The following is a 72089-nucleotide window of genomic DNA, read 5'->3' as shown; positions in this document are numbered from 1 at the left end:
AGAAACAAAACCTCTGGAGGCTGGAATTAAAATAACTGTTGAGCACTGGTAGATACGTAGATTCTGCATAAATAATAAGATAATGAAATGAATAGCAAGTCTTGACAAACGTTGTGGCAAGACCCTAGAGAAGGTCAGTAGAATTGGGATGATGGAAGAGCAAGGTCAGGCCGGATCCACCACCATGCTTAAAAGTTAATTACCAATGCACAGAGAAACTGATGTGAAAACTCAGCTCAATCAAACAGAATAGACACCTGGATATCAACTTAATTTTATGTAGACTATACCATGTGCAGTTTTCCTATCAGAGTCCACATGAACAAATCCTTGGGCCACCTCTGTAGAGACACTAAAGAACTCCCCTAGATAATACCTGCATGTGGAGGCATGTGGACTGTACAGATTCCCTTCATTTTAGAAACTAAGAAGCAAAAGTTTTCAGAGTGGAAAGGGGGAAGTGGGCTTTTTTTCTTTACATAGGGCTTTCCCTTTAAAGCCTTGATTCAGTCTGCTGCACTGCCTGAGACTGACAGCAATCTCCATCTAGAGCAATGAGCCATCCGTCCTGAGATTCCATACCCACCAAGCAACTTCCTGGTTATTAGCAACGTTTCCCTATAGATCTGCCTCCAGGAAGAAAAGGGACTCAAGTGAGACAGGGAAAAAGACTTACGAATACAAAAAAATACTTATATTCAAATCCGCACCCAGCCTTTCACTCAGTTTGCCTGTCTTCCTACATCCACACAACATTGTGATTCTTTAAAGCGCAAACACAGCCTTGCCTTTCTCCTACATCCTTTTGCTCTCAGACCAAGTTTGAGACTCTTAGTAGGAAAGGTCCAATGGTCCCTGTGCCATCTTCCCATGGCCCCACCCTCCTACCTCTTCCATCTTACACTCTTCATGCCCCATTGATGCCCTTATTTCAATGTCCCCCAGTTTCCTGTTCAGATCTTCCATTTGCATTATTCTCTGTGGCTAGAAACATTTTCCCACATTGGAAAGATGTAAAGAACTTGTAAAGAACTTGCCTAGTATGCATCCCACCTAGGTTTGACTTCTGCCCCCAGGCCACACACACACACACACACACACCACCAGCATTACATATTGAGTGCCTTGTGTCCTTAATAAAATACAGCATATCAAATTATATCATGAAGTTTTATAAATGTCAGGGGAAAGAGAAGAGAGTCTTCTGTATCCACCCTTACCTAAATAAATTCTCTTCTGCCACTTTACAGAAGGGCATGTTTAATGTATGTCTGCTCTGCTAGATAACGCTTCTCTTCCTTTCCCTGGCCACATTCACATTACTTGTCATGCACTTTAAAACATTGGAGCTGCTATAGTGTATATTTGAACTGATACGTGAGGAAGTAACAAAGAGAGGGTGAAAATAATACGACACTGGTTATTTTTCATGCTAAAGAAATGTATCCACTCCCAAAGCTCAAGGAGCAAACACCCCAAATCATTTTATGCTTTTTACACATGGCATTAAACTCCCCTTATGCAAAGAATAACAATACTTCATCATTTGTCTAGAATCATCCAGGATTTGAAGTGTTGTCTTAGTATGCTTATTAAAGCACTTTTGCCCATGAGATCATTATTTATCCACCAGGATTCACTAATACAATCATAGAATCTCCGTCTCTCTCTCCCTCCTCCCCTCTCCTCCCCTCCCCCCCTCTCCCTTCCTCCCTCCTTCTCTACCTCCTTCTCCTGCCCCTCTTCTCTCCTTTCCCCCTCTCCCATCTTTCTCACTCTCCTTTTCTCTTTTACCCTCACTGTGTGACTACACTGATAAGAGACAACGTCAGTGTTTCTGTAGCTGTGGTATTAAAAGCAAGAGCTTAAGTTATTAAACTGAGCCTTCTAATCCCGGAGGTTTCCTGGAGCAGTGGGGATTACTGTAGTTTTATTTCCAGAGTCCACATTATTATTGTGATGAGCTACAGTTTTCCCCCTGTAATGCCCAGACGGACCCCAAATGCCTTCCTCTAGACCCACGTCAGCACTGCCAGAAAGGTGATGGAGTTCTACTTGGAAATTGACCCTGTCACCTTGAACCTGATCATCCTGGTTGCCAGCTACGTCATCTTGCTCCTGGTGTTCCTCATCTCCTGCGTGCTGTATGACTGCCGAGGCAAGGACCCCAGCAAGGAGGATGCTCCCGAGCCCACCGTGGACGCCCAGCCCTCCATCCATCTGGTGGTGATGCAGCAAAGGGCTTCTGGCTTCCCTTGGGCAAGGGGACCTGGCCTCCCCTTTAAGGAACCGTCCATGCTAGGGAAGAAAAGCACAGTAGTGTGAGGCTGGAAAAAGGACTTGGAGAAGAGACCTCTGGGTTTTCACAAAAAACCAAACTGTTTCCTAATTGTGGCTCCAGTGATCTCTGCACACAGGTCCTGCAGGGCTAAGGACGCTGGAGTTTTTTCCCTGCCTTCTGCTCTCTAGTCATCTAGTCTCTAGTCTTTGGGGACACAGCGACTGTTTAAGGTAAGATGCCCTATGGGACTGCAATCACAGCTTCCAAATGGAAAAAGGCCCATGGAGCCCTAGCCTTTCCTGATTCTTCAAGGTGAGGAACTGGGACTAGAGAGAAGCACTTGTCATCCTGAGCATGGTTTGAAATGAAAAACAGGGGACTGTAGTCTATGTGTTGGAAGAAACTGAGAAAGAATCCAAACAAAGGGTTGGAGGTGCGATTCAGCAGTAGAGCACTTATTTAGCAAGTACAAAGTCCTGAATTCTTACCTCAGTACCACCCCCTAAAAAAAAATATATACTGGAAGCTGAGAACTGCAGAAATTGTCATTTGGGTAGGAAGACTAGAAAAAAAAACTGTAGAGACCATTAATTATGAAAGCCAGATGATGTAAAATTATGAAGAACAAGTGAGAAATAAAGTTTTAAATGTCTTTACATAGACCTGAAGAGAATGACTGTTCAAGCTGTCCTGACCGCTTCAACAATGACTGCTATTTGGTCTTGGAAGTGTAATTGTAACACACAAGGGAGATGATCCCAGTGCTTTCATTTTCAGATTTTGACATTTCGTTTTATATTAGTGCATCACAGTAATGAATAATAATAAATGTTCAACTTATGCAATGTTGAAATAAAGAGTATGAAGCAACCATTCATTCCATTTTTTTGTGTATGTGGCCAGATTATGATACTGAACTCAGGATGTTATATTTTTTGAGTTGGAGATAGAATCTCAGCTACTTTTATGACTGGACTGTCTTTGAATTTTGACACGATAGATCTGGGCCTCTCAGATAGCTAGGATTAGAGTCGTGAGCCACCCACACCATGCTCATTCAATTTTTAAAAAATAAAAATACTTTCAATAATGCTTCAACTCCATATTTGAGCCAGTTACAGTCTTTCAAATACTGCCTTAGTATTGTTTCCTTATGCAATTTAGACTCCTTAGTTCACATTTTTAATTCATTACTCTCACCTTATCAAAGCACCTACAAAAAGAGGCAACATCAACAGAGATAAAAATGGATTATAAGAGAAAGAGAATAAAAGCACAAATAATAACTGTGATAGTATTAATAACCACAACAACATAGTAAACAAAAAACATAAATACAGGAAAAAAGAAAAGAAAAGAAGGAAAGTAAACACAGTGAATATTGGAATTAACCCTTTTGAACTGGTTTCAGTCTTAAATGCATTTGATGGCTAGTTTAAATTCATGTTTTCTAAGTCTGAACCAGCTTCTTAGCATTTGAAACAATCTTTCCGTATAGCATACACTCTTAGAATCTTGTAATATCTATCTTCAAGAATTTTACCAGTGCTTCATTCCAGTAAACTCTTAGTATAACTAAAGTCCACAGGCTGGGTGACTTCAAAGAATAGAGGTTCACTTAACTCAGAGATCTGAAGACTGGGAAATCCAAGAGTATGGTGTAGGCAGCTAATGAGGGTCTTCTTGCTACCTCATAAAAGGCAGAAAGTACCATGTGTTAAGACAGAGGAAGATCTTGCTGCTGCTGTGGCCTCCTCCTCCACCTTCTCCTCCTCCTCCTTTCTTACTCTTCTAAATACACTAAAATCCATAATAGTAGTCCCATCCTCATCAACTTATCTAATCCTCATTACTATCCAAAGTCCCTATGTACAATGAACATTACACATACATTTAGGGATTAAGTCTCGAACCCGTGAACTTTTGGAAGCCACATTAAAGTCACAACAATGAGTAAGGAACGAAGAACTGTGATTCTCAGAAATACTTGGCTTCAGAATTGTGATTAAATTCCTACCATCCTTTCTCCCTTCCTCCCCCATACCTTCCCTTGTCCTTTCTATGGCATTATCTCTTTACCTGCTTGCATTCTAAACTTTCTTAAATTATTTCTCACTTTTAATTAAAGTATTTTTCCTAATAGAAGTATTAGTTGCACCGCTTTGGGACTCTAATGTTTTATAAATTAGCCATTAAAACCTGGCAGAATGGGTTGCAGGCTAGAAATAAGAAGTTCCATGACCTTCCAACACTGCCTTACTTTGCTTCCTTATGGAATAAGAACTCCCTTAGTTCACCTTCTTGAAATTACTCTCCCTTCCTGTACAATTTGCATTAAAGCAAATGCAGTCTTGTGGTCTAATTTGCATGATCCCTTATGGGAAGGAAACACACAAAATGCATTCAAGGCAAGAAAAGGAGGAAGTAGAGGTGGGAAAATATTTGTCGGAATCTAGCTACATGCTGGAGAGTTTTTATTCATGACATAAGTTAATCCTTATACTCTCTTACAAGAAAAAAGCAATAACACCTGATGAGGGTATCTGTTGTTTTATTGGTGGTACTGGCATTTGAATTCTGGATCTCATGTTTGTTAGGCAAATGTTCTAATGAGAGTTATGGCTCAGTCCCCAAAACCAGTTTAAAGACGAAGACAGGAAGGATAAGAAGCAGGTTTTGAGCTTAATTCCAGAAGTGCAGCCTACCATATTAATTATTCCATGGTTTTAAAGAGACAGTGGCCACTTTACTGATCTTTCCCATGCTAGGATTGTACTAGCTAGGAAGCTGTCCGATACATGACAATATAATAATATGATGAACTTTCAGATTGTCTCCTCTGAATTCTATGACCTAGTTTTAATCAGGAGGAAAATATGATTTGGCTAGATCATTCTGGTAGTCTAGATGATATCAGGATGGAATAGAAGACTCTAAGACGGATCTTTCATGAGACTAGCTTAGTCCAAGTTCTGCTTGTTGTCTGTGTTCTATTATCCATCACTTAATTTCCTACACACTTTATTTTAACTAAAACACAGATACAATGCTGATGAAATGACAGAAGGTTCTGAGGGACATACATAAAGTATCTCGCATATACCAAGATTCCAGTCAAATGAAACTGTCACTGCTATTACACCAACAGATTAGGTTGAAAATAATTCAGAAGCTCATCATTCACATGCAGACTCAAGCCAGTTCAGGTTCATTGGGGGACACTTGTGGGGGATGTGCCATGAGGTTAGCAAGGTGCCACAGGCAGTAGAAATTTGGAAAGACAGAGAGTTCCTGTTCTTGACTAAATTTTGCTCGACTCCCTAATTTATACACCAAATTCTTAAGCAAAGTACCTCAGATGTGATCTTTGCGCAGAACAGACTGATATAATTAAGATCAGTCAAACCATTTAATCAGGACAGAATCAGAGTATTCTCTATGCAAAGTTCTCCTAAGGTTAGGCAGCATGACATCTCTCACCTCTAAGTTTTTCGGCTTTGGCTGGAAAGCCCCCTTCACCCAGTAAGGCATCAGGATCGCTATGAGAAGTTACTTAGACCCAACCTCCTCGCTTCAGTAACTCATTCAATCAACCTCAACATTTCAAGGAGAAACCATTATCTTTATTGGAGAGACAGGGGAGTATCCACTGACGGCCTAATCCCTTCCCCTGGCAGGATGAGACTAGTAGAATCCAGGAAGCCTGACTCATTTGGGGCTTTGTTTCTAAACTTCCCACATGTTGAATTAACATTCGGCCTAGGATCTACGCAGTTTCAGAATACAGAATGGCTACTTTTATTTTTCTCCTTTCTCTCTCTCCCTTTTTCCTTTCTCTTCTTCCTTCTTTCCTTTCCTTTCCTTTCATTTTCCTTCCCTTGCCTTCTCCTTCCTTCCTTCCTTCTTTCTTTTGCCAGCCTTGAGACTTTAATGCCTGGGCTCCATCCCTAAGCTTCTTTTGGTCAAGGAGAATGGCTACCTTTTCTAGCTCATCACTTCATGCTTCTACTTTTGAGGTGAACTACATGACATAATCTTGATGAAAATAAAACTTTCTCAGAAATAGAAGCAGATGGAATCCAGTATTCTTCTAGTGTTCAGGAAAGCTTCTTAGGTTGGTGTGTGTGTGTGTGTGCGCGCGCCTGCACGTGTCTGCACATATGTGTGTTGTTGGAAGGGTTAAGCTATAAAGCAGGCTAAGCAAGCAATCTATCACTGAGCTGACTGAGATATGGAAATAAGACATGGACTTCTGTCTATCACCTGTGTTGTCACTGTTCATTTTGACTTTAACCTTCTTGGACTGTCAGTTCCAGATAAAGGCTTTGTGACATCACCTAAGAAAATACTTAGCTATTTTACAGCCTTCTGAGATAGTAGGAAGTTATCTGCACACACACTTACTGCTTGTTTGCTTGTTTGTTTATTTGTGTACTTAATGTTTGCTCAAGGCTTCTCTGTACTCACCCATTATATAATTAAACTCCAGCCATTTGCTGGGATCCTCTGGTTCTTCTATCTAGGACTCCTGCAATTGGTGACCAAAACTATCATTTCTAAAAGTTGACAAGCCAGAGAGAGAGAGAGAGAGAGAGAGAGAGAGAGAGAGAGAGAGAGAGAGAGAGAGAGAGAGAGAGAGAGAGAGAGAGAGAGGATGGAGGCTTACTCTGGAAGCAAGAGGAGAGAAAACCATGTTCCACCCAGCCCAGGAAGCTCAGACCTGGCCCGAGGCAGCTCATGACTTCTTCCCAGCAGCCCAGAATTGCACAAGAGCAGCCAGGTGGAAATGTGGTCACGGAATTTGGAATCTGGAGCACTGTTCAGAATTGACCGAGACTAGTCTTATCAGTAAAAAGCTGTTTGTCCTCCTCAGAAGTTGAAAAAGCCCCATCATGATAGCAATTGGAAGGAAAACTTACATACCATAGTAATGATTTCAGCTATGCTCAGAAGCAAAACCAGATAAATGCAGAGAAGGAAATCGCTGGTTTTTTAGATGGCAAGACTGAATGTGACAAATATCACCATTCAGGTGTCCTTAGAGGTAGCCTAAATCTTTTCTGCTTTTGAACTCTCTGCCCCCATGTTCTCTCATTTTTCTCTTCTTGTTTTATGAAAAAGGTCTATTTATGCAGTGATTATACAAACGTGTCTCATGAAAGGCTCCGACCGATTAGATTATGAAGAATGATAAACTTTGTTATAAAGACAATTAAAGCCATAGAGTCATAGCACACTGGTGAATCATCACCAGTTGTGAGACGTGTTGTGGTTTATTTACTAGAGCACTAAATTATCTAAGTTTATGGGTGATCTATTTGTTTGCACAAAGTGAAGGCATTTCCAACACCCTGTCATTCTCAGTTCTACCTATTCTGATTCTGTCACTTGAAGCACAGCTGTGGTTGGAGGTACAGTTTATATTGAAGGAATTGCACCTACCCAGAGACCACTGACCCATCCGACAGATACTCCTATGCGCTGATTTGCACTGATTCAGAATCAAATTCAGGGGTGATACCAGCACCCACAATAGAAATGAGCTCTGATTTCATGAAGCTTACCAAGTAGCAGGAAGAAAAGAAAACATTACTAACTACTTTATACCCATTGTTTGGTATGTAACAACATTTCCTCAATTTTGCACATTTGGGGCAAGTGGAACTTGAATGCACACTCTAATGTCTTTGAACATGCATTTCTATCAGTGACAAAAAAATCTAGGATAGATGCTTATGCATAGATACTTAAGTATTCATTTGTATAAGGTTATACAAACATGTATGCATAATCTTGTCAATTATATGCATTACATTAAGCTTTTGGTATACATGATTTTGACATACACCTTCCACCTAATGACTTCTAATTTTGTCTTTGTGTATAGAAGTACTCTGCCTCCAGTCTCACCCACTGAACCACAGACTTTGCTCTGGGTATGTGGAGATGAGATCCCTCACTTCAACTTGATCTGGGAAATATTTTTTTTTTCATTTTAAAGCAATTTTCAAGTCTGAACTAAATCTTCGTGTGGCTAATGATGTTTTGTAAAATTCCATGAGGATATAATGAGTGATTGTTGTCCTTAATGTACTATGTTATCTCTCATCTCTTTTTTTTTTTTTTGCCAGTCCTGGGCTTGGGCTCAGGGCCTGAGCACTGTCGTTGGACTTTCTCAAGGCTAGAGCTCTACCACTTGAGCCTCAGCACCATTTCCAGCTTTTTTCTATGTATGTGGTACTGAGGAATCGAGCCCGGGTCTTCATGCATGCTAGGCAAGCACTCTACCACTAGGCCAAACTCCCGGCCCGATCTCTCATCTCTTTTGCTGGTTATCTCATATTGTTACAGTATTTCACCTTGTTATCTAGAATATTTTGTATATGCTTAATTTGTTATTTGAAGTAGAATAGGGAAGGGGGGAAATCAAGATGAGCAGGGGGAGAGGGGGAGGGAAATGGGGACCATGACATAAGAAAGGGTATCAATATTTGTGAAGTAATGTACCTTCTATCTGGTGAATACATTCTAATACAACCAGAATTAATAGCCTGTAGGAAACATCCCAGAAGGAAGCAGTTGGCATATTTCAATGTCTTTAGGCAAAGAAGATTAGGAAAATGGAGCCTTCTAAAGGACCAAAGAGAGGGCAGGGAGTACATTTGACTTTCCCAGGACCTTGATAAACAGGAATCCTTGAAGCCACAACCTGGAGCTAAGCTATTGCTCTGGTGATAAATGCTAATCCAATCTCTGCGTTTTGCTGGAAGGCTTTAAACTCCTGGTGCTCCCGTGTTCACTGCATCCACAAAGCTCCAGAGTTCATCAACAACCTTCCAGGGTCTTTTCGACTCTGGCAATCATAACACTGACTCTTTTCCTCTTTTCTGACTTTTCCTTTCTCTTCAAGAGTGAAGCCACTAGTGACAGGAAGAGTTGTTGTGACAATTGTCAATGGCTGTAGCAAGAGAGCCCTGAATCTCCTTTCACGGAATGTGAAATGCTCCATTTGCTAACATGTTTTCTGTCTGACATTTCAAGTAACTATCCCCAGGTTGGCACTTCTTCAAGTTGTGCACTCTTTGGGAGGAATATAAACCGTGACAAATGGTCTCCATTCAGGCATATGGTAGTGCATTGATTTCCTGGTCACTGGAGTGTATTAAGACAAACTTATTGTCCCCAAATGCAAAAATAATAAACTCACCGCCATGCACAGAACATTGACAGTAGCAAACATATCAAATTTATTGGAGCATCAGAGACAATCCTTAATTTCTGGTAGAATGTTGACTTTCATTTCCATCCTAAGTGAATTTCAATTGCATTCTCCCTAAAGCAATTTGTTAAAAAAAAAATAGGTTGCAATGAGTAGGAATTTAAGTTGGCATTGTTTGGATGGCTGTTGTTTGGAGGCAATTGGTGTATCAGCTATGTGTTTTGCTATGTCTAATAAAGAACAAGAGGACTGTGGTTGGAACATGATAGGAAATTTGTGCTTTTCCCCCCCTCTTCTGTAGCCTGATGTGTGGAAAATGGCAGATACAGAGCTACCGGGATGCCAGCAATATCTCAGAAAGCTTTACTTCTATTTCATCACTTTTCTCCATCCTGAGTTATTTTTTCATTATAACACGGCCACCATGGCTCTAAGTCTTAAGTCTAAGATCCAGGTGATGTAAGAAGTAAGACAGAAAAGCAAATAGGCATGTGCTGGTTGAGTTAACAGATAGGCCTACCCAACCCACGATGTCTACTTACATGTCACTGGCCAGAACTTAATTGTCTATATCTATCTACAAGGAAGAGTGAAAAAATGCAGACTTTTGTTGGGGACATTGGCATTCCCAATAAAATCTTGGTTCCATCAGATTTCGTGTTGGTAGCTCACATCTGTTATACAACTAATAAGCTCTGAAATAAGGATTGAGGTTCAAAGCCAGCACAGGCAGAAAAGTTTGTGAGACTTTTATTACCTTTTAACCAGAAAAAATCCAGAATTGTGGTTGTTAAAGTGGTAGAGTAGCAGCTTATGCCAAAAAAAGCCAAGTGAGAGTGCAGTCTTCAGTTCGATCCCCAGTTTAGGTCCACACAATCAAAAAATAATCTGTGTTCTGTGATAAAGGAAAAGGGTGAGCTTTAATTTCAAATAAACAACTACCTCAGTGGAGTTGCTGTCCCTTCTAAAAGCAGTACTCATTTGTTAAGGTAATCTTGAAATACATGGAAAATAAACAAGACAAGGTGATCTCCAAAAACACATAATGTATTTGCTCATGTTAATTAGTACATGAAAATAATTTCTGCCTATATATTTGGAAACGTCAAAAATGCAGCAAAGTATGGAGAGAGAAAAAAATAACCCATAATCCTATTACTCAGTTTGTACCATGCTACTTTGTGACATTTTCTGTTATTCTCCATATGTAGTTCATATCTTTGTAATCACAGTATATATATGAATTGACATCTTTTTTTCCACTTTCTGCAAAAATCAGTGAAATTATATGCAACTGTCCCTTGTGTTTCCCTGGGCCTTCGTAACACAACATCCCAGATCATGGCTGACATCTGTTTGCAAGGTACCTTATGTAGGAGGGAATGGCTGAAGTAGACTGATTTGCTTCAACACCATTTCTGGGAGAACATAAGGCAGTTTTGGCTCTTCCCCCCCACCCCGTATGTTCTCCTTTATGAATTTTTCCATCTCAAAAAAATGTCAAGTATACAAACAAAGAGTAAGAATTCTTCTTTATGGAACATGAGCTGCCATGTTCTTTTTCCTACAAAATGGTTCACAAAGGCGGGTTTTTACTGTGGTTATAAGTTTATAAGTTCATCAGATGTCCAAATTAGATGTGATCTCAAGGCCCACTGGTCCAAACCATCAAAGAGAAAAATAGAAAAGAATTTCCTGCTTTAGATCTTCCCTGATTAGGTTAGTCAGTGACAGAGTCTAGGCCCCTGGGATCACTTCTTGTAACTTTGCACTCTATTTAACATGATTTTTGATGATGCAGTTATTTGCTTAACCTCACATGACACCAAAATGGACGTCTATATGCATCCTGGGTTCTCCAAGTCAATTGACGTCAGTGACTGATCATATCAATTAATTTATAGAAATCATTAAATAGATTTATAATTTGCAAAGACTGGCAATTCCAGTTGTCATGAACTTGGTTTTTCAGAGAAAATTTACCTTTGGTAGAAAAAAAAAACTTTTTCTAGTCAATGCTCACTTGCTCTGAGCTCAGAACTTTACTACATGCCATGAAGTTGGGCATAAAGTAGGATTACAAAACTTACTTCTTGGTGGGAAATGAAAGAGGCAGGTGCAAATATATACATTAAAATGCTGTTCATTACAGCGCTGGAGGAATTTCAATTCCAAACTTTAGACTCTATTACAGAGCTATAATTCTCAAAACAGCTTGGTACTGGCACAGGAACAGGCCTGAAGACCAATGGAATAGAACTGAGGACCCAGATATTAAACCACAGACCTATGGCCACCTAATCTTTGACAAGGGAGCCAAAAAAATAGAATGGAAGAAAGACAGCCTCTTCAACAAGTTGTGCTGGCAGAACTGGTTAAGCACCTGCAGAAAACTAAACTTGGATCCTTCTTTGTCACCTTGCACTAGAATTAACTCCAAATGGATCAAAGACCTGGAGGTAAAATCTGACACACTGAAAACTTTACAGGAAGGAATAGGAGATACACTAGGCCTCCTTGGCACAGGTCGAAACTTTCTTAATAAGGACCAAGAATCACAACAAATCAGAGAAAGGCTGGATAAGTGGGACTGCATTAAACTGCAGAGCTTTTGTATGGCAAAGGACATAGCTAGTAAACTAATCAGGAAGCCTACAGAGTGGGAGAAGATCTTCATCAACCAAACAACGGACAAAGGCCTCATATCTAAAATATATCAACAACTCAAAAAATTGAATCACTCCAAAACTAACCTCCAAAGTAACAGCCATCCCATTAAAAAATGGGCCAAAGACTTAAAGAGAGTCTTCTCTGAAGAAGAAACAAAAATGGCCTATAGACACATGAAGAAATGCTCAACATCTCTGGTCATAAAAGAAATGCAAATCAAAACAACTCTAAGATTCCACCTCACTCCAGCTAGAATGGCCAGGATCAGGAAAACGAATGACAACAGATGCTGGAGGGGATGTGGCCAGGAGGGATCACTACTACACTGTTGGTGGGAGTGCAAACTCGTTCAACCACTATGGAAAGCAGTGTGGCAGTGCCTCAAAAGGCTAAACATAGAACTCCCCTATGACCCAGGAATTCCACTACTTGGCATTTACCCAACCACCCAGAAACAAGGACATACTAAACCCACTAGCACAACAATGTTCATTGCAGCACTATTCACCATAGCAAAGATATGGAACCAACCTAGATGTCCCTCATTTGATGAGTGGATCAACAAGTTGTGGTATTTGTACACAATGGAATTCTATGCTGCTGTCAGAAAGAATGACATCGCCCCATTTGTTAGGAAATGGAAAGACTTAGAAAAAATCATATTAAGTGAAGTAAGCCAGACTCAAAGGAACTTAGGCTCAATGGTTTCCCTCATTCGTCATAATCAGTAGAAACCTTGGGCTCTACTAGCAGAGATTTGCAATAGAGCAAAATCTTGATACATAAGGACATATAATGTGAAGCTAATTGAAAGGACTTCCAGGATACTGAAACAAAAGCCATATAATGAATGATTGTTGTCCTTAATGTACTATGTTGTCTCTCATCTCATTTGCTGTCCCTTGGTTATCTCATATTGGTATAGTATCTCACTTTGTTATCTGATATATTGAATTTATTTGTATTTGGTTATTTGAAAATTGATAGGAAAGGGGGGAAAACCAAGATGGGTGGGGGGTGTGGGGGGGAGGGAAACGGGTACCAAGACATGTGAAAGGGTATCAATGTATGTGAATTAATGCACCTTCTATCTGGCAAATATCATGTAACCCTTTTACTAATTATAATAAAAAATAAATAAATAAATAAATAAATTCATATTAATCATGTTTAAAAAAATGCTGTTCATTGTAAAAGACAACTGGTAAACCTATGTGAAATTCTGTATAAAGGAATTCTCCCTCATCAACTATGGCTTGCTTGCTCTACAGTGTCATTTATGTAGAAAGAGCAGAATAAATGTTTGATTCTTTGCTTTTGATTTTCTTAGCAGTACTGCAGTTTGAACTTGAGACCTTGCATTTGCTAGGCATATATGGTCTACTACTTGAGCTAGGTTCCTGGCCCTTTCAGCTTTAGTACTTTTGTGACTATGGTCTCACATTTTTTTTTTGCCAGTCATGGGCTTTAGCTCAGGGCCTGAGCCCTGTCCTTGGACTTTCTCAAGGCTAGAGCTCTACCACTTGAGCCTCAGCACCACTTCCAGCTTTTTTCTATGCATGTGGTACCAAGGAATCGAACCCAGGTCTTTGCGCATGCTAGGCAAGCACTCTACCACTAGGCCAAACTCCCGGCTCCCCTGATCTCACATTTTTTAACTTGGCAAGCTTGGACTACAATTCTGCTGTTTAGGCCGCCCTCATAACTGGTATAATACGTGCATCCCATCATAGCCAGCTTTATTGGTTGAGTCGGAGACTTGCTAAGTTTTTGCATAGAATGACCGCAATGTATAGTCTTCTCAAGCCCCATTTTGGAAGTAATCGTGATTACAGATAATCCACAGCAGCCATAATGCTTTCATTTTAATAGTCAGTTTTTAATATAAAGAATGGAAGTCTTATTTATTTCTAATGATGTTCAGGTTATTGGTATTTGGGGGTGTGGCTTCTTAGTGTTGTATATTTGTGTGTGTGTGTGTGTGTGTGTGTGTGTGTGTGTGTTTCAGCAAGATTAATGCCATTATGAATTAGTGAGTTCTCACATATTAGATACATTTATAAAACAAATTATCCCCATAAATTGGAGTTGTCTATTTTAGTAAATGTTCCCGAAGGAGGTAGACTAAAACATGGAGAAAGAGGGGGGGGGGAGGAAGGGAGAGAAAGAGGGAGAAGGAGAAGGAGAGAAGTTAACTTTAGAATCTGTCTCGCGTCGTTGTGAAGGTTGGCTTGTTTGAAGTCTGCAGGGCAGGCAAGCAGAATAAAGCCCAAAGAAAAGTTGATGTTGTAGTTTGAATCCAAAGAAAGTCTAGAGTTGCAATTCTGTCTTCATTGGGAACCCAAGTCTTTTTTTCCCCTAAGATCTTCAGTTGATTGGCTACAGCCCATCTACATTATGCAAGGGTACCTGTATTACTCAAAGTCTACATATGTAAGTATTAGTCTTATTTTAAAAATATCTTCCCAGTGACATCTAGATTGATATATGGCATACTGTAGCCTAGCCAAGCTAACACACAAAATCAATAATTACATAATTTCTTTCATAATGCCACTGGAAATAAAAAATGACAAAATTTAATTATAATAATAGCAAAATAATAATAATAAATAACAGCACAAGGGAAAATATACTGAGTGTTAAAAGCCAGTCTTTTCTGTGCGTATTCAAAGATAGTAGAGAAAAAAAACAAATAAAAAAGATTTGAACAACTAATTTCTATATATTACCTTGGGTTGGACACTGGACTGAATATTGACAAAGATGACCTCAATTCTGCCACTTCCTGTTTAACCTTGAGTAAAGTCACATCCATTCACTGAGTCTTTGAGCTTTTGTCTAAAAAGCAAGGATAATAACATTTGTGTTACTTGCCATTCTATTTTGTGATGACAACCAAAAAAAGATTGTGTATCTCAAAGCATTTTGAAAACTGTACTCAAATGTACTCAATATGCAAAGAGAAGATGTTATTAGGTGACTCTTTGTTAAGAACCAATGAACCAAAGAGTGTGAAACAAATGTGTTTGGAAGCCATAATCGCACGTGTAACATCACATTTTAATGGCCAAAGCCTTTCTCTTCACCTGCAGCAAGGCAATCCTGCTGAGCCCCCACATCTTAAGAAAAGGAGAAGTCACTGTTTTCAGAGCACTAATTTTCCACATAAATGCTTCCCCCAGAAGTTCTAGTTCAGGAAACTTTCCAAGCAAAAGCAAAGGCTACGTAAAGGTAGTTATCAAGGTGGTGCAGATAGATGAAAAGGCCATCTCAATTTTTATTCATGCAACAAGAAGTTATCCAATACTTGTTACACATGAGGGACTATACCAGCCACCATGAGCTGAGCAGTTTGCTCTGTCACATGCTCCTGATCATGACCTTCCTGCGATGGAGCCAGATAACCATGTCGCTGACATACTGAAACAGTGAGCCAAGATGCAGCTTGCCTGCTGGTAAAGTTGATTTGCACTGGACATTTTTGTGAATACAAAACAAATTCACGCATATCTATAATGCAGAAACAAAAGAATACAATTAAGGGAACTCAGTGACATCCTGGGAAAGTCAAAGATGGAGACCAGCTTCAACTAGAAGTTCCAGACAACACATTGGAAGAGTTTGCACTGACGCTAGCCTGAAAGACACAGATAGATGCGGGCCTGTGAGATGGGGCAGGGTAGGTCAGACAGAACGGTGATGATGTACAGGCAGATAGGGGAGGGGGGAGTCAGATACTTGAAGGGAAGAAGCAGGAAAGGCGTTTGAAAGTGTGCTATTTGTGGCATCCAGTGAATTTCCATCTTAACCTCTAGCTTCTTTCTCTGGAATTTGGAAAAGATCTTCACATTCATCTAATCACGCTGGGAGAGGGGAAAAGTCTCCCTGTGTCAACTGAAGAATACTAGAATGTCACACTTGCTTGATCAGTTCAATAGAAATGATCACTGTCCTATACTATCTCAACAAACCATAAATTAACATTTCTGTTTTCTAACTCTCACTCTCAGAAGCCAGATCTTGTCTAAAAAGTTTTTACTGTTTAAAGTAATAAATCTTTATCTAGAATTCCCTTGCTCGTGCTTCCTGAACAGAAAATATAGGATTTAATTTAGCCCCTTGGGTGATTCCATCATCCTCCAAAACAGAAGGAATCTTACTGTGATAGATCACAACATTGTCAGGCTCTCTAAAAACTAGTCAGTCCAGAATGCTCTATCTGTTACAGTTTGGGTGGGGTTTTTATTACTTCCTTTCTATCCGTCCTGTTGTTGGGCATTGAACTGTTTTGGGTTCTTTTGGTGTCAATATTACCTTTTCTGTCTTACTTTTGTTCTCTTGCTGGCTTCAATTCTTCTTGAGGCTGGGGAACTCCATAACTATGGAACAAGAAGTTCCTATTATTTTAAGCTACTCTATTTCTGATTGTTTTTTCATGACAACTCAAGGAACTTAATACAAGTATGTTCTTAATCATAGTGCCTTCCTGAAAATGTGAATGTTTGTTTATACTAGAAATGGTAGAGAGAAACAGAAAATTCTGGTACCTTCATGAAAATATACAAGTAAGGCCAAGTAATTTCTGCACTGACTCAAGAGGAGAGCCTGATGGCAAGAATAGCAATCAAGGCCTCAACTTGCCTTTATCCATTAAACTGAAACCATAGCCATAGGAATTTCTCATATAAAACTCCAGGACCCTTTGACAGTGATGTTTCTATGTTCATTCTACAGGAAATGGAACTGACTGGCCCCAAATCACACAGCTAATAAAGACAAGAAGCCTTTGAACCTTCAGCTTCTAACAAGCCTCATTGTTCTTTCTGCCTGCTAGACTGATTCCCGTAGGAAACCATCTTCAGAGACATCTCATTGCCTCAGGATGTGGGAAGATATTAGAAGGAACACCGTGTAAGTAATTTACCTGGTATGTTTTGTACTTCAAGTTGTCCTTGGCTCTCAGAGGGTTCTGGAACAGGTTTTGATTTTAGACTTCTTTTAAAAACTTAATTGGTCAGTAAACCCAGTGCAATTCCTCCATGTTATCTCTGAACTCACAAGCATCTCCCAGATGGCTTCATTTCCCTCTTCTGTTATTGTACATTCCACTTCTCATTGCAACTAATTAACTTACAAGTTGCCTGAACATAAAAACCAAAGTGCTGACTCAACGGGCATAGGGTTGGACAGGAGTGAATAAATTTGTCTCATAAAACTCTGACCTTCAACTTCCAGCCTTTGGCACCTCTAATGTCAAAAAGGCTGTGATCTGCTGTTGTTCCATTGAGAGGACACAAGGGCACTTCCTCTCCAAGTAGGAGAATGTCATACTGCAAACACTTTTCTTTCCGCACACTGAGAACGCAAGGGAATATTAAGGTTGGAGACCAATCACCACATCTGTCACAATAAAGAACAGCTCTAGAGTGAAGAAAAGGTGATGAGTTATTGATTGAATTATCAAGTGTCCAACTTTGAGAACTCCAAAGGCATATTATGTTTAGCATCATCTTTAGTCATCATTTAACTTACCCATTGAGAATGAGGTCATTTCTCACTGCTACATTCATTATTGGAACCTCACCTGGTAATCTGCTTATTATACCTACACCAGCACTTTAAAGCTTTCTGTGCACTGGCCTTACTTTCTCACTCCAATTGCATTCCTATCTTCCTCACCTGGAAATCTCTATTCTAACTGAATGACTTCAAAATATGTCAGACACTTCACTTCTTGGCTCCTGGCACTTTCACACTGGAATCCCATCATAGCCTAGTACAGATGAAAGGACACCCACTCTAGCCCAGTGGATCTAAACTGCTTATGCAGAGACTGGCTTTATCAGAACCGCCTGAGGTGTTTGCTGATTACCGTTCCTATGATCTACTACCGGAGGACTCTCAGGCACAGCCAAGTTTGGAAACTACCAATTTTTAAACCCATTTGGCTAGTACAGGACTTCCCTCTGTACTCAAGACAGGGAGTCAATATTCATTGGTTCAGTCTTGGAAATCATCATCTGATGACAGAGTTAAAGTCCATTTGTAAACTACATTAAGGCAATATCATCTCTGTAAATTGTACTTTGGAACCAAATTCTTGCATATAAATCTACTTTTAACTAGTCCAACAACTCTCCTCAACAGCAGTTATTCCAATATCTAGAGATTTAAATTTTCATTCATTTCTCTATCCCCAACTCCTCTGAAGTCTTCAAATTTTCTACCTAACCGATTCTAATTCCTTCAGATGTAAATCATAATCTATCATTACCATGACAATCCTTGCCATTCAATTAAATAGATACTCTTGCTATTTCCATTGTATGGATAAGAAAACGGAGGCTGCAGTAGGTTATGTGACTTCTACAAGATGTTCAGTAAGTGTAAGAGCTTGGGCCCGAATAAGCCTGTGTGATTCCAAAGTAAACATCACTCACCACTTTGTTATACCACCACCAGTTTGTTCATGGTTCCAAGAGCAGTCTCTCATGTGGATATCTCTCATTGCTTGTGATTCCTGGAATGGATCATATTACTTGTGAACTGTCTGCCTAGCACAGCCTGCAGAGCTGCCATACTGTCTTTCATGTGCATCTTCTGTCAGTCCAGCCCAAGATGATCTTGATATTTTCTGGAAACCCCATCTCACAATTAATTGGTACAAATGAAAACTCGCTTCTATATTTCACAAAGGCTGGTGTAAATCCAGGTGCTCTTTCTTTCTTATAATTGCCTGCAATGTGAAAGATCAAAGAGCCTTAGACTAGGGCTGAAAGAATGAACACTGAACACCATAGATGAGATGCTGAGAGTGATTATAGCATGTTTCTTGTCCAGAAGAATTGAGATTTGCCTTGAGAGAATTCCTTTTATTTGTACTTATTTGCCTCTTATATGTTTATCTTGTGAGTTTGGGCACATCTTTTCAAACTTTCAAACTATGTTTTGTTTTGTTTGCTTTATAAACAGCACCTGGCTATATAATCTAAGTTGATCCCAAAACTCATTATCCTCCCACCTCAGCCTCTCAAGTACCAGAATTTCAGATCTGGGCTACTGCACCTACATTTATTTAACTCTTAACCTGTTTCTGTCATAAGATGTCTTGGTGAACATTCCCAGGTTCTAAACTTCCCACATGTGGAATTAACATGCCTACCATATTGCAAATAAAAATGAATTGGAGAGGGTCGGGAATGTGGCTCAAGTGATAAAGCACCTGCCTAGCGAGTACAAGACTCTGAATTCAAACTCCAGTACTACGAGGAAAAAAGAAAATCTAAATCTAAAAGAGGCTCAGGTGGTAAGCTTGTCTAGCAAGCATGGGCTCCTGAATTCAAACTGCCAGAATAAGCTAACAAGTAACAAATGATTGGACATTGACACTAGGTAGATAGCATTGTGATAGAGATAAATGCAATCCAGGAAAGGCTTACATCTGGCTTATTCATTAACTCCCCAGAATATAGGACCAGGCTCCACAAAGAGTGACTACTACAATAACTGGTGGATTTTTTTTCCTCCAGTTTTAAATTATAGTATACTCAAATATCCTACCTGGATGACACCTTATAAATCATTAAACTCAACATCTTTCTGTCATAAAATTAGGAAATGCAGCTCAAGTTGCCTACTTAGGAAAGAGCCAAACAAAAACAAAACCAGCACACTGGCAAGGCTTCCAATTTCTTAATACAAAGAATGACTACCACACGAGAAATTGACTTCATGGTCCATATTTCCCTATTATTTTGTTTGCCCAAATAACTGACCTACTATTAGCTAGCCTGGGGATTCTGTGAAAAGTCTTATCAAGACAGAAGAAATATCTTTTCCTCCCAGCTCAGGAGCCAAATGTTCTCGGATGAATAAAGATTAATCATTGCCTCCTCACGTACTGAACTTATCACAATAAGGAATGATGTCAACAAAGAGCCCATCTTTAGTGGGGCCTTAGCAAAGGAAAAAGAAGTCTTCCACAAAGACAGAATAGATTCAAGGAGCTCTCCAGGGTGCTAGACCACATCTGAGGCTAAAGGCCCCAGAGACCTGCACATTTTGATCTCTGGCCATGGCCTGTTATGATTTCTGCAATTCAAAAACACTCTGAGTAACAAATGCCATGGATTCTTGCTTACTAAGTACTGCTCATGTTGTTATTTAATTTCATGTTTTTATTTAATTTTTTAAAATATTTGCCATTTCTGGGGCTTGAACCCAGGGCCTGGACACTGTCCTTGAGCTTTCTCAAAGCTAGGGCTCTACTACTTGAGACACTATACCACTTCTGGATTTTTCTGTTTTTGGTACTGAGGAATTGAACCCAGAGCTTCATGCATGCTAGGCAAGCACTCTATCATTAGACCACACTCCCAGCCCAAATGTTTTCATTTAATTTCAAACTATGCTAACAACCCCAAACATTCCTTTTTATTAGCCCATTTTCCAGATGACGAAATGAAAATCCAAAGAGACTGATTTTTCCAAGGTAATAAGTTTGGAAGCCAATATTCAATTCTTAGTTGAGTCATGTAAATCCAAGATTTAGTACAAATTTATGGCACATCAGACTTCTTGCTCTAAAAAAAATCCATTATGAGTTATTTGAAGCATGACCTCAACTCAACTACCTTCCAAATAATTTACTTAGAAAAAAATATATGAATTTGGCTACTACCCATATCTGCTACTTTAGACCAGGAGATTCCTACTATAACTTACATTTGCAGCATTCTTTTGCAAGAATTCTCTTTCCTGAATTGTTTATTAACCACTTTACAGATTCAAAAGCAGTAGACTTTGAGAGGACATTTCACTCAATCAGTACAATTACTGAGAATGTTCGATGTATTGGGGGGGTATGTGATTATGTGCTTCTTAGAGGTAAGAAAATTATTAAGGAAATGAATGTCATAAAAGAAAATAAATTAGACTTTTTTATGGTTATTCATACAAATGTATTTGCTTTCTGCCTTTAAATGTATATGCAATTATTACAGGAATGGATATTTTATTGTTTATTGAATGTAATATGCATATCTAAGTAAATGGGCTGTGCTGTGTGTGTGTGTGTGTGTGTGCTAGTACTGGGACTTGAACTAAAGGGCCTGGGCATAGTCCTTAAGCATTTTCTGCTCAAGACTAGCAGTTTACACTTTAAGCCATAGCTCTACTTTTGGCTTTTGAGGGGGGAATTTTTGTGATTAATTGGAGATAAGAATATTATGGACTTTCCTACCCAGGCTGGCTTTGAACTATGATCTCAGCTCTCAGTCTTTGGAGTAAAAAGGATTATCAGTACCTGGGTAAGTTTTGCAATTTTTTTGGAAAGGTAATGCTGAACAAAATAAATCTAGAACTGAGCTGAAAAAAAATGGGGTCAATGGCTGCTTTGGTGAGATGAATAAACCTGTGTGGCCAAGAGATGAGTGGAAGGTACATAGATCATTTTAAACTGAAATCATCAATGATATGAGTCAAACTTCTCATTCTATGCAAGGGAGGTCATCAGCAGCTGTGCATGCATCATCAGAAGAAATATGAATTAAACTCTAGCCACTGGGCATTGTGACTGTGGGCCTGCTTGTTTAATGGGATGTCGGAACAATTACAGACATTGAGTAACAGAACGTCCAGACAAGTCATTACTCTTAGCTGTTATATAGAATCACATCAAATAATTGGTCTCATGGAAAAGGAAAATATAGAACAAGTTCAAATACAGGATTAGTGCCACCCCCCCCCAAATTGCATTTGTTACAGTAATTTTCCTTTAATGGAAAGTAGGCCAAAATGTGCAATCTAAGAACAGAGAGCAAACACCCCTACCCTGACGTTCACTTAGCAGAGACAAATCTCAACTCTCCATATCCAAATCATCTCAGGACCCAGCACCATGCTGTGAGAATATGCAAATCTTTTTCCCTGCAATGGGATTAGCCAGATAAAAATTTTGAGAGCTGTTCATAAATTTTTTTAAAAAAATAAATGCATGCCTAGGAAAACACTGTTTCTCTTAGTTTAGAAAGTATGAAGTATTTTCCACTAAGGCAGATTTATTTGAAAATTGCCTGATCTATTTTCCTCCATCTGTTCCTGTGCTATGACTTAATCTCTTGTGATATCTGTGTCTCCTCTTTGAGGAATGATTTTACACCATAACTGCCCATCCATGTACAATACTTTCTTTTGGGAAATGATAAGTCACCAACTGCATGGGCAGATTCATCAAAATGCCTAATGCTTAATAAGGTATAGAGGACCAAAAGCCAGATGTGTCTTAAAAGCTAAGCTTTTCAATTCATATTGTATTTGTCAGTCATAGGTGCTGTCCCTGAGCTCTTAAGCTCAAGGCTAGCACTCTACTACTTAGAGCCACAATTCATATTTTTTAACAGTTGACATGACAGGAAGCATTGAAAAAGTGACACAACTCATCCTGGAACTCCAAGGTATAAATCCATATGAATATTTTTCAGTCCTGACACCATCCTACCAAACATTCTTATTGTATATATGTATTTATATATAAAATATATATCATTTCTATTATGATTAAGAGAGAAAGAAATACAAAGATAAACAGTCAAATTCTTAAAATTGGATCCTTAAATGAATCCAACAATCATTGGATTTAATACTAACCATTTGTATAATGTTAATCATTTATTTAATCATCACATTGTGATTAAATATTGACATCTCTAAATCTATTTGCGGTGACATAGGCCCCAAAATTTTCAATAGATTCTCAAATGCACGTGTGGCTTTGGGAAGTTGGAGAATCACTGTCTTAGTAGTGGAATAACTCACATAGAAACTTTGAATGACTAGCTGTTAAAGATAAAAATGGAAGTTAAAATCACCTAATCTCAATTAACCTTCTGTTTAGAGACAAGAATGTGGACTCACTCCCTGTGTAGAGTAGAGGACATTTTTAGTTCAATTATTGGGTTAGTGTTCTGCTACTATAACATGTACTTGGCTAAATCAACTTTTATAAGGGAAAGGCTTTATTTTGGCACAGAGTTTCAGGATTTCTGGTCCAAGGTCATTTGACCCCATCACTTTTGTTTCCACAAGGCATGGTGGGGAAAACTTGGTAGAGTAAATGAAGCTGCAGACCTAAAAGAGAGACAAAAGGCCAGTATCCCACAATCCTCTTCAAGGTCATATTCCTAGCACCCTAAGCCTTCTTAAATCTTAAGTTTTCCTGCCACTTCCCAATAACGCCAAGCTGAGCCTTTGGCCTTTCATGTTGATTTTCTTATTGACATCAATTTGTTGTACAAGGGGCTTCATCTGAACACACCCATTTATGTATATTCACCATAATCTCCGCTTTACCATACTCCCCTTCCCTTCCCAGTTAGCCTCATCAAAATGCCCTGTTCCATTTTCACACGTGTATAGTATTTTTTTTCTCCCTAGATTCACCCTCACTCTTCTGGTACCCTTCCCACTAGATGTTTAGGTCAATCTCAGGTCACTCAGAGACAGGATGTAAGCTGTCCAGAACAGGATGGTCCCAATTCAAGTGCATCATGGAAGATCACAGAGCCAGAGTCTGCTAAGCATGGTTTCCAGCAAGTTATTGGTTTGCCAGATCTGACAAGGGTCCGTGTCCCTTTGATAATCTAGGAGCTGGCTCTACTCTTATCCCTTCCACAGTGTGTTAATGACCAGAGGTCCCAGCACAGGTCAGTGTCTTCCTCTCCTCCAGTCTTATGCATTCTACCCTCATCACCTCCACTAATCCCACGAGTATCTCTGTTTTCATGTCTCCATAGACAAAACTGGTCTCTGCACAGCAGCCTGGAGTCATTTTCAGAGAAGCAGGGCATTTAATTACACCCAGCTCTTACCGGGTTTTCATACCAGCAGTTAGCTAACTGTCTCCAATAAAACACCTGTAGTCAAGAGTATTTATTCAGATATCTGGGCAGAATGATGCAAGGCCAAATACAGTTGAAGAATGCTGGGTTTATTAATGTGCTTCCTTTTGAAGTTAGAGAATTTGATGTGCACTGTGAATGGTCAAGAGGGAACAAAAATCCTCAGACTTTTCTGTAAGAGTATAAATGGCTGGCAAGAATAGTGGTAAATATATTCATTCTGAAAATGTTAAGTAAATATTAAGTATTCATTTGCATAGTGTTTCAGAAGCCTGGAAACCGGAGACTATGTCTTTCCCGGGATCTTTTTAAGTGGCAAGTAAAGACATTAAACATAAACAAGGTATTTTCAGTGCATGATCAGAAGCATATGGAGGAAATAGCTGAGGTCCCCTTCAGGGCCTTTCAGGAGATCTATTTAAGTTTAAGCTCTGAAGGTCAACTGTGAGCCAGCCACAGGAAGAAACCTGAGGAAAACATTCTAAGCAGATAGAGAAGTCAGGAAAGGTCAGGATGAGGTCAAGTTGGATCCAGCCTGGCATGGCTGAGAGCAGTGAGGAGTGGAGATGAAGGAAATGAGGCTGAGAATTGAGCAGACAGTCGATCACCTAAGCCTTAAAGGCCCCACATTCAGGAAGTTGGGTCTTAGTCTAAGGGAGAGGTAAAGCAAATAGGAGGCTTTGAACACTATGGTTCTAGCAAAGAAAATAATAAAGTGGACAATGAGAGAGAAAGAGAGGCAGAGTCCCCCGCCTCCAGAACTCTCCACCCTCCCTCTGGATTGTCTGAAGGCCTGAACATGGTATCTATGCCATGCTGGCATTATCTTGTGGTGCTTGTGAGCTTCTGCTTCCTAACTTGGCTGCAAGTTCCTTCTCTCTAAGCCAAAAGCAGCAAGTGAAGAGTACAGTGTGGGTGGGTGTCAGACTTGGTTTTCAGTCTGGGCTCTCAGCAAGCAGCATTGTGAGTGTAGGCAAGTCAAGTCACCACTCTGCGCCTCTCTCCCCACCTGTAAAGTGAAACACGGGGCTAAGCCATGCACACCCAAAAAAATCCTTCTTTGCCACACAGTGACAGACACTACACAAATAGAAGGGAGATTTAGGCACCTGGCCACTCCTGAGTAAAATCAGGGAAATGGTGACCGTCAAAAGCCACCTGTTAGATTCCTGTTCCTGTGGCCGCTGTAACCAATGACCACACATCCAGCATCTTAAGCCAATAGCTTTGCATTCTCACAAATATTCTGGATGCAAAGAAGTCTGAAACCAAAGTGTCATGGGAATGCATTCCCTCTAAAGGCTCTGTAGGAAGTCCATCCAGTGCTTCTTCCAGTTTCCTGTGGCTGTAAGGAGCGCCTCATTTGGAGATCACCTCCTCACTTTCTTGCCTTACTGCTTCTGTTTATCTCCCAAACTTCCTCTGCCTCTCTCTTACAAAGTACCTTGTAATTATATTTGGGGCCCATCTGGAAAATGCCACATTAAGTTACCATCATCAAGAATGAACGGAACTACGTTTTTTAAAATTGTTTTTTGTTTTTGCCAGTCCTGGGCTTGAGCTCAGGGCCTGAGCACTGTCCTTGGACTTTTTGTCAAGGCTCTACCACTTGAGTCACAGCACCACTTCTGGCTTTTTTCTATGTATGTGGTACCGAGGAATCGAACCCGGGTCTTTGTGCATGCTAGGCAAACACTCTATCACTAGGCCAAACTCCCAGTCCTCAACCATAGTTTTTGATATATCAAGTATCATTCTATCACCTTAACCACATAAAGGCAGACAGGCAGTTTTAGAGGATTAGGATGGGAAGCCTCTCTTTTAGGGGACCATCCCTTAGCCCACTACAGTGACCAGTTGTCATCCCAACCCAAACATTCAACACACATACACACACAATTTCTTATCTATTTCTGTCTTCTCTCCAGGGCCTCCATTTTGCCTAATTTTCATTTCTTCTACATCTCCTTTGTAGTAGTACTCAGTAAAGGATGCTGCACAGGATAGGAAGTTCTTCAACCCATGTTGCTCTCAATGGAAACTTCCAGAAATCATTTTTAGAAGGGTATCCTGACCATTTCTCTTGCAACTCAAATTCTGGAAATCATCAGCTGCATAGAAGTAAAGCAATAAAAGAACATCTGTGGCTAGGCTTAGTTTGGTGATTTCTAGAAGCCCTTATGCCATTCACATTCCACAAGGAGAATTGAAGATTGAATAGGTTCCTTCCCTGGATACTTCTAGATGCATTATTCTTTTAAGTTACACAAGAAAAGCATAGCCTTTTGTACTCTCCTACTGTACTTTGGGAAAAACATTTGCCCTAGAAAGAAGAAAAGGATTGAAGTGAGATAAAAATCTTCATTTTCCAGTTCCAGTGGCCCAGATCTGAACACTTAAGGCTCTTGCAACAAAGCGAGTCAAGTTCCAAAGATCATTATCTTTGCAGCAAGCTCTACTTGCTGTTTTGGAAAAAGTTAGAAGATCCTTCAGCTAGCAAATATTCTTAGGCCTATTGATATATAACCAACTGGATATTTGTTTCCATCTTCTACCATTAACCTGTGCACTCCTCAGATATCTCCTCTTAAATCTTAAAAATAACCTCAGAAATGCTCTCCCACCCCATAAATGATTTCAAGAGCTAAACTATTAATTAAAGATATTATAACAAAGGTATCAAACAAGGCACAAAAGGAGAAAAAGAATGACCCTGTCTCCATCTCTCTCCCTTACTCAATCCCTTAATAAACATCTGAGTTCTTGTGCCAGTGAGAAATGTAGAAAATAGCATTAGTTGAGCACCTAATATCAGGCCTTTTCCTTGTTATCACAACTCAGTGGAATAGATATTCTCATCCTCTTTAGAAGATTTGAACTGCTGTCTGTGGTGACACATGCTTGTGATTTCAGCATTCAAGAGCCTGAGGCAGAAATATCACAAGTTCAAAGCTAGCCTGGGCTTACCCACCCATGTCTCAAACAAAACAAAACAAAACAAAACACAGGAGCTTACAGTGTGGTCTAGTGGTAGAGTGCAAGCCAGAAGTGGTGCTGTGACTCAAGTGGTAGATCTAGCCTTGAGAAAGCCCAAGGACAGTGCTCAGGCCCTGAGTTCAAGCCCCAAAACTGGCAAAAAAAAAAAAAAGAAAAAGAAAAAGCCAGAAGTAGTGCTGTGGTTCAAGTGATAGAGCACTAGCCTTGAGAAAGCCAAAGGACAGTGCCTAGGCCCTGAGTTTAAGCCCCAGGACTAGCAACCCCCCCGCACATACACATATAACAAAACAAAAATATGAACAAGACCATAAAAACACCCCATATATTCTTTGACAGAGGAATGGAAAAACAAAATATTACATATATGTATGTGTGTGTGCTCTGTGTACACACCATATAATATTACCCACATACTTGAATACACAAAAAAACTATTACTCAGCCTTAGAAAGGACAAAAATTATGATGCATGCCACAGTATGGATGATCCTTAAGACATCGTGCTGAGTGAAATAAAGCAGATACAGAAGAACAAACACTGCATGATTCTGATTAGTTACCTAGAACTCTCAAATTCACATAGAAAGTAGAAATAAAGAGCACTTGGGGAACGACAAAAGGAAGGAGAATGCATGGACAGTATTCATAAAAACTGCTTGGGATTGTGTACCCCTTAGGGAAGTGAACAATGATCATGATGACTCAACAATGTATGTAGTGCTGTGGAAGAAGAGAACCCATGTGAAGAGTAGTTAAAGCGGTCAAAAGTTGGGTGGAAGGTAGGTTTTACTATAAGCCAAAGTAAGGATCTGGGAATGGATTGATCGGCTAAAGCCACTTAGCCTCTGATGCCAGGCCAAAGGAGGCCAGTGTTTCAGTCCATCTGTCCATCTGTTCAACACACAGTACATGATTATATGGGCGGGGGGGTGGGGAGGGAGTAAGAAATGATCACATGGGGGAAAAAGTCAGCATGATAAATACTGACCTGTGGATGAGGCACAAACTTCACTGAGTCAACAGTAGCTTCTGTGTTGACCCCAAGCTGATTTCCTGACCAGGGGCTGTTTTTCAGACGATTGCTGTGTGGGTGGAAAGAATTTTTTAACCATTGCTTTCAGGAGCATTACCTAACCACATCCTTCTAAGTCTCTTCTAGAGATGGCTTCCTCTGCTGATTTGTCCCTTGCTGGCCACCTCTGTTTGAACTTTGAGAATGATTAAAGAAATAAAACCAAAATCAACATGGCTCATAAAGCTCACAACTAACAGATAATAACTAATAGAGAGGATAAGTAACGCAGTGTCATGGAATTTTTGAGGCCACAAGACCGTAGCTTACAAGCTCCTCCTCTTTGTGTCATATTCTCAAGCATGTAGCACAATACCTGGCTGGTATCAGTGTTTGGATTTTTTTAAATTATATTTTGAAGAGGGGTGCGTGTGTGTGTGTGTGTGTGTGTGTGTGTGTGTGTGTATGCAGGTGCTAGGGCTTGAGCTAATCAGTGCTGGGCATAATTGACTATTTTGAGTAGCAATACAAAAGCAACTAGAAATGACAGCTTGCTCTAAGTACTGTGTGATCTGTAGTAAGACCCATGATAAACAAACAAACAAAAAGGTTAATCAGGTTAATCATCTCCTACCTGTCTCCCATAAAGAGAAAATGAAACATTTCAAGTTTTTGGAAGGTACACAGCAAATTATTTCACTTAAAATCCATACCAAAAATGATCCTCCAACACAAACAAGAATTCTAGATTCCTAAGTGCCTTTCCTGGTTTACCAAATTCAGGCCTTCTCTTTTGATAAATGGTGCAGTGTCCACAATTGTGAAAGTCCCACCTCCCAGGAAGTGATGTCATAAAATGACCTCAGTCTTGCCAGGATATTGTTGAGCTTCTGATTGAGGGGTTAACACATTCTATTTTGGTAGCAGGAAGGGGAAACAGTCAAGTGGTTCAACATGTTTGGACGTTTATTCCATCTCTGCAGCAAACAACTGCAGGATCTAAAGGACATATATTTGTGTATCTTACTGAAGTGCACACAGATCTCTGATCACACTGTAGTTAGGTAGAAATCAGCCTTGAGACAAATGGTTGGGCAGAAGACCATACTAAGTTGAGTAATAAAGGCCAAAACCATCAGTCTCTGCTGCTTGCTGCCTTTCTGCCCAGCAACACTGCAATGGGTCTTTAAAGGGTGTTTTCTCACTAAAGAAAAGTTTTGCAGCCACCTTGCATTGTGGTTGAGCATCCATTACTTATTCCGTGTTCCATGAGGGCATTTTGATCCTTTTTCTGGAAGGAACCGAAGGTTTCCAACATTATCATTACTGCTACCTTTGAAAATACATAAGCAAACCATATCTACATCGATTTCTAAATGCAAAGAGCCTTTCAGAATGGAGGGACTCTCTCAGCCGCAGCCACCAGAACAGTCTCCTTGAAACCTTGATCCTAGCCCTTTGCCAAGTCTAGATGACGTGTGAAAAGACCCCCTGGATCTGGCACCATTGAGAGTGCTAGCTTTGCTCAGAGGCAGCACCTTCCCCTTTAGCTTCCAGGACATCCTCCACTGGTATTTCTAAATCTGGACCAAAGGCAACAATGTGTAAACTCTGCATTCCATTCCTTATGTAAGAAAACCCTGTGAAAATTCCCTCTTGGCAAGGAGGATCTAGGAGGATTGGCTGGTGAGTTCTAGTTGCCTAAGGATAGCACTGTTCAAAGGCAAATTCTACCGAGCATGAAACTGAAAAACAAAAAAGAAAGGAGGAGAGGGAATGGAAGGAAAGGGGGAAGATGGGGAGTGATAAGAAGAGGGGAGTAGGGGAGTAGAAGAGGGTCAGCTAGGGTTGTGTGGTATGCACCATACTCTGCCACAAAAACAAATCCACTTTTAAATGAAAGTAGCCAGCAGCATCTTGAAACTGGGGAGTGACACACATTAGACATTAGTGCCTATCTTAGAAACTCCACTGGGTGTTATCATGTCCAAAGTTTGGAGAAAGGCGGCTGTAATGAATCCTGTTTATGCTTCATGCAAGAATTACAAAAAGCTGTGTGACCATAGTCTTTGTTCTCTTTTAATGTGACACTTTTAACATTTGTTTTGGGGAAAGGCCCATTGGGAAATACTGATGTAATAGAAAATGGTGAGCTTTGCAGTCAACAAATCCACAATGAAATCCCCTCCTGATACGGCTGACTTGGAAATTTACTGAACCTTTCTAAGTCTCTGTTTTCAACAATTCTTCTAAGAATTCCAGCCTCATAAAGCTTACCATGAGGACCAACTAAGCAAGCCTATTGCTTAGAACCTGATGGTAACCCAATAAATGATGCATGCCTTGAAAAACACATGGCATCTTAAAGAGTTGGAGGCCATGAGGCATTTTTTAGAACCCACCTCTAGAATAAAGGAAGGAGGTAACACTGTTGCTTTGTTTTGTTTTTGTAGTTTGGGAAATGCTGCCAAAAGACAGCCCTCCTCTGCCTGCCATCTTCTCCAGGAATTTTTTGGGATTCTGGACACAAGCCATTTTGTCCAGAGGGTGAAGTCCACCCTTAGAACAGCTGTGGTAATAGCTTCACAGACAAAGGCCTTCTTCCCTCACTCTGTCTGAGGACCATCTCAGCTTCAGCGCTTCCCAGATGGTTAGCTAAGCCCTCTAATGAGATCACTGCAGTCTTTCCTCTCTCTCATCATCCTTCTCTTTTACCTTTCCCTTCTCTTCCATTCTGGCTTCATCCTTTCCCCTCCATAGGTGTTAAATGTCAGAGCACTTCTTAAAAAACCAGCAAACAAATTTACCTGACCCTCCCTTGAATCTAATAGTTTACCTCCAGGAAAGGAAAGTCTTGTTGGACTCAAAGGGTCTCAGCAAGACTCAGACTTGTGCTTCTAAGTGTGAATGAGCTCCTTAAAGACATGTATCAAAGCATGTCTTCCCCACCACAATGCCTTGTTCCTTTAGTAAGACAAGGGATGGCTTTGTTTCTCACAGTTCAGCTACTCTGTATTAGCCAACAAAGGAGCTTGTCAGCCCATTCCTGGACTGTCAAACAGTGGGTCTCAGAGCACACTGGGAATCAGCCTCTCTAACAAAACCTCCCAATCATGCTATGCACACTGTCCCTGGTTCACCCTTAGGTGACCAACACTGCAAATCTTTGCTGAAAAGGGGCAGTCAGGGGAGATTTTAATACCAGGAGCTGATGTTCATCTCTGTCACTACTCAGCTCTGTGTTTAGAGCACAAAAGCAACCACAGTATGTTAGACAAATTAGTGTCCAAGCTTGGCAACAACAACAAAAGAAAAAAAAACTTGATTTACAGAAAAGGGTGTGGGATGGATGTGGTAGCTCCTCCCTGGACTATTACTATTCAAGAAATCATCAATAATCATCTGTAGCAAGCTGTAAAGACCAAATATTAATCCTGGTCCACCAATGACAAAATCAGGTCCTGTAATTTAGCCTTGGAGTTTGAGAAGGAATGCTATGTAGTGGTCACTGGGTCAAGGTCTCAGATCAGTATCATTGGGAGGTGGTTGACTTCTCTCCATCTTGAGATTACAGAAGAAAGATTGGCATTGAGCCGGGGGTGCCAACTGTCTTGCAGAAGTATATCATCTCTACCAGCCCACATTCTTGTATTGCTTCACTAGGGAAACCATGGAAATCTTGCTTCCTAACTGGAGATCAGTGGTTAAGGGTGCCCTTAAAAAAAAGATGTAATGGAATAGATCAACAAGGATGGGGAAAATGAAAACACTTTCTTATCTTGGAGGAGAACTAGCCTGGAAGAGAAGGTCTTCGTTTCCGGGGGCTGGAGCCCATCCATCTGATTCATGACATCCTGTTTTTCCAGTAAGAGATTCATCAACAGTGCATTAAGTCAAAACATTCTGCAACATCATGTTAATCTACAGAAGGCGTCTGTTTGAGTGAGAGCATGATTCCGAGGCTGGACTTGTGCTACCCAACCGTTCCTCTGAACATTTCCAGAACTGATTCTGTTAAAAATTCCAAAACAAGCTCACTTTGACAGTTGACCTGGTAAGTAGAGAGATAAAGATCGTATCCCAAAAGACACAACCTTTTCTGTCTGTTACACATGGTGTGAAATGAGCCCAAACATGTCTTCTTGGCTGGACTAACCATTGCATCCTCTAAAAGAGTGATCAGGCAAGTGTTTCTGAGAAGGTTCAGACAGTAAATGGAGAGCAAGTAATACCTTACCCTCTTATAATCCCTGACTTGGCCTCAGAATGAAACTGACAGGAGATAGGTGATCAAGAGAAAAAGGTAAATATTTTACAAAGTTTGACCTAACCTAGGCTTCTTCATAAGGGAAAAAAAAGACTCAGAGAAATGACAAAAGCTATATCCTCATGTAGCTACAGGTTGAAAATCATGGGAAAAAAGAAGTTATTGACTCATTACTTACTACTTGCCTACTAAAAGAGGATGGGATATAGTTTAACCAGGTCTGTTTGCACAAAAGTCTCTGGACAGACCGCTCCACCGAAGGTTTCTTTCCTTCTGGTACAGAAAGAATGTCTTCACATGGGCATGTGAATCTCTTGATTGGAAGGGAAATTTTCCTTCTTGTACCTGCTGTCTTTCAAATACCTTTGGATCCAAGTAAATCCTATGTCTAAGTAGCCTATTTTAGGGTGATGCACTCTGCTATCCCTCACAAACGCTTAAGGCTCTGCTAGTTTTATAAAGTCTTTGTTCCAATCACTTACTTCTGCCATTGAAACACAAAAGCAGCAATTGATATGAATACATGAATGGATGCAGCTATGTACAATAAAACTTTATTTATAAAAACAGTGAGTTGAATTTGGCCTCTGAAGTTTGGTGTGTTGGCCCTTGCTCTAGAGTCTGATCAACCACCACCTCATAAAACTTATTATGCTTAAAACATTACCGGATTGTCTGTGAAGAAGATACAGAGTCTGGAGCAGAAGATGGAGCTTGAGATTGGACCTTTTTATTTAACAAGCTCTCTGCAGATGCTGACGATGTTCTAAGAACTTCATTTTGAAGGACTGAGTTCCAACTAGTAGCTCACAACCTTGAATGTACTCTGAAATCACCTTAGAAGTATCGAAACTATCAATGCCTGGTTCTTGCTCTACCTAATCCCACCCACAAAAATATGATTTCCTCATTCTGTGGTATAGCTTGAACATCACACTTTGGTTGAAGTGTTCCAGGTAATTCTGATATGCAGCTATCTTAGGCATATCACACACCAAATGAATGAAAGATTCAAGAGTATCTTTGAGAAGGATTTAATTCACTGCTCACATTTCTAACATGGAACAGTTGCTCAGAACCGGGTTGTCCTTTCTGGAAAGAAAACATTTCTACTCAAGAGGAATGATACTGTTTCTTATGTATAAAGGCACCAGGTCTCTCTCTCTCTCTCTCTCTCTCTCTCTCTCTCTCTCTCTCTCTCTCTCTCTCTCTCTCTCTCTCTCTCTCTCTCTCTCTCTCTCTGAATTAGCCGCACTGGATTGGCTATAAAGATACCAAGCAGATGAATGATTTATAGTAGAGACCCATGCCTTTTTTTTTCTGAGTGTTAGAGTATATTAGACTTTGCCAGAAAACCATGCAGATATCCAAGTACAAAGAAAGGGTTTATTACCAGCAAAAGGACTGGCAAGACCCATTCTCACAAGAGAGAAGAGTTGACTATTGTCTGCAGTGACCTATGTAACGCATGAGGTTTAGGATGCGGAGATCCTGGTGTAGATATGTGGATCGGGAGCTTCATCACCACAGGCTAGGGTTTATGGCTGCTGCCCAAATAGAAGATACGGGGTCTGCAGCTACCCAGGCCTGAAGGTCCCTCTAGGGGATCTTGTTGCCTTATATGGTTATAACTACCCCCAAAGGTGTGCAATCTCAAAGTAGGGGGGGATTCTTTACTGCTTTGACTAAATGGGCCTAGTATTGCTTGGGAAAGGAGCATGCTAAAGTATGAGAGAGGTGGCCCCTGAGCCAACACCGAGGAACAGATGTGATAGGTTGAGATCCAGAAGTTGGGGTATTCTTAGCTAGCAAGCTTTCTGAGCCTGGGGACAGACATCTGCTGGGCATGAGATATGGGAGTAGAATAAAAATTCGGAATCAAATTGCACAATTTTGGAGCATGTCCGATGAACATTGGAGGATACAGAGCAAGGCACAGATGGACTTCTCAGTATTATTGCAGGCTAGTTGCAGTTACGGGCATTCTTTCCAACCGGATGAAAGAGAAATGTGCTTAGAGTGAAAACTATCCAAAGTTTTCCCGGACTTCCATCAGAAATGGGGATCTCCCGAGGGAGAATCTGAAAGGCGAGGGAGAATCTGAAAGGCGAGTGAGAGCAGCATTTCCCAAATGGAAACCAGGGTATCAGGAACACCAAGTACGAGGAGTCATTTGGGCTAATAATGACTGAACAGCCAACTTTTGCAAGTTTGCTTGATGATACAATCAAGGCTGGCTCTGTAAGTACATCTCTTTCCATTACTTTCATTATTGATTGGCTCTGCATGAGAGAAAAAAAGGCAGGACACAAGATGTGCCAGGAATTGCCTATAACCTGTGAAATCTCATTTCACCAGCAGAGGTAATGTCTCTGGCACTGGAATATTACCGGTGAATCTGGGGGAAACAGAATAAAAGACAACAGAAAACTGTGACTGTAAAGGGAGGATGTAGAATTAAATGAGTTAAAAGCCAGTCAATTCTAATCTTTTGTGGTTTTGAGAAAATATATGTGCTTCTGGATTATTATTGTTATTGTTATTACTATTATTATTTGAAAGTGAAAGCATCACATGAGAAGGGACTAAATCACTATCTAAATTATTCAGAACTTGAAGTCCTTTAGGGAGTTGCTTCCTGGTCTCTGATTGAGGCAGAGATCTTCTCTTGTATTCCTAGTCTGAATCATGATTGCATTAAAGAAAAAAATCTCTTGGGTCTAGAGAAAAGCCTTAGCTAATTAAGCCAGAAGAACTAGACCTTTCCCATCTTGCTTCATTTTTTTTTATTATTATCAAAAAGTATCATACCCTGCATAGCTTGTGATACCTTTTGCTTTTTACTGAAAGCCAAAATTGTTTTAAAAGAATGCCATAGATTTATGCTTGGGATTTGGTATTAGCTTTAGCACATTCCAAAGAGTGACCTTAAATAGAATAACTTCTGCAGAGTGCCAGCTTTGTTGGTAGAATGACTCCAAGGGTTACTGGTAAAACGTATACATATCTAGTACTTTGAATAGAACCTGGCAGGTACACAGTGAGCTTTTTGGCTGTGTTATATAGTTCCCACCTTCTAAGAGGTGGAAGCAAAGTAGACTTAGATAGGACTACAATTTTTTAACACATGCAGCCAAAAAACAGAAACAAAAAAGAAGAATGAAGTTAGCAGGTCATTTAACTGATTTACTAAATGGATTCTTCCTCTTTACAAAATTAGGAACTCATTCTGGCTTAGCATCCTAATCCTTTGTGAGGAACTAGGTAGGTTGCTTGACAGTAGAGAGCTCCCTGGGTCTAATCTCCAGCCCAGACAACCTATGCCTTTCATCACTGCTAAAAATGATTTGCTCTAAATCCCCCTCCTCCCCTTGTTTCTGTGATGAGAGTATGTAAGTCTCAAACTCTTGTTAAGTTTTTGTGTATTCACCTTCTGGGGTGCTTCTGGGCATGTAAAATATATACATATATCTACAGCTACATGTACATATACATATATGCCTTTTGCCACAGATTTTTTTTTTGCCAACTTGAATACCAAGCCTACAGTAGCCAAGGGGAAGTTCCTCTTTCCCTCCAAAGCCCATTTCATTGATTAGAAGACTAGAATGTACAGGAATTTAATGTCAAACTAGGCATCCTACTCAAGCAATGTGTCTCCAGAGGCTACATACTTAACTACCATGCTGAAATGTGTTTTCCCAGTCAGGGCAGGTCTAGGCAAAATCTCCTACAGATTCCCAACAAGGAATTCTGGAGGCTTACAAACAGGTCAGTGACTACACAAAGGAACCCATCTACAGAGGGGAAACAGCTGCCGGTGGGGGCGAAGGGAGAGAGAGAAATGAAAGGCTGAGCAGTCACAGAAGAGCTTGTAACATCTCCCATTTCTCATCAGCTACAAATGCCCAGGGTTGAACAACGTTGTGTATCCTGCCTTGGGATTTGGTGAATGCTCCTGCTTATGACTTCTGCATGATCATAATCCTGGGGCTTTCCTTTGCAAGGAAAAAAAGTCTAAATGCCCTCCTGTGCAAGCCATATTCACTGTGGACTCCCAAACCACTGGCATTTCGTAGTGTTCAGCTCAGGCCAGCTCTGATCTTGTGGACCATCAGTGAGGAAAGGAATTCTTCCAGTCCTTGAAGTGGAGGCTCTCTAGCTGCTCCCAAACAAATATGTCTGAACTTCAGCAACCCCATTTATAAGAATGGCTGTTGGGAGAAGGGGATGGTTTACGAGGAAACATTTTCTCTCCTTCCAGGTAGGAGTGTACCTACAGTTCATCTAAGACCGAGTGATGTTGAAAGGCTATGCAAATATAGAGGGCTTATTTACATAGCATCGTTTAGGGCTTCTGTGTATACTATTGTGGCCAGTGGTGCTGGGTCAATCCACGAAGTAAAAGGCACTGCTGTCTGTCCCTGTCTATTTTCCTTCTGGCCTGTCTCCATTTACAAAGTCATAGGGATTGCCAGAAAATAGTCAGATTCCTTTGTTCTTGCTACTGAGTTAACTCTGGAAGCACCAGTTTTAATCAATGAGACAGGTCTACTTTGTTTTTCCACAGCTCTGGTTACTCATCAGTTAAAAAACAAAACAAGGGATCAGGGGTTTGGCCTAGTGGTAGAGTGCTTGCCTAGCATGCATGAAGATGCAGATTCAATTCCTTGGTACCACATACATAGAAAAAGCTGGAAGTGGTGCTGAGGCTCAAGTGGTAGAGCACTAGGCCTTGAGAAAGTCCAAGGACAGTTCAAGCCCCAGAACTGGCAAAAAAAAAAAGCATTAAAGAAAACACTCTCTGGAGCTGGCTCTCTGTTGTCTTGGTCATGAGTCTTTCTTAATCTTCCTTGGCCAAATCTTACCTTTTCTCACAGTAATGGACCTGATCTATCCGCCCTCACTGTCCCTTACTCAGCAGCTAGGATAATGACCCTTGCCCAGGGGAATCTGAATTAATTGTTGGAGGTGAAACATATAGTCACAAAGAGTTGAGCCAGAAAGATAGTCCCTTGTGGGTCCAACCAGCAGAAGGGTTCCTTGAGACTTTAGTTTGCAAGACATGGAGGTTTTATATTCCATTGAATTTCCTAGTATATTGCTTTGTAACTGAACCATGTCTACCTTAGAACTATTACCTGGAGTTGTCCCAGCTTCTAAAAGGTGTCAGGTCCTATCAAACTCACAAAACTCATGAATCCCACAGTCTTTCTATCTAGTAACTCATAAAGACACAGCCACAACTCCATTCAAATGAATTCTGGGATAGTTCGATTTGCCCATACTAGACTGGGAAGTAGCAAGGACTCTGGCATAGTATTGCAATTGGATAGAGGATACTAACTTGAATTTGAACTTCAGGTACATCATGAATTCACAGTCAAAACTGCATTGGGAAGACTTCTTTTGTGTGTGTGGCCTATACTGAGGTTTGCTAGGCAAGCAAGTCTACCGCTTGAACCTGAACTCTAACCGTTTTGTTTGGTTGGTTTTGTTTTGGGTTTTGTTTGTTTGTTTTTCTCTGATAGAGATCAACCGTTGGTGAGATAGGGTCTCTTTTTCTATGTAGGTCAGCCAGAGCCGTAACTCTCCTAGTTATGTTTTCCACAGTAGCATAATGCCATTCCTCCCCATCCCCTCACACACACACTACTTTTTCTACTGAGCAGGCCTATTGTGAATTTATTTTACTCCAGGTTAGCTCCTCATCACAGCCTCCTTTCATAGTTGGGAATATCTCTATTTGATGTTTTCCGCTGCCATTTGTAGGCATAAATTAAGAGTGTGTAACACTTCGGAGATCAGAAAGTTCAGTTAACCTTCTTAAAGCATCTGGAGCTGAATTGTGAAGCAGATCTACTTCTTTCTGATTGGCAGATGGCTGTGGGAAGGCGAGGGAGGAGTGGATTGTGTTCTGGCACCATCAGCATCCTGTGTAGGAACTCTGTGTCTCTCCCTGAGCAGAGGCAGGTGTTCTTTCCAGAGTTTCCACAGCACCTGGCGTCTGATGCTCTATCACAAATCCCTTCATGTAAGCAACAGGCTTGTCCATGCAAATGTGTGTGCAGGAGGGGAATGCACCACTGAGCTCAAGAAAGGTGTCCTATGTCCCATGAGCATACATACAGAAACAAAAAACACAACACCTTTTTGTTCTCTTCTACTCCCACCACTATAAGCTGTGAATCGAATCTACTTCCTCTTTTCTTCAGATATGCGTAGAATTCCTCCTCAGAAATAGATTCAAAGCAATGCTTAATTACAAAGACTCTGCCTTGAAGGTGGGCTTCGTGAATATTGAAGCTATTTTCCATTGTGACCTTATTTGTTTAAAAAAATCCACTTTCCCTCAGTGTCCTGTGTTCTGCAAAACAGACCACTGAAGATCCAAGTGTTGTATTCTCTCCTATTTCATCTAAATATCTACCTCACGCTTTGGGGGGAAAAAAAACCCTGGAAATTGGATTTAGGACCTCAAATTTGTCTAGCTGGTGTTGAACCATGCCACCAACTCTGTTTTTTGCTGGCCAGTTTAGAGATGGATCCTTGCAGGTTTTTCTGCCCAGACTGACTTTAAATGACAGTCCTCCAGATCTCAGCCTCTTCAGTAGTTATATTACAGGCTCCAGTTCGTACTTACTGGCTTTATTTTTTTTCCGTTGAGTATCATTCACAGCAGTGTTTCTAAACTTACCTAGCTTTACAAATTTTCCTTGAGGAGATTATTTCTCATATTTGTGCAAGTCATTTTTCCTGTGTGAAAGGCTTGGTTAAGTCATGTCGGATAGTTTACTCAAAACTCATCTCTAGAGGTCCTTCTTTCTGATACCAGCTCCTTAGTTAGTTTTTTAATTTTTTTTTAATTTCTGCACATTCCTAAGTCATTAATGGGAGGTGACTAGACATCTGTTGATTCTTTGTGTTTGATATTCTTTAGTTATTTAAAGATTAAATCTATGTAACAATCTCTGTATTCAGTCAGGCATGGTGGCTCATTCCTGTAATCCTAGCTTCTCAGGAGGCTGAGATCTGAGGATCAAGGTTCAAAGCCAGTCCTGGCACAAACGAATCTGAGACTCTTATCTCCAGTTAACCTCTAGAAAACGGAAAGTGGGGCTTGGCTCAAGGGTAGGGTGATAGCCTTGCACTGAAGAGCTCAGAGACAATGCCCTGGCCAAGTTCAAGCCCCATGACCCACAAAAAAAAATCTCTGTATTCAAAACATACAATGTGCTAGTTTCTGATTTAAAAAAGATTTTTTCCTAAGATTGCAAAACAAATTAAAAATTTTAAGGATGTAAACATGAGTAAGATAATCTGTGTTCCCACTATTTTAATCTGTTTCCATTTTAATCTTCTTTTTAGCATATAAGGTATAATTCGTAAACCACACAATTCATGCATTTGAAGGGTATAGGCCATATTTTATTCACAGAATGTGTAATTTTAGGACATTTGCCTTAGCCCCCTAAAAAAACTTTGTGTCTCTGGACTTTTTTCCCCAATGCTTTTCTACCTTCTGTTTCAGCAGATTGTCCACTCTTTTTTTTTTTAATTTTGTATAAGTGGTTCTTTGCAACTGGTTTCCTTCACCTTGTGTTTAAGATTCACCCATGATGTAGCATCCATTGATCTTTCCCCTTTCCTTTCCCTTCCCTTTTTATTCCTCCTCCTCCTGTCTCCCTCTTCCTCCTCTCCCCTTCTCTTCCCTTCTTTTTCCGACAAACATGACTATTCTTTTTGAGAGCTCAGTGGAGGGTTCCAGCAAATTTCATTGATGTAAAGAATGTTTTCTCTCAGTTAAAGAAGGCCATTCTCCTGGACTGAGAGCATGTGAAAGGAAGTCCTATATGGAATATAAGCAGCCGCAAGGGAGGAATGTGCCACCTACCTGGCCAACAGAATCAGTCCTGGTAATCAGTGGAGTGGCAGATGTCACCCTCCCATTCTCCTTCATGGTTGAATAATACTCCATTCTATACAGACCACATTTTATTTATCTGTGAATACAGGTCTAAGCTGATTCTATAACTTGGCTATTGTAATCCTATCACCTCTGTTTGTCTCCCTGTTTGTCAAATGAGTAATACAAAGCCTCATTTCTTGGCAAGATTAAAGCTATCATTATGAAATATATCCTTCTAGATCCTGGCACTTGGGGGATTAATGAAAACAAAACTAGAGCTATGGGTGAAAAATTCCCCAGCTTTTCAAGGCTTCATTGCAAGCAAAGTAAACACGCATAAGAGGCTAAGGTCCCCTAGAGAGTCTCAAGTTTTTGAGAAATGGGGGAGGGGGGTGTGGATACCTGGAGGACAGCACACCTGGCTGGGAAAAGATCAGTGAACCACTCCTTCAAACTAATTTTCCTTTATTCATTTGAGTATCTCCTCCGGCAAGCCCTCGTAGTTTAAAAAGTGGAATAAGAAGAGGCAGATTCAGATCTACTCTTTATTTGGAAGCTACAACCTTCAGTCTCGGATTATGCCCTCAAGATTTCAACCTGTTCGTATGACAGAAAGGAAAGGTTTCAAAATCTGCCCTGGCGCATCACTATCCCCTAAATGATGCTGGAATGATATAGGAGTAAGGCTAAAACGTACACCGAAGTCACTGTCTGCTTGCTCTTCTCTTCACGGTTGCTTTTAAGAGTCTTGGCACAGGTCCTTCCTTGAGATCCCGGTCGTTTTCCCGGTCCAGTTCTAATCGGGCTTCATCAACCGGCTTTATCCAAGAGACCCGCCCTTCCAGCGCCCCGCCCACTTCCAGAGCCCCGCCCCCTCACCTCGTAGCCCCGCCCCACCGCTCAGTTCCGCGGATGAATGGCAGCTCAGGGCCCGCACCGCTCTAAACGTTGATTGGCTACCCAGGGTGATGACGAGCAGGCGGCTGAAGACTCACGCAGGTGGGCGGAGCCAGCGGAGGGAGTGGAGCCTGGCTCTAGGGCGGAGCACCGGCGCCCGGGGGCGGAGGAGCCGGGGAGGCGGGAGGTGCCCGGGCCGTTTAAGCGGCCTCCCTCCCGCCCCCAGCCGCCGGGTCTGCCCCAGCCCCCGCCCGGATCCCACCCCCGGCGTGTTCCTTTCTGGCTTTGCCCCCGGCGGGCACGCTTTAGCCTCCGGAGCAGCTCCAGCTCATGCGGGCCGCGCGCCCCGCCGCCGGCACGGACGAGACGGAGCTCCGGGCCCCCGCGGAGGAGCGGAGGATCAATGCGGTTCCAGCATCGCTTCCAGCGGTGAGCCGAGGCGGCGCGCGCCCGCCCTGCGGCGCGAGCCGGGCGCGGACCCCCCCCATCCCCCTCGTGCTGGTGCGTGGTCCGGGTTCGTCCCCTGGGTCCATGCCCCGGGGATCCCGCGCCCTGGCCGGGACCCGTTTCTCGAGCTCTGCCCGCCCTGCAGCCCCCGGGCGATCCCCGTCCTCCGGGGAGCTCGCGCCTGGCCCAGGTGCACCCTCGCGATTTGCGCGCCCGAGCCCAGAGCCTGGTCCTCTCCCCCCACCCCCCACCCCGGTCCCCGTCCGGGCGGGGCTCGTACCCGGGGGTTGGGGGGGGGTCACCCGGGGCGATGGGCACATCTGCTGGCTGCTGTAAAGCGGAGGAGGGGGGCGGGGGCTGTGCCTAGTGATCGGCCGTGGCCGCAGGGAAACTGAGGCACGCTCCCCCTCCCCCCACCTCACCCCCCCCCCCCCCCCCGCCACACACACCCCGGCCCAGGTTCGCAGCTTTGCCTGGCGGTGTCAGGGCCGCGCTGGCCTTTGGGTTTTAGCAGACGTCCCCAGGGCGCTGCTGTTTTGGGATCCGGGCTTAGGAGACCGGCTGGGCTGGGGAGTACGGAGGAGGGGCCGCCGGTAGGCGGGCGGGCGAGGCCCGAGGGCGGCCGTGGGCCGGGCTCCGATCCCGGTGTGTGTCTGCCTGCTGGCAATGGTCGGGGAAGCTGCCGGGCCCGCGGTTCCCAGAGGAAGCGCCGAGCTTTTCCAGTGTTCCTTTAAGTGGGTGAAAGTTCACCTCCCCGGTGTCGGCGGTAACTCCATCCCTTTGTCTCCACCGGGCATTTCCACCCGGTCCTCCTCCCCCTCCCGGCACCCCCGCCCCCCCCCCACACCTTCACCACCACGCGTCTAGCTTAGCCAGCCGTGCTGGGCGATCAGAAGGAAGAAAAGCACGACAGGGTCCCCCGAGGTGATTATTGCTGAATGTGGAGGCCTTGCCTTTTGTTTTAGAAATTTGTGCCATGCGCTCCCCCCCCCCCCCCCACACACACCCTTTCCAATCTCTTTTCTACCAGGACCCACACACTTGGGTGTATTTCACTCCTCCTCGGGTCTTTCACCCTTTGGTAAAAGCACCCAACACATAGGAAGAGATGTGGGTGTTGTCACCAAGACCCAGGGGTCCTAGATGTGGGTTGAGGTCTGGATTGTGCTCATCATTTAGTGTTTATTCTTGCCTGTCTTCCCGGGGAGTGGCAACTGTACATGTCAAGACTTCTAAGGGCCAAAGAGAACCAGGGTGCTAAGCCTCTGGCTCTGGAACTCGGGTTCTCTAGTAAAGACAGGTGGGGGCTTAAGGGGAGAATGTAACATTTGTTTTGGAGTGATGGGGGAGGAGGTGGGGGGGGTCCTGTGCCTTATGGTCTGATTTGGTTTCACTTGTCTGCACATCTGTGTGCTGCTTCCTGTTTTCAGAGAACAGTGGCTGTATTCTGTGAAATTACCCTTCTCTACTTGATTGAACATTTGTCTCTTCTACTCTTTTGGATTCTTTACAGAAAGAAGTGGGGGGGGCGGGAAAGAGGGCTGTTTTATTATGTGTTGTACCCATCTGAAAACGGTGCTAAAATTAGACAAACAGAAACAAAAAGATGACACAAGCTTCATTTAGGATCCTATTCGGCTGGTTTGCCTTTTGGCTGGATAGTAAATCTCTAATTCGTTATTCGTTTTTATTAGTTATAGGAAAGGGATTTCATTGTCACAGCTCTATACATTTACACTATGTATTCCAATCAATCTCACACCCCCCTCTCACTCCTCTCCCACTAAAATAATAGCAACCCTCACAGGTTTCTTTTTGTTTTTATAGTTGCAGATAACCTGTTTTGACAGTATTTAACTTCATTTATCATCCCCATATTCTCTAGTCTTTACTAGCACTGTTGTAATGAAATTTTGAACTTTTTTTTTGAATGTGTGTATGGGTATTAGGGCTTAAACTCAGAGTCTGGGCAAGCTCAAGGCTAGCACTCTACCACTTGGAGGCACAGCACCACTTCTGGCTTTTTGGTGGTTAGTTTTAGGTAAGAGTCTCATAGCACGCCTGCCTGGGTTGGGTTGGGACCTCGGTTCTCAAATCTCAGCCTCCTGATTAACTCGTGTTACGTGTGTGAGCCCCTGGCACCCAGTCAATTTTGGATGCTGTTTTATCCATTTAAAGATGAAAAAATACACACATGTTCTCTTAGTTTAGTGGCTGCACATTATTGTACTCTTTAGGTATTTGATCATTTGCTTCTTGATTAACTTCTAACTCTGATATTGTCTGAAGATGTGAAGGATGATAGTGAAAGGTAGTTCACAGGGACCTATCTCCTGTAAACTGATGCTCTCGCTTTCCCAGTAGATTTGTCAGGACACAGGAGCACTTGATTGCAGTGCAATCATTGTATTAGGCCATCATTTCTAGCTGGTTATAAATCACAAGAACACCTTTGCTGCTTTGTTTCTGATGGAAACTTGGCGGTTATTGTGGCTTTGGATCAGCTTTTAATACCCTGCCATTTCTATGTAGGAAGGCCACATAGCTAGCATTATTAGAAGGCTTTATGCAATCATGTCTCCTCAAAAGGTTTAGCATGTGAAAAGTTCCAAGAACATGCTTTGGGAAGCCAGCATCTACATGAGAATAAGGGTGTGTGCCATGTGCATTTCCTGGCTCCCATGTAAAGAAGGTGGTCTGCTTGGAGAGAAGCAGCAAGGCTAGTTAAGGCGTTGAGTTTTTAGACTTGAAATGTTGGTGTGTGGATGTTGGGGTGGGCTGGTTTGGAATGCATTCTGAAGGTGGTGTTGACACTCCTAGGACTCGGAATATGAATAGCATAGAGCACTCAAAAGGCAACCTGTGGGGATTAGATGGATCTTTGGCCTCAGTGGTCTGCTGGTGGGGTGTGGACCTACTTTTCTTATGGCTGATCTTTGGGGAGGATTTAAGGGATGTGAAAACCTGTCCCTGAGTTGCTCACTGACTGTCCCTTAGTTTTTGAATTCATCACTAGAGATTGGCACATAAGATCACTGAGCCAGAAGGAGGAGGTGGGAGAGAATGTTAACAGAAAGCGAGTGAACAGCCCTACCTGGCTAATAGATTTTTTAAATGTAGTTCCCATTCTGAGGGCTAAATCACCTTCGCTGGGGCCCTCTAAAGTATGCTGGCTACTCTGCTCAGGCCTCATCATTAGGTTACTTGCATTAAACAGAGATACCTTCCCCTTCTTGAGTACCTTACCATCTTCTGTAACTCTGGAAATTCTCTCATTCTTTTTCAGGAAAGAGACTAGACTTAGCATGTGGGAGTATATTTGCATTTTATGTCTGCTTTTCCATTTAGCTCTTAGGAATAAGATGAAAGGCTGCAGTGGAAGCTTGATTGCACCCTGGCAGGCTAAGAGAGAAAATGGGGGAAAAATATGTTATCGTTTCCCTGTAGAACCACTGTGTTGTTTATCCCACTGGGCCCCAGACAGTCAAATGCTCTGAGCATAGCTGCTCTTGCCATTGCTTACTGCCTGAGTTGTACCTTATCTGCCAGGAGAAACTGCTCAGGTCACTAGAGAAGGAGCATTTCCCCTTCCGAATTCCTACTTCTTTTTTGATGGGGATTGTTCTTCATGGGGCAGGGGACTGAACTTTCACAGACATGGTCATCTAGCTTCTTTGCTTGTAGGAGAAACGGCAAAAGTCTCTCCCTGTTGCCTTGTAATGGTCTATTTTTAGAATGGGTTGCCAGAGATATAAATTGCTATTTTAGTCTGCAGCCTGGTAGTGGATAGCAAAATCCTACATACTTTACCTTACACAGAAACACTTGCAATTTCATCTAACCTCATCCTTGCTGGAACCTTAACTCTCTGCCCTTTGACATTCATACTCATGTGTGACACTAAGAGCTCTGCTTTTATATTTTAGGGTGATGGTGTGACATCAGGATTCACTGAAAGCACTCTTCTCAAGAGAGTAATTAGTTTTCTTTTCACTAATAAGAGTGGTGTGGCAATAGTCTTATCCCTTAGGAAATTAATGAAATAATTTAAAGGATTATCAAGGGAGGAAAGAAAGATGTTTGAGATAATTTATGTAGTAGAGTAGTTTGGATAAATTCTAAGCCTGCTAGCTATGTATTTCTCTCAATAGATATTAAGCCATCTTATTAAGTACATGTTTTACACACCAGTTAAATACCTAACCTCTGGGTGGTACAAATGAAGTATACTTTCATTCTCCCTCAGTTCGCCCTGAACTATGTGTGTGGAGTTACCAGCCTCTGCCATTTCATTTCTGTTTGATATAAGGACATCAGACTCTTAAGAAGGGATAAAGCACTGGGTAGTCTTTTCAAGAAGTGGACACGGTTTAGAAATGGTATGATCATTCATTTTTAGCCCCCCTCCCCCCTTTTTTTTGCAACTTGGCTCTGCTATTTGGCCATCCTGGTGCCATTTTTTAAATCATATGCATGAATAATGTGTGACTAGCTAGAACTCTTCCATGCCAAAAAAAATTTTTTTTAAAGCCCCATTCTACCAATTTAGCTTGAGCAGAAGGATAATGTATTGTTCAAGGCTCATTGACAGGATGAACCTCAGAACCAAATGCTGTCAGGGCTCTGTTCTCCTGTTTGTATTTCTGTGTCCTCTTCCACCTGCTCTTCCTCCTCCTTCTCCCCCTCCTCCTCCTCCTCTTCCTCCTCTTCCTCCTCTTCCTCCTCCTCTTCCTCCTCCTCTTTTTCTTCTTCCTCATCTTCTTCTTCTTCCTCATCTTCTTCATCTTCCTCTCCAAGATCACTGTTTGATTTTTCCCTCCTGAAACCCCTCAGAACAATCCAGACTGCCTCATGCAACCTGATGTGGGTTTGGCTTGTGGGGGCAGGAAGGTGGCCTTAATGGTACTGTAGTAGAAGAGCCCATTCATCTGTTTTGCCATGTAGAACTTGTGTTTTTAGCCTGCTGCTAATGGAGATCAGAAGTTGGACCAAAAGGAAGTATGGTATGCTACCTGTATGTCTTAACTGGCTTCTCCAGTGTAGGCACATATAGTCTTATTTGTTGTGTTTATATGGATTTTTACAGCCAGAATATCAAGTGCTAGCCTTGAGGTTGAGTGTGGAAGCTAATTCTTTTTATTCAGGAAGGATGAAGATGAGAATGTACCTATTTAGGTCGCCTGCAGTTAGCCAAGTATTGCTTAAGCTGTCTGATGCCCAAACATGCCATATAATAAAAGGAAACTAGCAGGACAAGATTTTTTCTATCCCAGGATAAAAGGGTTTAAAGATCTACCTATATCAACCTTTGTACTTTCTTGGCGCAAAAACAGAAACCTTTCCAGTGCCTTTGGTTTATTTCCTATAAGAGTTTTTTTGTCAGCAATCATATTTTCACTTAGGATAGATGGAAATACACACTCTTGGCTTTGCTCACAAGATGGCCTTTTGTTTCTACAGTTTCATGAACCATCCGGCCCCAGCCAATGGCCGCTACAAACCGACTTGTTATGAACATGCTGCTAATTGTTACACACATGCAGTAAGTACACCTGTTCTGTTGTTGCCATATTTCCCAATAGGGCTTGAGTTGGAGGAAGGAGTGATTATTTCTCAAGGTCAGCCTGAGTAGGTAGACTTTACCTGAATGTTAGGACTGGACCCTGCCACCAGAAACTAAAGCAAGTTGAATGCTTTGTTGTATGTTGGAACCTAACATGTGCTTTGTCCTTTACTTGCTTTTCCTATTTAAAAAGAAGAATATTAACTAAGTACCTTAGTCAGAAAACAATCGAAGAAACTTGTTTATGAAGATTTGTCACCACTGGAGAGAAATGATGTTGATGTGCATTTACATATATATTTATATATGAATAATGTAAAGGTTATATATTAGGTTATACAGTGTATAAAAGTTAAAGAAAAATATATAAACTGAAACCAAGAAAAAGCTGCCTGATAGTTCTTGCTAATGTTTTAGAAGAGAAAAGCTGATTTTATTAAATTATACCCCAGATTTTTGGGATTGTAATGACCAGTGAAAATAGTTTAAAAGGAATACAAACTTGTCCTGGTATTGTTTCATAAGGATCGGATACTTGTATGTAAAAAGCTTAGAAAGAAGATAGGCTCAATAGAGGAAATTCTAAAATCACGTGAGTTTTCTTTCATGAAAAACTTACATTATTGTCCTTATTCTTATACTGCTGTGGGTCAGTGCAAACTTTGGCATCGGTTACTAAAATTTATGTTTGTACTTAATGTGGAATATGGCATAATAATAAAAATTCTAAGATCCTGGGGCTGAGGGCGTGGCTCAAGTGGTAGAGCACGTGCCCAGAAAGTGCAAGGCCCCAAATTCAAACCCTAGTACTACCAAAAACAAAAAAGACAAAAGCAAAAACAAAAACCCAGCCAGTCAAACAAATAAGCAAGTCCTCAACAGATCTTAAGATTCTGTTGTCTTATATTTGTTTTTGATTAGGTAAGCCTTGAGAGTAGATTTACTCTTCACTATTTGAAAGGTACTACTAAAAATTAAATAGCAACAATAATTTAAAATCTCTTTGAAGAATTCCAGTAAAAAAAAAATCAGGACAAATGACTTCAATGATTGATTTGGGATGTGTGTGTTTTATACATGATAATACTTACAGACTTGATTTATTCCAATGCTGAAATATTGGCATTTTAGTAGCTCGTGGGAGCTACAGGACTGAATATTTGAAAATCAGTGCCTTCTTGAGAAGTCTGTGTGTACAGCTCTGAACGAAGTGTGCCCTGGTTTTGTGAAATTAAGATAAAGAACACCTGTTTTGCAACAGTTGAGTAATGTTGCATCTTGGCCCATTTGTGTTTCCCATTGCCCGGTGCAGCTTCTTGGGCGCTGAAGTCTCAATACCTGCCTCAGCACAGCCAATAGCAACTGATGAAGGGAAGCAACTCTTTCAAATCATTTCCTGAATTTGTTTCTGTTAAACTGCTTGTGTTTTTAGCAAAAAGCTTTGGTCCTCTAAAAGCCAGGATGTTTATTTTCTGCCTCCCTTTCCCCTAGTTCCTCATTGTTCCCGCCATTGTGGGCAGTGCTCTTCTGCATCGGCTGTCCGATGATTGCTGGGAGAAGATAACGGCATGGATTTACGGAATGGGCCTCTGTGCCCTCTTCATCGTCTCCACAGTATTTCACATTGTATCATGGAAAAAGAGCCACTTAAGGTACTATGGATGTTGTGCTCATGTAGCCCAAGTAGTTCATTTAGTCCACTGCAAACTTTCAAACCTCTAACAGATGTGTTCTTGCCTTTCCATTAATGCTGTCCCCTAAACCAGGACATTTTCTGTGGGTTGGATAGGATTCAGGAGCCCTCTTCTCAGCCCCTCATGCCTCCAAGGAAAAGCAGGCCTTTTGATCAAGTAATTGCAAGCAATGCCTCACTAGCTCTCCAGATCTTAGGCCTTAAAATCTTGAGAGCTACTTTCCGGTTGGAACACACTCACTAGAATGTTGTAAGAGTGGGACAGCTGAGGTTTCCTCAGTGAAGCATGTGGACTCAGCGTGTAAGCTTTGAGTCTAGTCCTGCTACTTTACATGCAAAAGGTCATTGTAGCTCATAGACCCTCAGTGGTTTCATTTGTTAAATTGGGAGTTGTAATATCTGATTCCTAGGGTTACTGGGACAAGTGATTAAGATAATATATGTGAAAATAATTTGAAAACTGCAAAGGGACGTAAGACTCTAGTGTAAGGAATTATATTAGAGTTGGGGTATATAAACTGTGCTGTGAAGCTGAGCTTTTAGGATGAAGTTCTGTATATATGATTCAAAAGGTACATATTTTATTTAGCCTGATGTGGTGGCATGGACCTGTAATCCCAGCACTCAGGTGGTTAAGGCAGAAGGATCAAGAGTTCCATTCTAGCCTGAGCTGTCTATCAATACTGTTTAAAAACTAAAACACAGGGGCTGGGAGTTTGGCCTAGTGCTAGAGTGCTTGCCTAGCATGCATGAAGACCCAGATATGACTCCTTGGTACCACATACATAGAAAAAAAAAGCCAGAAGTAGTGCTGAGGCTCAAGTGGGAGAGTTCTAGCCTTGAGCTAGAACTAGTTGAGCTCAGACCCTGAGCTCAAGCCCAGGACTGGCCCCCCCCCCAAAAAAAAAAAACTAAAACAGAAGAAACAAAAGTTACACTTTGCCATTATTAACAGCAGGACACCCTCCAAACAATACTGCAGCTCTTGGCTTACCAATAAGAGGGATGTAACAGTGTACCTTCTCTCCATGAAAGACTAATTGGAGAGATAGCACACTGTCTAGGATGTAATGAATTGCTTGCAAAATAGAATCTGAATTAATTAATAGATTTAGCTCATGGAGATGCAAAATATCTTCTCCAGTGAGGAGGACCCCATAGATGAAAAGTTATTTCTGGTAATACTTGGAAATACCTTTTGGACTAAATGTTGTGGAGATGTCTATACTCCTGGCACTTGAGAGACAGAGGTAGGAGAATTGCAAGGTCATTGCCAGCCTGGGCTTATATATTAGCCACACCCTGCCTGAAAAAAAAAAATCAACAACAAAAAGAAGCCTAAATTAACCTTAAAAAGTCAAATTTCTTTTGATTTCATAGAATGTTAGAAAAAAAATAAATCTCAGCTATTAAAAGATGGGTTTCATTTGGGATTTATGAGATCATTACTGGTTTTAGCACATGAACCATCATAGAGTCTTATAACTGGAAAGAATACTTAGAGATTAGTTTATCTATACCCTTAACTTTCAGTTGGAGAAACTACAGCTCAGAAGTGACCTGATTTGCCCCTGTTAGAGATAAGCAACAGCACTGTATCATCCTCAGATTTCTAACCCTGTCTTTTTCAGCATGTCCTGTGCAATTGGTAGACTGCCACCCTTCCCTATAAGGTGACGGTTCCTTGGGCTTAAAATAAAACCACAGCATTGACTCACAAGGACATCGTGGAATGTACTCAAAAGAAAGCCACAGAGGTTCCGTTCTGTTCCGTTCCTGGCTTCTTACTGTTGCAGGGCCCCGAGGCCTGTCTGGAAACAGAGCACTTCATTATCTTCTTGGCACAACCCTGTGCTCGTGGTTCCTCAGCAGCCTTGGCCTTGATGTCTCGATTTCTGAATCAATAAAGAGTTGTAGATGCCTGCTTCAGTATTCAGGGCCTCCCTGGCAGGGGCTGGAGAAGAAGATGTAATGGAAACATGACTCTCTTAAACCTTGAAAGAGCATTGCTAGAATCATAAACCACATGTAGATGTCTGCTCTGCATTTCTTCTTTTTAATTTTTTTAAGTATTAAATAAAACCTTAGTTGAAGTGGGAGAAGGGAATTAGCAATTATATTGAGAGCATGTGTCGGTACTTGTATATGCTAGAAAGATAGGCTACATGTGCTTAAGGCATACGCACCACATTCACATTTAATGCTTTATGTACTCTAGGATATTTCCATTTTACTTGAAAGCAAGTATACTGGGAGTCAGAGGTGAACGACAGATCTTAAATGAGACCTAGGTGTTACTACCTTCTGTAAACCATGTGTGGCAATGCAGAAGACACCATTAGAAAGGCTCGAATCCTCTCAAAGAATCACAGTCTTCGCAGGAGTTTAAAAGGAAAAGAAAGATTTCCCCCTCTTCCTGCTACCCCTGTGCCATTTCCTAACTCTTTCAAAGTAGCATGTTTTAGCCTAGAGTCTGCAGCTAGCTCAGATTTCATTTTTCTTTTCTTTTTTCTTTTTGCCTGTAGTTAGTTTTGCCAGGGAGTTAGGTCTTTGTGTGTATACTTCCTGACCTTTTTTTTTTTCTTTGAAGGAGTGACTTCCTTAGAAATTCAAGCAGCCACCCACTTTAGGCACGTGCCCCTTTGTTGTTGTTTCTAAATTACGAAGTGTTCTATATTACAGCTAAACTGTCTACACTTAAGTTAAAGCAAATGCTTCTTTAAAAACATCCTAAAAAGATCAGAACAGGACCTCAATTCAGGCAATTGTTTGCTGGACCACTAAGAATTTGTGCCCTACACTGTGATAGATACTAGGGCATGATCTCTTCTCAAGGAATTTTGTCTTCCTGTTAGATAAGATCTTAAAGGGATGGAACATGGCAGAAAAGACATTGTGTTTGTTTATAACTATTTTAGATTTCTCAGCTATCATAGGGACTCTAGTCCTGTTTCTTACCCACGGTAGTAAGATTGTCTATTGCACCCCCCCCCCCAAAATAACAGAAATAGAAATTCAGCCCCATGACATCCAAGGCAAAAGCTATGACACCAAAGGATGAGTTGTAATTACCATGAAGAATTAGAATAAGAATGGAAATTGCAACGTAGAAGAATAGCAACCCATTCTTCCGGTCTGAAAATTGGTCCAGATCAGTGTGTCACTTCACTTGTTTACCGTCCCTTTCTCTCCCTCCACAGGACAGTGGAACACTGTTTCCACATGTGTGACAGGATGGTTATCTATTTCTTCATTGCTGCTTCTTATGCTCCGTGGTAAGATAGGATCTTTGTGTTTTTATATCTCAGTCATTCATGCCATTCCTTTCTTCTTTCCCTGCCTCCAGCCCTCATGCATGTACCACACCCTTCCTCCCGACCCACACATACTTACTTTTTTCCCCTAATTTGATTGACTTGTGTTAGAAGATTTGAAGGGGAGAACATGGCTGTTGTTCAGAACTGAGTTATCCAAGGATTGAATGGTCCCAAGAAGCATTGTGGTGAGCTTGCATGTAGGGTAGCATATTCTCTCTCAAAATCTGTAACTTTGACCATTGTATCCATATACTCTGCTGCATTTCAGAATGCTTGGAATTGAATTCTTCAAGTGGAAATATACATTTTTTTTTTAATTAAAATTTGGGCTGGGAGTTTGGCCTACTGGTAGAGTGCTTGCCTAGCATGCACGAAGACCCGGGTTCGATTCCTTGGTACCACATACTTAGAAAAAGCCAGAAGTAGTGCTGAGGCTCAAGTGGTAGAGTTCTAGCCTTGAGAAAAATCCAAGGACAGTCCTCAGGCCCTGAGCTTAAGCCCAGGACTGGAAAAAAAAAATTTAATTTTTATAGTGTGTGTCTTCAATTAGTTTTGCAATACAATGGCTACTATATACTCATTCATTTTCATTTCTTTTGCTCTCTGAGTAAGCAAACTAAACCACTAAACTGCTTACAATGGTTCAGGTTCCTTTATCTAATAACCATTTTGGTACAGATCAAATACAATTTTTTATGTGTTAATTCTCATAATTAGATAAACATTAGTTTTCCTTGGTCAGAAAGCCATGGTCCAGTTTTAAACAGAAATTCATATGCTATTAGGTGCTGCAGTCAATAAAAATAGCAGGCCTTTCTCTGGATTCTGACAGTCTTAGTCATTCAAAGAAATATAATTACCTGTTAGAATGAAAAGCAGGTGCTAGCTCTTCCCAACTCCTCTTACTAAATTATAGGTCTGATTCATTTTGGAGCAAGAATATATAAGCTTTTGTGAAATACACTTCAATTTAAAATAAGTAAACAAAATTTTTTAAAAAAATACTAAGGAATCAGGTACCAGAGTAGGCAGTTTGCTCAGCTATGGTTTTAGATATTCAAGAAGTAACTTTTTCATTTGTAATCAGAGATAATCAGAATATTTCTTTTTTAAAAAAAGTATTTAATGTGAAATTGGTATGCATGAATTCATAGCATTTGGAATTCAGACCTCACAGCAGCCCCTGGTTAAATTCTAGCAAAAAGTCTTCAATAACACCTGTGGCAGTAGTTCTTCTCATGTTCTGCCTTGGCAGAGAAGCTGATAATGGAGACATGGGGTCTGTGTACTGGATATCAGCTGTGGGTATGTGATCTGGTTTAGAATTTTGTTGAGGGTTCTTATTAAGCTTTGTAAGCAATCTACTTCCAAATACGTGTTCAGAAATGTAAAACAAGCAGCCTTTACGTCAGTGTGCCCTTGCTAGAAAAGGGGGGACACACAGCAGATGTTCTGAGACGCAATTTTATATGTCTGTTTTGTGGCTAGTTCTGTTTTTAACCCATACTGGGATTATTGTAAAGACTGACAGTGTTACCTTTGAGTTGTTAATTTTACCTCTGTTGCTCAAATATTTCCTTTATTTTCTTGTTATGCTGAATGCCTTTTTTTCCTTCCCTTCTCCTAGTATATTCTGTTTTCAGTGATGAGAAGAAAACACAGTTTTGTAGTTTCCCTTCATTTATCCCTTCTTCCTTTGTTTTCATGTTTACTTCTGTAGGTTAAATCTCCGTGAACTTGGACCCCTGGCATCTCATATGCGTTGGTTTATCTGGCTCATGGCAGCTGGAGGAACCATTTATGTATTTCTCTACCATGAAAAGTAAGAGAAAAATCATTTATATTTGATAGTTTCCAAAGTTAACTTTCTAAATTTTACCTGCATTGCAGTGTAATTTTCTTTCTGTTTATACTTCAAACTAGTAGAAATACATAAACAAAACTTACCACACTTTCAGCAAACCTTTGGTACCTATATTTGATGGATAGATTGTTATGAGAATATAGATATGAATGGCACACACATGGTTTAATGTGATTGAGAATTAAAGTGGTCTATCATTTTGAAGCCATCTCTTACTCAAACTTGCGTTATCCTCTGTAATTCATAATCAAAGTAATTTTTAAGGGTTTCTGTGAAGATTGACAGTAACCAACTCCAAGACCCCAACACAGCACTTGAGAAAGGGACCATTTTGAAGCACATCAAACTCTCAGTATCCTAGCTATTTAACCCCTTATTCATAGCTCATAGTCATAAGAGTTATGCAACATTAAAGAAAGATCTGCAATTGTTTTCCCAGTCGTGGAGTTAGAACTCAAGGCATAGACACTATCATAGAGCTCTTTTGCTCAAGGCTAGTGCTCTACCATTTTGAGCCACAACTCTACTTTGGGTTTTTTAGACTAATTGGAGATTAGTCTCACAGGGTGAGATTCAGGTGTATGTATGTCTTCAGCAGAATGTACCAGGATGGCCTGTGAGCAGCACAGGGCTGTCTTAAGGTCTGCTTATTCACAGGTTTACTAGGGACTTGAACTCTGGGCCTGAATGTTGTCCCTGAGCTCTTCAGCTCAAAACTACCACCCTACCTCTTGAGCCACAGCACTACTTCCTCTAGGGCATACATTTAGAAGTGACATATGTGTCCTTATATGTCTTTTCATTTTTAAATAACATTTTAGGAGAATAATCTTAAAGGACAGTATATAAATACGAATCGAAGAATGCTATGCTCTTGGATTCTGCCCGGGCTGGGTTTGAACTATGATCCTCAGATCTCACCCTGCTGAGTAGCTAGGATTACAAGTGAGAGCCAGTGGTTGGTGCCTGACTTAGGCCTTCTGAAATGTATCAACCTGGAGACTTTCAAGATCTTCCACTTCAGCTTCATGCTTAAAATTGGGAATACTTTGGATATGCATCAAATATATGAATCATCTAGAAATTAAGAGTCCAAGTCTTCTGATTCTAATTCCTATTTTATAGCTCTTTCCATTATGAATTTGAGAAACTTACAATCAAAAGAAAAAATCATTGGATTTATTAATTTATAGCTCTTTAAATTCTTTGTCCATTACACTTGACAGAATGACTCTCAGAATCAGACATAATTTGTATTTTGTCAGAGAAAATTAAATTGTTTTCTCTAGTCCGGAGAAAATTGTACTTTTCTCTAATGTCTTTTTGACTTTGAATTTCACTTATGTACCTTGAACTATAATTTGCAATGCCAAGTGGTGTTACGTGGTATGCATAAATGCAAGAGAATGGTTTGCCTTCTTGGGCGTAAACCCCTGAATTATATCCTTGAATAAAATAGAAATAAAGTAAGGAAGCTATTGTTTCTTCCCTTACAGGTCTTGTGGTATAAACCACTTCCTGGAGTCCATTCTTTCCTTGATAGCTACTTCATGGTAGCTTTTGAGTATAGAGCACCAAAATGAAGTGTAATTATCTTTGACCATTCAATTTGGCAATCATTGAATTGTGCTGCTGTAAGTGGTATAGATCTAAACATAAAAAAAAAAAAAAAACTTGGTCCCAACCTTGGTGGAACTTTTAGATTAGTTTGATGAGGCAGAAATGTATGTTGAATTTTATTTATTTTTATTTTTGCCAATCCTGGCAACTCTGAGCCTGGGTGCTGTCCTGAGCTTCTTTTGCTCAAGGCCTACTGCTCTGTCACTTGAGCCACAATGCCATTTCTACCTTTTTCTGAATAGTTTGTTGGTGATAAAGAGCCTCGTGGACTTTCCTGTCCAAGCTGGCTTTGAACTGAGATCCTCAGATCTTAGCCTCCTGAGTAGCTAGGATTCCAGGTCTGAGCCCCCAGCACCCAGCTTATAAACAACATTATAAAAGTTGCAATTGGAACACTTCTTGTGTCTTTTATTAAGAAAAGTGAAAATTTGATATATTTAGATATATTATGTTGAATTTTAATACAGCTGTCTTGTAGCCAAAAATGATTGCCTTAGAAACTTGGATTTGTTCAAATGTCTTTTCTACAGGGCTTGCTGGTTCTCTGCTCTTGATACATTAGGCGCAGGTCACTGGTCCATCTTCCTCCATTACTATTCCCATAGCTCTGGGTTGCAGTGGTGGCAAAGCAGTGTCACAACAGAAAGGGAAAGACGCACATTGCATTGGGTTCAATTACAGCCACTTTTGGCAGAAAACATTGTCTGTAGCAATGAGTTTTGAAAGAAAGGCTAGTTCTTTACCGTCTATCATCTATTATGTAGACGCCTACTATTCTGCTATTGGGAAATGCATTTCATTTGAATACTAAGAAGTTTACTTTTTTAAAAATTGACAAGGAAAAGCTGGTATTCAAATGACCTGTGTTAAAGCAATAAAATAGCCATATTTCTATTCTTGCAGGTATAAAGTAGTTGAGCTCTTTTTCTATCTCACCATGGGGTTTTCTCCAGCCTTGGTGGTTACATCAATGGTAAGAAACAGCCTCATGATTCATTTAATTCCTTCATTTTTAATTTTTAATAATATCTTTAAGTAGTACTTGCACTCAGAGGTTTTAGTTTGACACGTCAATTTTATAAGTGCAGTGCATCTTGATCAAAGTTACCCTTCCACCATTCTCCCCATATTTCCTTTTAAGTCACTGAGGCTTGTGCATGCTCACGGATACAGTATGTAGGTTTCCTTCCTGAAGTTACAACAAGTATATTAACTAGAAAAAAACTTAAAAAAAATATAAATAATGAAATGTGCCAGCAATTTGGACTAAGTACAGTGTTAAGGGTTGGAAAATTATACATATATGTGTGTATACATATATAGACATGTGTACATACATATATATTTCTCTCCTTTCGATGATTTTTATATATTTAATCATTTTTCTTGAATAACGTCTACTTTTACCCTTACCCTCCTCCCCAAATTGCATGTGACTATGTGACAGTGGATATTTCTAATTGGATTCATTGACTTATTAACCTTAAGTTTCTGTAAGAAAATAAACATTGAAGTTGGTTGTAATGGAGAAAATATAAGTTGCTGGTCTGTGAATTTTTTTGTCAGGGTAATGTATAGAGAGAGGGGTTACAGTTACATTTGCTAGGTAGTAGGTGCATTATTTCTCACACATTGATACCTCTTCTCATGTTTTTGTCCCCATTTCCCTCCTGCTACCCCCCTCCCAATCATCTTGTTTTCCCCCTTTCCCTACTTCAAATAAACAAATAAACGTATATACAATATATCAGGCAACAAAGTCAGATACAGTAACAATATGAGATAAACAAAGGGCAACAAAAGAGAAGAGAAATAACATACATTAAGAACAACAATCACATCCTAGAGATCCTTTCATTAAGTCTCATATGTCCTTATGTACCTAGGTTCGAGCTATTGTAATCCTCTGCTAGGAGGGACCTACAAATGAGGGAAACCATTGAGCCTATGTTTCTTTGGGTCTGGCTTACTTTACTTAATATGATTTTTTTCCAAGTCTTTCCATTTCCTTACCAATGGGGCAATGTCATTCTTTCTGATGGCAGCCTAGAATTCCATTGTGTATAAGTACCACATCTTCTTGATCCTATGGGGCATCTGGGTTGGTTCCATATCTTTGCTATGATAAATAGTGCTGCATTGAACAGCATTGTGCTAGTAGCTTTAGTATGTCCTTGTTTCTGGACATTCAGGTAAATGCCAAGTAGTGGAATTGCTTGGTCCTAGGGGAGCTCTCTATGTTTAGTCTTTTGAGGAAGCACCATAATGCTTTCTGTAGCAGTTGAATGAGTTTACACTCCCACCAACAGTGTAGTAACGATCCTTCCTTGGCCTATGAAATCTTAAGACTCAGAAGATGTTAGAAGGCCATTTGTAGGAAGACTGCGAAAGGCCAATCTGGGCCTTCTAGGGGGCCCTGTCCCAAATTCCAAGAGGAAAAATAGAAAAAGATCATTTGCTTCCACAAAGAAAGATTCGCAGAGTTCCCTAATAACTTCACTGTTATTTATTTTCTTTTCCCTTTAAAAAAAAAAAGAGTCCTTTTTTTCCCCTCCCTATCCTATAGTTTGCAAAAGCAATAAATGGCTGAAATGAAAAAATCTGCCGTGATGCCATGACAGCCATGTAGTTTTACAGGGCTATTCAGGACACCGAAAGCAGTCTAAGCAGTGTGTGTAGATGGGTAATGAATGATTAGGGCAGGATTTCAACTGCATTCCTTCTGGTATCATAAGATCAGGTCTATCCAGTATTCATACTAGCCTAAATCTTTAATTGGCATTTTCGTAAGTGAGACACCAGCAGGTGACTAATGTTTATGATGATGAAGCAGGGTAAATCCCCTCACCGCCATCAGATAACCTAGAATATGGCAGGCACGTACAGCTCAGATCCAAGAAAGGGATCTAATAAAATTGTATAATGTCTTTGATTTAGAGAAACTTCAGGCTGCTATGGAAACCACAGGACAGAAGGACCAGGAGCAATAGATTAGCTGACTAGAAAAGGCAAGTGGGAGCTACAAGGTGGTTGGAGTTGGAGCTGTGCTCTAGGCGGAGAATAGAGAAGGAAGGAATTTGGACTGGGAGAATGCTCAGCATCTCCAGGGAATTAAAAGTAGCTCACTGTTTGCATGGAAGGAGTTCGAGCACCTGCTTGGTTGCATCCATACACGTGCTGGAACAGGTGTGCAGATCACCCCAGTGTGATGAAGAGGGACAGAGTCCAGATCAGAAAGGACTGAGCAAGTCAGCTAAATTCACAAGGAATCCATTTGCTTTGAAGACTCTAGGCCTTGGTTCTTATTCTTTGTGGGAGTCAGGCCTCTGACATAGAGAACTGGGAAACAAGAACAAAAACAACTGTTTTTGCTTTTTTTTATTTTGAACATGGACAGCACAGGAATGACTCCTGAGGTTAAAGAAAGAGAAACAACAACAGCAAGAAGAAAGGAGCTTTGAATTCTCCCCATTTGTTTCCTTGGACATGTTCCAAGTAGCACTAAAAGGATATAGAGCCCAGAGAGAGCAGTGTGCATAAAGGAAACAGAAATTGGCACTTCGGTCTGCTCAGACAGCTATAGTAGTTTGCGGAGCAGCTGGAGAGGATGGAGATGCAGAGAGAAGCAGCTCTAGAAATCTACAAAGGAGATTTGACCCGAACCTGGGGCTGAATCCAAGCACTGCAAAACTCCGCCAGCCTTAGCCAAGAGTAAGCCATTCCTAGGCCACGAGATAAAGGGAGATTCCAAACAGCACCCAGTGCTGGACTCATCACCGTTTCAACCATTCCAACTGAAGAGACCATTAAACTGCAAACACACAGTTGACCTGCAAAAGCCATTTCTGAGGAACAAAGCTCTAGCCCTGTGTGTTAATTTTTCATCTCTGTGACAAAATGCTTGCAAAAACAACTTGGGGAAGGAAGGATTTTTGTTGGCTCAAGATTTCAGAGATCTCAGTCCACAGGCTATGTTGCTTCTGGGCCTGTGGTGAGGTAGAGCATCCTGATAGGGAGGGAGTATGTGGCAGAGCAGAGGTGATCCCTTCATAGGCAAAATGCAGAGAAACCCCTAGGGAAGGAGCTAGGGGCAAAATACACCTTTTTTGATCTGCCTCCGGTGACCTACTTCCTTCAACCAGGCCATACTTCCTCTTAATTAGTCCAGGTGTGAAATCTTGACTTCGTCCTTGGAATTGAAGGTCTCACTAATTACCTCTCAGAAGCTCAGCAGCTGGCAACCAAGTCTGTGACCCATGAGTTTGGGGAGACATTTAATAGATTCTAACCATAAGCACCTAGATTGAGGGTGTCATAATATCGTCATCACATTGGCAGTAACACTGAACTGCCATATAGTATTACCTTAAACAAATATTATGGGACAGTTTGTAGTAGGAAAGTCCATGAAACTCATTACCAATTAACCCTCAGAGAAGCATAAGTGGCGCCGTGGCTCAAAGGGATAGAACATTACACTTTGAGCAAAAACGTTCAATTAAACAAATTGTTTATTGTAGAAGAAAATAAAAATGAGTGAAATTGAGAAGACAGGTCCACAGAAATGACAAACTGAATCCCTTTCCCACCCCCTCCCCCAAAGTGACTACCCAAGGAATAGAACTTGGTAACCTGCCAGGCACTGGTGGCTCATGCCTGTAATCCTAGCTATTCCAGAGGCTGAGGTCTGAGGATCAGGATTCAAAGCCAGACTGGGTAAGAAAGTCTATGAGACTCTTACCTCCAGTTAACCATCAGAAAGCTGGAAGTGGCACTGTGACTCAAAAGTGGTAAGGCACTAGCCTTGAGCTGATGAGCTCAGGAGCAGCACCAAGCCAGGGTTCAAGCCCCATGACAGACCAAAAACCTGCAGGAAGAGATCACATCGCCTAATGAAATCGAACAGAAATGATAGTTGGAACTTGCCTTTCTTTCTTTCTTTCTTTCTTTCTTTCTTTCTTTCTTTCTTTCTTTCTTTCTTTCTTTCTTTCCTTTTGAAGTTACAGATCTACACAGCACAGTGGAAGCAAAACATGGTAAACAACACCAAGGGCTAGCATTAAATTTCTAAAGCATGATGAGGGAACTAATGAGTCAGGGACTCTGGAGGCTCTTAGTAGAAGATAGATTTGAATAGGCACTTCATAAAGAAGTATGCAGTGTCATTATCATTAGGACAATGAACATGAAAGCCCTGAATGAGCTCCCACTGTATATATGCTGTAGGATGGTTGAAATTAAAATCTAGAGAACTCTAATTCCAACAAAGATAAGTAACTGGAACCCATCCACCCCCAATGTATTGCTGGAAGCAGTGTAAAAACTGTGTGTAATGTACTGTTACCTACAGAAGTAGACCTACATTTCCCAAATGACTCAGCAGGTGCTACCCAACCAAAATGAAAACATACATTGACAAAAGACTTCTAAAGTCATGTAAATATTGACTGTGTTCATGGCAATCCCCAAGCAGCAAAAAGGGGAAAAAAAAAAAAAGGCAAGAGAGTTAATCAACCATGAACCACAATAAGAAGGAATTAAAGAATATACAACAGGACTGTGCAAATCTCAAAAAAGCATATATATGTTGAGCAGAAAAGATGCCAGACACAGAACTGTATGTACAGTAGAGTTCTTCCTTCAGGTTGACTGTGTCGATACTGTTGGGATCTGTACTTGCTTTGGTGGCTGCAGAGTAAGTGGCTATCAAATAATATACGTTTACATGGGTGCATACATGTGTCTAGTCACACCCTACCTTGAGATCTGCGTGTTACACCATAAATCATTCATCATTAAAAACACACAAAAAAGTAATGTTTCCTAGTCGGGTACTATTGATTCATGCCTGTAATCCTAGATACTCAAGAGGCTGAGATCTGACCATCAAAGTTCAAAGCCAGCTCTGGAAGAAAATGTCCTTGAGACTCTTATGTCCAGTTAACCGAAGTGGCACTGTGGCTCAAAATGATAGAGTGCTAGCCTTGAGCTAAAGAACTCAAGCACCTGGGCTGGCCCCATGGCTCCATGGGCTGCAGCCATCACTTGTCTGTCCTTGTCCTCAGCCCTCTGATGGTCAGCCTGAGATTTTCCTTGCCCTGTGAAACCAGCACCTTCTGGTTCCTCATCTTCAGATATACAGGGGATACTATGTATTCCTCAGCTTCCAAGCACTCCTCTCTCCCATCCCTCCTTGCTCACACTGGTCTTTCATGGACCCAGGTCTTTGCAAATCATAGCAGCTTAAAAGGACTGGGAGCATCTGAGAGGCAAGGAGAGAATTTGCACTGTGTGATGAGTATGTTCAGAGGTCACTTCCACACTTCCAACTCAGACTCAGGTTCCTGTGTCAGCCATAGTGAGGCCACACCCACAGGCAGATGAAACTGCCTCCCCCTCCCCCCTCTCCCCCATCCCCCCAAAGCAGACAGTGTTGGAGGAGGCCAAAGGGAAGTGAAAGCCCTAGCTAGCTGAGGTAGGGATACTATAAAGGGAGGAGGTTCATCCTGCCTGCACAGACAAGAATGCTTTTAAAAGGGAAGGTGAAAAGTTCATTATATTGACCTTTCTGTGTCTGGCTGGTTGCATTCTCACACATGCAGCAGATGGGTATAGCTGGCTGGGATTTCGTGTGGAGCCTATAAGTAGATGGTCCTAGAGATGAAGAAGACTGACAGTGCAAAACTGTGTCCCATGAAGTATTTAATGTGTGTTTTATGTCTCTAGATTAGGATTCTGTTCACACAGAGCTTTTTACTGGCTAGAAAATATCAGGAGCCAGAGGAAGGACAGAGTTCTAAGCTGTCTCTGGAACTCATGGGAGAGTTAGCACACCCTTTTTATTTTTATTTTGTTCTTTTCCTCTTTTTAACAGAACAACACGGACGGTCTTCATGAACTGGCTTGTGGAGGCCTCATTTATTGCCTAGGCGTTGTGTTCTTCAAGAGCGATGGCATCATTCCATTTGCCCATGCCATCTGGCACCTGTTTGTGGCCACAGCAGCTGCAGTACACTACTATGCCATTTGGAAATACCTTTACCGAAGTCCCACGGACTTCATGCGGCATTTATGACCAGTCTGCTAGGTCTTCAAAGCAGTATTATCTTGGTGGTGGCACTTAGGAATGGGGTAAGATGATGATTGCACTGAGGGAGAAAGAAAGAAGAAACTGCACTGACTTCATATATACATACATATATATATATGTGTGTGTGTGTGTGTGTATATTAATGTAATTACTGTGAAAGTATATAAAGCTGTGTTCTGGAATTTTCTCCCTCACAGCAAAAAGATAAGGTAATGAATTAATTGTTCATTCCATTTCACTGTCATGAAGGATTCTGGGTAGCCTTGGCCACCTGATGTTTACAAATAATGATTTTGTATTTTCATTTTCAGATTTTGCTAGATGATATTTTCTAAATGACTAGGTCAGGTTGTAAACATCAGCGCAATAACAGAACTTCCTTTTTAAGAGAAATTTAAAAAATTGTTTCTATCACTCTCTCACTCATTGTGTCCAAGGATCATGATCAGAACCTGCACTACTTGTTACCATGTTTCATCTTGGCATAACATGGTTATTTTTTTAAATAGGAACTTTAGGTTTTTGTAAATTTTTAAGAATGAGTGTCATTGAAGCGCATCTCTGCGATTTCCTTATCCATCTTGTGACTTCTTACAACAGGCAGTTCAACATTCCACAAGTCAACAAGCCTAATACCTCTTCTGATAGTTTTATTAAGTGTGGAGACATTGCCAATTTTTAAAAACTGAAGTTTTCCAAACTTTTCTGCCAACCTCTGACTCCAAATTCAGTGCTGCTTTGGGCCATATTAGTAAACTTAGTTTGGGTTACCAGGGATGGAGAAATATTTTGATACCATTAACTTTTGCAAAAGATTCAATTCTTCTCTAGGCCTTCAAGGTCTGTTTCAGCACCGAATGGGTGTCCTGTCTGTATTCTGTTAGTGTCATTTGGCCATCAGTGGAAAGCTCCTTGAGAGTATTATGGAGTATAGTGAATGGTAGAATTGCCTGGTTTGGTGCCCAGAGCTTAATGCCCAATGTGATTAAGTCATTGTCATTTAGTTCTATAGTATCAATTTGATACTTGTTTCAAATTGTGAAACTAGATGCGTTGATTCACATTTCTGCCTTTTATTCTGTCTCTCCCAATATACACTTTGCTTTTCCTTTCATAGAAAAATATGAATAACATTGTTTGACAGGTAGAAACTCGTGTTTGTAGTCCATGGGTTATATCATGGCACATATTTATGTATGTATGTATGTATGTATGTATGTATGTATATATATATTATTTTTCACTGTTACTTTTCCCTCGATGTCTTATATTAAGATTGATGTATTATTGCTTCATTTGGTTAATCTCTTATTGGTGGTTTAAGGACTAAATTAACCTTGCCTTTAGATTAGTGCTCAGGTTGCCTGTTTAATACTAATGGGCTTGTTCAGTGGAATTGCCTGATTGAAAGTAAAGCTTATGTAACTTAAAGGAAAGTTTATTTTGTTTGTATGTGTAGGCTGATGCTGGAGAACTGTGGGGAAATGAAGAGCAAAAGAACTGATGTTGTTGAACTGTGAAATAGGCAAGGTACCGGTAAATAATACCTATCCGACCACCTTTGTATGCATGCTTCTGACCATCTGGATGCTGGTTGTTTTGCTGTGTATATTTTGTTTATAATGTATTAACTTTTTGTGGATTTATTTAAAGTCTGTTCAAAAGTCATACTGTTAAAGCCACTGAAATGTATATTTGGAAAAAAAAAAACCAAACTTGTGTGCTGTAGACTAGAATAAAACTGTTACTTGGATATGTTCCACTGTCTACATCAGATGACCGGAAATAATGATGCAGATTGAGATTCTGAGCTCATCTCTCATTTGTGATTTGTATACTAAGCCTTTTGTTTCTTTTTTAAATCAGAGTGGGAAGGGAAATATATCTGCCTGCTCATGTAGAACTTTCTAGTCTACCTTTTAATAACTTGAAATGCTGAAGCCAGCTCACACATGAATCAACACACAATCAATTTAAAGTATGCTGGTTGGGGCTTGAAGATTCTAAATTTGTAGGTGATAGGACTTGTTACCAAGAGAGAAGCCTTTTTTTGTTTACTTTATATAATATACCGTAGGGCTCACATTACAGGCTTTTGTTACCAACCAGGTATTTATTATAATGTAACCCTAACTACTGCGTGTTTGGTTTATTCTCCTTCTGATTCTGCCCTTTTCCAAGAGATTGGACATACTGAGTAAGTTCTTTACCACTAGGCCACATCTTCAGCCTTGGCATTCTTCTATAGTGCAAGAAAACAAGGGTCAGAGAAATTTAACTGCTTCATCCTTAATCAGAACTGAAAAAAGAATCTGTATTCATCTAATTCCAGAGCCTCGCACACGCGTGCGCGTGTGTGTGTGTGTGTGTGTGTATAGCACTACATTTGCTAAATAAAGGGAATAAAGGGAAGGAAGAAAGGAAGGGAGGCAGGCAGGCAGGTAGGCAGGTAGGCAAGCAAGTCTTAAACACCTTAAACTCCTTGAGTTTATCAGTTATGGACATGAAAGTGAAAGCAATATTCAAATAACTGAGAGTCTCAGCAAGGCCAAGCAGCCTTCTCTCCCATCGAACTTGACAATAGTCTTGAAACATTCTTCCCAAGAATTGTGCCCTCTGGCTTTCCAGTGACACCATTCATTTCTAGAATACTACCACAGTGCTACATCTCCTTGATCAGCATCTCTAGCTTAAGACTTGTTTTTTATTTTATTTTTATTTTGCCAGTCCTGTCCTTGAATTCAAGGGCTGGCTCCCATCCCTGAGCTTTTTCACCTTGAGGCCAGTGTTCTACCACTTGCACTTTGGCTGTGTGTGTGTGTGTGTGTGGGAGAGAGAGAGAGAGAGAGAGAGAGAGAGAGAGAGAGAGAGAGAGAGAGAGAGAGAGAGAGAGAGAGAGAGATGCTAAGTCTCTCCTGGCTAGGCTGGCATTAAGTCCCAGTCCACATATCTCAGCCTCTTGAGTAGCTATATGTCCAAACAGGAGCTCTAACCTAAAACTTCTAAGAACCAAATCTCTATAATCAGCTGCTTTAATGCCCCAGCTATATTTCACTTGTACTGTGTTCACTGAATTTGTTATCTTCTCTCTCCTGTTCTTCCATTCCTGAAATCTTTTATATTAGTAGTATGGCTAGTGTCATTTATCCATTCTTTGTGTGTGTGTGCCAATCTTAGGGCTTGAACTCAGGACCTGTGCTTTGTCCCTGGGCTTCTTTTTCCTTAAGACCTAGTGCTATGACACTTGAACTACAACTCCACATCTGGCTTTTTGGGGTAGTTTATTGGAGATAAGTGTTTCATGGAAGCCAAGCATGGTGGCTCACACCTATAATCGTAGGTACTCAGGAGGCTGAGATCTGAGTATTATGGTTTGAAGCCAGCCCGGGCACTAAAGACCATGAGACTTTTTTTTTGTGGGTCATGGGGCTTGAACTTGGCCTGGGCACTGTCCCTGAGCTCTGCAGCTCAAGGCTACCACCTTACCCCTGAATCTGGTGGTTATCTCTCAGCTCTTCAGCCCAATGCTACTGCCCTACTCTTGAGCCAAGCCCCCACTTCCTATTTTCTAGAGGTTAATTGGAGATAAGAGTCTCAGGTCCTTTTGTGTCCAGGCTGGCTTTGAACCTTGATCTTCAGATCTGAGCCTGAGTAGCTAGAATTACAGCATGAGACTCTTATGTCCAATTAACCACTAGAAAACGAGAAGTGGCACTGGGGCTCAACGGGGTAGGGTGGTAGCCTTGAGCTGAAGAGCTCAGGGACAGTGTCCAGGCCCAGAGTTCAAGTCCCACAACTGATCCCCCCCCCAAAAAAAAGTCTCATGGATTTTCCTGCCTGGGTCTGACTGCCCTTGGCTATTCATTCTGTTACCTGGCCATTTACCAGTCTTGATTTCTCTCCTTCCTTCCTCTCTTCCTTCCCTCCTTCCTTCCTTTCTTCCTTCCATATTCTTGCCAGTCAGCCGAAGCTGACGTGTAAGTCCTCCTTAGAATTTGTCAAGCCAACGCATCTGCCCCTTCATTCATCTCCCTGACACTGCCTACATCCTCAAAGAAGCTCATCCACAGTGTTGCCAGTCCTGTTGTCCAGAACTTGGGCATTCATTCCTCTTGCTTTAGAACTGTTGACTGACCTTATCAGGCTCATTGCCCAATGCCTTAGCTTGCACTTTCCTCCTGCTGACTGCCTATGAGCTCTCTTTTTTGCCAGTAGACCTGCTTGGGTAAGTTTCATATCCTCAATACTGCTTTTTAACTGCTCTCCTGATTCTTTGTTTTTCAACATAGAATGCTCATACTCATATTTACTCATTCCATCCCATGCAAAACCTGTCTTGCTATTGACCCAAGCATCATGGAGGGTTAGAAGACCCCTTTCATTCTACAATATCATTATTTCTTCACAGCCCCTGTGGGTGAGCATTTATGGCATTTACTCTGCCCTGGGATGTAGGAACAAACTTTTCAAGAAGGGATGGGACTAGTCCCTCTCTATTCCCTGCTTTTAGCATAGCACTGGCCTTACGGTTGAGACAGGCTATTGGTGGAAAGAGGAGTGATTGAGAGTGTTGTGGCGGAGGGAGATGGAAGAGGTGAGATAGTATTTAGTAGCAAGTTCATGTTCATCAGAGCAGGGGGCTGGGTATAACCAGACTTTCAGCTTCTTCTAAATATTTGTAGCAATGACAGGAAAGTAGATGAGAAACGGCAGTGTGAATATTTGATGGCATTTCCTAAATAAGAGCTTGTTTATTGATGCTTTCATAAAACGTATCAACAGTGAAGGAACTTGGATATTTTCTCCATATTTCCCCCTAGTCCTTCACTTCTGAGCATAATAATTAAGCAGAAGCTGCACTTGGTTCTTCAATCCTTGATCCTTCCTGAAGATTATTTCAAATAATTACAAATATTATTTTGTATACGTTTACCTTGAAAAGCATGCAGCTATGAAATGCTTCAGAATATAGAGAACATTTTAAAAGTACTTAGTTCACCTGTCCTAATACATTTTCTTATTTTTCTTGTGTGCCTTCTCCTGCATTTACAGTATTGTCAACATACTTATAAAAACACCGTGTGCCATTGTGTATGGTACTGTTTTTTCCCCATAAATCATAAGCACTTAAGAAAATTTATTCTTCCTGATTCGAATCTTTTTTCTTCTTCTTGATACTGGGGATTGAAGCCAGGACTTCACGAATGCAATAGAGGTAGAATTTTCAATGGTCTTATTATTTTTTAGAAGTGCACTTACAGTCTATTTTGCTGAGTCATTCACTTTGTTTTGAGTTTTCAGGTTTGTTTATTGGTTATCAGCATCAGGTTTGAATTTAGACCCTCCAGCTTTCTAAGCATATACTTTACCACTGAGATCAGACTCCATCCCCTTTTTGTGTGTTGGTTAATTTTGAAATAGGGTCTCATGCCCTGCTCAGGCATGCCAGAACTGAGACCTGCCTGCCTGGGAGCTCCCAGTTGTAGCTAGCCTGACAGACATGTACCTTTGAGTATTCTCTTGAACTTTTCTAGAAATCTGGGTTGACCTCAAACAGGTTGTCCTCCCTGTTTTCACCTTCCAATAGGATTACAGGCATGAGCCAACAATACCAACTGGAATTTTACAATTCTTTTTTTCAGATTGTCTTGTAAACTCTTACTCTTTATAGGTACATAATATCTCTATCTCCATTTTATAAACAGGGAAATCAGTAGAGAGGATTTCCTTGCCCAGAGTAAGGAGTAGAGCCCAACAGAACCTAGAAAACCTATTATCATTCTCAAGAGTTCGGTTCCTAGGTCAAAGGTTCATTCATGGATTTCACCCAGAGGGAAGAGTTTTTTTCTTTTTTTTAAATACAGCTCATTCCAAACCTTTACATTTTTTTAAATTCGGTGTCATTGAATTAGGGCTCTTCTTCCCATGTGCATTAATTAGATGGAAAAAAGAACTGGAAAATCTTCCAGATGAAACTGACCTCAAGTAAGTTCATCTTATTTCTCATGAAGCAGAATAGTTTCCCAGGAGACTGTTTTTAATTTAAGGTTAGAGTCTCTGTATTCTTGTCCTCCTGCCACTTTTGCTGTTTTAAATAGACAGTGCCAATATGTTCTTGCAGTCTGTGCCATTCCCACCTACAATGTGTCTATGGTAGTGTTTTTCCAAGAAACAGTGCTGCTGTGCACTCAGGCTGCTTTGCACGCGAAGTAAAGCTCTCCTTTTCAGGGCTACCACCTAGCTCATCACTCAGATTTCACTGCCATCACAAGTCATAAGCGTAATGTGGTCTGGCTCAGCTCAGGGGGCCTGGGAAGATATGCCTTGTTCCTTTACCCAGTTTCCTAGCACAGGCCAACACAATTCACCTTATCTTTGCCAAACAATGAATAGGTCAGAACAAGTTACTCCCTCTAAGTATTTGATTCTCTTCCACTTATACCAGTGTTGTGTAAATCTCATTGGGGAACCCTATCTCATGTCACATGTCTATTCAGAATCAGCCTTTGACAAGCTCTGGATGAACTTAGGCAAGTCGTGCCAAGTCGTAGTTTTCCTACCTGTGTAAGGGGTATATTGGCTCCCTCCACTGTCATAAGGCCTAATAAATACATCCAAGTGGGTACTGTCTGCATGTGTGTGTGTGTGTGTGTGTGTGTGAGAGAGAGAGAGAGAGAGAGAGAGAGAGAGAGAGAGAGAGAGAGAGAGAGAGAGTGTGTGTGTTCACACGTGCACATGCATTCTGGCATCTTTTTGGCACTGGATAAAATATCCAAATGTTCCTTTTTACATATGGCCCATCTTGGAAAGTTATGTGTGTAGTTTGTCAAGGGAAATTTTGCTTTGGGTTACCTAGAAACAACCTGAAAGAACTTTTCAAAATGTGCCTTTTATAGCTCTTAAAAATGGTGCTGGGTCATAGGAAGACCAAGGGAAACTGAAGCTTATGCTCATCTCCACATGCTAATCACTTTTGTGTCATTAAAAACAACAACAACAGGATAAAAAAGAGATTGAGGATTCATGAAGAATGGGTAGAAAGAAGCTGAAATAGTTAGAGCTGCCCACTGGAGTTAAATAACATGAGACCTCCAGTAAACCAGATCCACGCTGTCAAACTGGACAGATTGGTACCCATCTCTTGATACCAGAATGGGTCTGTTGGTATTCACCCAGCCTGGCCAACTCTTCATAGCTTATTAATGAATTCCTTCCAACTATAGTACTTTAATCCCCTCACCTTGTTTCTTTCCTTACGATGAGGATTCCCTTATTCACCTGTTTACTCAAATTCTTACTGGTTATCAACTGTGGGCCAGTATTATAGATGTCATAATGAAGAAAAAGAAAACAAAACAGAACAAACAAACCTTTTGCCAGCTGCTACACTCCTGATTTCACACCTCCATAAGCTCTGTCATTCAGTTTTGTCAATGCCTGTGGCCAGTGAACATATATGTATATAAGCAAGCAGAAAGACTGATTTAGCTACCATGATGCAGTTTGGCTGCCTTGATGCAATGCATTTGCGTGTCGAGGCTGAATGCAAATTAACAGTCTGAAAATCAGCTCCTACTTTTGACAGAACCATGGCAGCTCATTCCACAAACCTGCAGTGAACTCTGCCCTCCAAATAAACAGCCCTCATGAGGAAGTGACTCATCCTGGACTTGAGCTGCATTTGGGCTTCCATAGATCAGGTTCACTGGATATAGGGTTTGCTCATCCTCTCAGGCAAGATATGGTGATTAGGAAACATTTCCCAGGGCTGAAACGTTTTTCCTTGTGTACAGTGTCTGGAATGTCTATGGGCCCTCTCATTCACCCCAGTCCTAGAGGGGTGTCCGGTTTGTGGTAGTGTCTGGGAACACAGTAAGATTCTGCCCTCTAGGCTTCTGCATTCTCCTGGGAAGAAGGCCTGGGAACACAGGAACCATTTTAGCACTGCTGTTTGTATTAGATGGTATTGCCAGGGGAGGAAGGAATGTTAAATTCTGCTCTGGTGAATCTGAAGTACTTCCTTCAAACACAGCTGAGAGCTGAAGAGGGAGTGAAACATTGCTGGGGAAACAGGAAGTGAGAGGATGGTATTGTGGGTTGTGGTGGGGGAAGGAGGGGAACAGCAGGGTTCTAGGACAGCATAGAGTCACCTGGAAGAACAACATGCAGATCTGAAGCAGGAAAAAATAATAACTAATCTTGGCCTGGTGACACTACCTCACACCTATAATTCAAGCTAGGCAGGAGGATTGCAGTTTAAAGTCAGCATAGGCAGAAAAGTATCTCCAAAATAACCATCCAGGCATGGAGCTCAAGTGGTAGAATACAAGCCAAGGAAATGAAGTCCAGAGATGAAACCCCAGTACCAAAACAAAAACTAAACCAAACCTTACAAACGAAGTCCTATTGATAGAGTCCCTGCTAAGGACCCTGGCTATTTTTTTTATATGTATGCTAACTCATTTCTAATTTGGAAAAGAGAAGAAAATGGTCTTATAAACATGTGAATTCTTTTTCAGGATTTCTTTGTCTGAAAATTCCTGAGGCTTCTTTGCCTTTGATCTACCCCTTACAATGATGGGCCTCCATAAAATGTTTATGAATGCCAAATCTGTTATGGTTCATCTGAGCTGGGTCTTGCATTACTGTCTTCAGGTTGAAAAGCTCATGGTAAAATCCATTTTCAATGGGCCAGATGAGTCATCATCCCTCATTAGGAATTATTCGTTTATGTTGACATAGATAATCCAGATCTGAGGGTATTTGTAGAGACCTCATCATCTATACAGCCAATTCCTTCATCTTAAAGAGAGCTTCTCCTCTGAGCAGGTTGCTTTCCAGGGTATTAAGCAGTAAACAAATGGACACAAGCCCCTATCTCCTGGAATCGACTCTAGACAGCAGGAGGCAAAGACCATAAGCAAGATATGTGAGGGTCTGCTGTGTGTGTGTGTGTGTGCGCGCGCGCGCGCGTGCGTGCATGCGTGTGTGTGTGTGTGTGTGTGTGTGTGTGTGTGTGATACAGTGCTGTCTTAGAAAAATCCCATCAGGAGGGAGCCATAGGAAATGTTGAGGGTGGGATGGATATAGCAGTAAAGAGAAGGCCTCAAGGAAAAGTCAAGTTTATACTATGACCCCAGAGGCCACTCCAGGCCTGCTTGGGAAAGCCTCCCGGTGCAGACCACAAGCAGTACAAAGGCCTTAGTGGAAGAGAACTTGGCATGAGAAGACTGACATGAGCAATATGAGTGGGCATGAGAGTCCCCTCTGACAGGACATGAGTCGGGCTTCACTGAGTCTTCCTGACAAGTTCCTGAGCTTGGGCTCTGTACTCTCACTTTGT

At 41.1% G+C, this 72089-nt stretch overlaps 2 protein-coding genes across 3 annotated transcripts; both read left to right on the top strand.

Annotated features, from left to right (window-relative positions):
- Nucleotides 1-2043: 2043 nt before the first annotated feature.
- Nucleotides 2044-2325, top strand: Smim36 (small integral membrane protein 36). The gene has a single exon (XM_090351738.1). The coding sequence runs from the start codon at nt 2044-2046 to the stop codon at nt 2323-2325; it is 282 nt and encodes a 93-aa protein (XP_090207864.1).
- A 39002-nt stretch (nt 2326-41327) lies between these two features.
- Mmd (monocyte to macrophage differentiation associated) lies at nt 41328-64548 on the top strand. 2 transcript variants are annotated; one of them, XM_090351068.1, is made up of 7 exons: nt 41328-41581; nt 47060-47141; nt 48654-48814; nt 52056-52130; nt 53893-53994; nt 56560-56629; nt 62531-64548. In XM_090351068.1, exons 1-7 carry the CDS (start codon nt 41556-41558, stop codon nt 62729-62731), a joined length of 717 nt encoding a protein of 238 aa, XP_090207194.1. In that variant the 5' UTR covers nt 41328-41555; the 3' UTR covers nt 62732-64548. The 2 variants fall into 2 exon arrangements, with proteins under 2 accessions (XP_090207194.1, XP_090207195.1); XM_090351069.1 differs by having other exon boundaries at nt 41577-41653.
- The last annotated feature ends 7541 nt before the right edge of the window (nt 64549-72089 follow it).

This window comes from Megascapheus bottae, chromosome 17, assembly GCF_031878675.1.
Source record: "Megascapheus bottae isolate mThoBot1 chromosome 17, mThoBot2.hap1, whole genome shotgun sequence".
NCBI classification, from domain to species: domain Eukaryota; kingdom Metazoa; phylum Chordata; class Mammalia; order Rodentia; family Geomyidae; genus Megascapheus; species Megascapheus bottae.
The sequence above is the reverse complement of the archived record's forward strand: the minus strand, read 5'-3'. Positions and strand labels throughout refer to the sequence as shown.

Bases quoted from the DNA above. Each gene is read 5' to 3' on its own strand.
- Smim36 (XM_090351738.1), top strand. From the start codon at position 2,044: ATGGAGTTCTACTTGGAAATTGACCCTGTCACCTTGAACCTGATCATC.
- Mmd (XM_090351068.1), top strand. From the start codon at position 41,556: ATGCGGTTCCAGCATCGCTTCCAGCG. The intron at 41,582-47,059 runs GTGAGCCGAGGC...TTGTTTCTACAG, and splicing joins TTCCAGCATCGCTTCCAGCG to TTTCATGAACCATCCGGCCC. The intron at 56,630-62,530 runs GTAAGAAACAGC...TCTTTTTAACAG, and splicing joins CCTTGGTGGTTACATCAATG to AACAACACGGACGGTCTTCA.